This window comes from Cibotium barometz, chromosome 23 (assembly GCF_041138505.1).
Source record: "Cibotium barometz isolate CiBa-2024 chromosome 23, ASM4113850v1, whole genome shotgun sequence".
In the NCBI taxonomy this organism is placed as follows: domain Eukaryota; kingdom Viridiplantae; phylum Streptophyta; class Polypodiopsida; order Cyatheales; family Cibotiaceae; genus Cibotium; species Cibotium barometz.
In genome coordinates, this window is record NC_141068.1 from 34,121,338 (window position 1) to 34,193,426 (window position 72,089).

Here is a 72,089-nt window from a genome sequence, read left to right on the forward strand (position 1 = left end):
GTACATGCTCCGCAGAGCTGAAATTGCAACTTGACAAAGTCGCTCGAAGAGCATTTGTTGCTACTGCTCTGCACATCGAAAATCCTCCTCGACCTCCTCTTGCATCAATGGATGCTTTCTTACTCTCTTGGACCCTTTTGCTTCCCTGGGCGGTTCAAGAGGGACCTATTCTTGTGAGATCCTCGTGTGTGTTTGTGGTCCAACGTTGATATGAGCGCGAGCGTGTATACGTATGCAAGTCCTTCATGCATGGTATCACATCTTTGTGAGGCACAATTATGTGATATTGGAAGCTTCTCCCTTATCTGTGAATTTACTCTCATTGTATCAATTGGTGTACTTCTAAGAAGGTCACCTTATGCACTCTTGAAAATACTGCCATCCCTTACTCCAACCTCCTCTATACCTTTCTATCTGGTGTGTTCTCAATACCATCCTCTGATCCTGAGTAGTAGGAGTCTTCCTCAAACATAGAAGTGTCACCTAATGAATCTCCATCTGTAGCTACTCATGCTGTAGCTATCCCCTCTGAGCTAGATGTATCTATCTGAGTTTCTTTAGGCACCAAACCTCATTTTTGTCCATATGTACCTCTTTAGGAACCAGGCTACCCTCATCCTTCTTGTTCTTCTCATACTGCTTTCCCCTCCACAGAAACCTCTTCTCCTGGCTTGAATCCCTACATGTCTGCACCCCTTCCTTCGCCTCGTCTTCCTTGGTCTCCTTCTCTACATAGTTTGAACATCTCTTGGGAAGATTCCTATACTCTATCAAAACCTTCCCCATCTTCCAGCTTGATACAGATTGACTGTGGGATGATAGCCTTCAAATCTAGCATTATACAAGCCCCCGGCTAGGGTCTAGCTGTCAAGAACCTCTCCTCCTCTATGAAAAGCACTTCTCCTAGGGTTGCTAAGATCTTGCCGACAAAGTTCAATCCACACCGGAACTCTAAAGAGGAGCTGGAGGAGAATAACAAATTGGATGCAGAAGAGGTAGGGATTGCAAGAAATTCCTTTAAAGCGTCCCCTCCCTTCCGTTTCCCATAAGAGAGATGAGCAAAAGGTTAGTAAGAAGAGAAATAAAGCAAGAGGTTCGACTATCTCCTCATTTTAGAAAGGTGGGGACAAGAAGAAACATATCATTTAGTTAATGAAGTATAACATTATCACTTTTAATATAAGGGTCTTGTTGACAGGGATAGAGCTAGAAGATTTAGAGATTGGCTATTCCAAGCGAGATTAGATCCAACATTTTTATGCTTGTAGGAGATTAAAGAGAGTGGTGAGGAGTTGCATAATAGACTCAAGGACATTGACAGTTCAAGGGTTTGGATTATTTTTGAGCATCAGAGACCAAGAGGGGGATCAGCTATTGGTTTGAACAGAGGTGAAGTGGAATAGCTAAATTAGTGTGGGGGTGAATGCTTTGTCAAGGGAGTTTTTAAGGTAGGGGATGAAGAACTGGAGATATTCTTAGTTTATTCACCCAATACCTATAGGGAAAGGCTTGTGTTATGGTTTAGTCTAACATCTTTAGGTGGTAATACAATTCTGGTAGGTGATTTTAATATGGTTGAATATGCAAAGGATAGGAGCTTTGGAAGATCTAAAATTGTTAGTGGTAAGGAGTCCATGGAGTGGTCTAAACTAAGAGATAGAATGAACCTGGTTGAGGTTGATCATGAGGTTCAATTCACCTGGTCTGGTTGTGGGGGAGATGGAAGGGTAACCCAAGTAAGGCTTGAGTTTTATGTTAACAATGATGAAATACAATATAAGGTGATTTTGGTTGAATTATTTCCGAGCATGCTATTGTCAGACCACTGTCCTATAATGCTAACAGTAAATGATAGTTTGGATAGGCATATAGATGGAGGGGTGAAATGTAACAATTCTTTAATAAGATATTCTTGTCTTAGAAATAGAATTAAAAGCATTTGGAGCAGGTCTGTACTCGAGTTGATGGACCCAAGGGATTTATGGGATATGGCTTTGCAGGATTCAAAAGAGGTCTTCTTATCTTGTGGTAGAATGGTCACAAAGGCAAGGGATAGAAGGGTCAAGGAGTTGATTGAGGCTCTTAGGGCACTACAAGAGAGACTGGAGGGTGGGGGATTTACAGCAGGTCAAGAACTCATGGAGCTGAAAAGGAGGCTAAGACTCCTTTCAGTCAAGGATTTTGTAAAGAAACAGGTGCAGATCAAACAAATGGGTAAGGCTGATAGGACTTCTAAGGATATGTTCAGAGTTCTCAAAAAGAAGAATATCAAGGATAAAGTTCCCTTGCTTAGGAGAGATGGACCACTGGTAGAGTCTGAGGAGGAGAATAGGAAGTTTATAGCATAGCATTTTAGAACCTTGATTGGAAAGGACCTCCTAGGTAGTGAACTAAAAAATAGAGCTAGGCAAAGGTGCAAGGAGTTTAGAGTTGTAACAGTTCCTGGTTATCTTTCCCTTAAGATGGATAGTCCACTTGAGCTAGAGAAGCTGGAAAGTGCTGTGATGGCAATGAAAAGAGGGAAGACACCTAGCCCTGATGGTTATTTTTAACAAAAATGAAAATATTTCATGGATAATATTCTTTTATTTAAAAAATTTATTTTTCCTCTTGCTATCATTCAACATCTTCTATGCCTTAGCTTTTCCTCTTTTTTCTTGCTTTTCAATTTGCTTCCTTTTTCCTTGTCATTAGCTTCAGCATCTGTATTCTTATCCCCTTGAATATGTTTATCTATTTCACTATGGATACAAGTGGAGAAGCCCACAAAGAAATTAAAGAAAGAGACTAAATAATCTATTAAAATTAAGCTAACTAATTTTTGTCTTTGTTTTTGGGATTGTAAAGAAGATTTTATGTTTTCATCATTTACATTCATAATCAATTTTATTTTTAACTAATCTCTTTTTAAAGAAGTATTTTATCCATGCCTTGAATAGCATATCATATCATTCTATTTGAAATCATATAAAACAACCACTGATCTTGGTTATCTCCCTACATGAATATGATCTACAGAAGGAACAGAAAGGGTTCATAAAAGGGAGACATATTCTAGAAGCTATTATAAGCCTATGGGAGGGTCTAAATTGGGCTGGAGAGAGTAGCCAAGACATTTGCTTCATAAAGGTTGATTTTGAAAAAGCATATTACAAGATAGAGTAAGACTTCATCTTTGACAGTATGGAAAGTGATGGTTTTGGGGTTGCATTCATAAATATGATCAAGAACCTACTCAAAAATGCCTCCACCAGGGTGAATGTTAATGGGATTCCTTCTGAATTGATAGATCTAACCTGTTGTATTAGAATCTCCTCTACTCTTTGCCCTTGCTGCAAATGGTCTTGGTTGGTTGTTCAAAATGAGGTGGATGGTGATAGAATCAAAGGGATCCAGATTCCCACTAAAGAGTGTGATGAACAATTAATCAATGAGCTTTTTGCAGATGACACTAATTTTGTGGTTAACAGTTTGGATGGAAGTGTTTAGAGTCTTTGGGAGAAGATTGACATTTTTTCATTGGCTTCAGTATCCAAGCTCAGTCTAGGAAAGACTTCTTTTTATGAACTTAAAGGGAAGGAGATGGGCTATTTAAAAGAAAAGGGCTGTCAGGAGATAAAAGAGGGTGAGATTTTTAGACTTCTTGGGATGTTCTTTTCCAACTGGCTACCACTAGTGGAAGGCATGGCAGCAGCATTATCCGCAACTGAGGATGTACCTGACCTCCCGTGAAACAATGATAAGGGATGAATTGATTCAGCCTCCAACATCTTTTTTTCCTTTGCTAAAGCTGCTTGCAAAGCAACAACACAGTTTTGGGGGTCTTTCCCTTGCACCTTCCGTCTTAACTGTGATCCAAGCCCGCTAGGAACTGGTTTAGTTTCAAGTGCTCCAATCTTATAGTGGGCATCAACACAGGTGGCCTACCAAGCTCCATGGCCCTTCCCCGCCTCTGTGATTGCGTCCCTTGCAACAACTGCCTCGTATTTGCCTCACATTGACTCAAAGTGCACCTCGAAACTTCTAACTGATTCTCCCTCCAAACGGCCCAATTGATCTATGTACCAACAAGGCATGTGGAGACTCTTCCATTCTATACTGTCTCTTCAAGGCTTTGGTGACAACCCCCCAGTCATCCTTTATTGCGTCCAGCAATGTCTTGTGCCAGGCTAGTGCCATCCCCTCCAAGAATTGGAAAGGTACTAAGCTCACATCGTATCTGGCCATCTTGATCTCTTGCTGACCCTCAAAAAATTTCTCAAATATGCTGACAACATCTTCCCCATCTCTGCCCAGGAAGATTGGGACCTCCACCATGATGACTTGGTTGAAAGGAATCTGCAACACAAACAAAAACCAAGGGGAAAGTGCAGTCCCCTACCAACCCACACAGCTCCTTCACCACTGCTTTTCAAGCACCTGATAACTGATCAAATAGTCCGTAGATGCACTCTTCCAATCCCAATCAATAAATGAATCTCTTTCTAGACCTCTGAATCCTCCAGTCAAACTGATCAGTGAATGCAGTCAACAGCCAAATGTACATGCATATTTAAAACTCCCCAAGGCTTGATACATGATAATCAAGAGTCACTAGTGATAGTCCAACACAGTGTCTACATCTTCACACTTTGACCCACAACAAAAGCTTTCTCTGAGGCACTTAATTCAGCGGTCAAAGTTACCCTTTCAATTTGCTTATTAGGGTTAAACAGCCAACTGTGCACCCTCTTTCACCTACAATTCTGCTCTTAAACTTCACGTTGAGCAGTTGCTATTTGAGATCCAGCATATTCAAACACGATTGCTACTAGAATTTCAAATTCAAGCTCCTCAAATATGCACACAAGGAAAGCTAGGTAAGCCGGATATAGTTAGGGTGGGGCTGACTTATATATGACATACGCAAGCTCGAGGGCAAAGAAGAGCTTGTAAACACATGAACTGCTTTCATCAATGCACATGCATCAATCGCCCAGCTTGGGATCTCCCTCAGTAAGTGCTGCTTTACGTGAAAAATCCCTTACTTTCCACAGCGGTCAAGAACTGACTGGCATAACCAAAGTCAAACCCTGACTTTGCAATGATTTACTGATCAAGGAACACACCCTTGAATTCACCCACACCCTATGTCCATGCTCATTTAGAAATATTTATATGTGCCCATGAAGAACCCTGAGAAAGCCTTCAAAAAACTTTCTAAAAATGTTACTTTCAAGGCAACGAGGTTGGACACTTGCAAGAATGTAGATGCAGGTAAGAAGGATGCAAAAATAACATTGAGGCACCTACAGCCACACCGGAACTAACAAAGGATGTGGAACGCTTGAAAAAGGACATGCATACGTGGGCTACTGTGGTGGAATGATCCAAGAAACAAATGGAAAATGTGGAAAATTTCACGAAAGAAAATGGACAATGGATTGATGTAACCAAGAAAAACAAAGGGCCAGCCAATAATAAAGTTGACATAATGAATGCCACTTTGGAAGAGGAAGTGACAAGAAAAGGCGAGTGTATGCCGGCCACAAGCAAGGAAGCCAGGAGGCACCAGAGGATCTAGAGGGGTGGCCATGCTCTATCGTGAGGGTCTTAGAGATGCTGTACAAGTGATGCATAAAGATGAGGATGCAAGATACACGTGGATCCATTTGCATACAGGGAGACCACAAGGCCTCTATATCGCAATATGCTACTTTCCACCCTCAAATTCAGGCTACGCCTCACGTGATGGAGGACCCTTTGACCTGCTATATGAGGACATCATGAAATATGCCAGCATAGGTGAGATAGTACTTATGGGAGACTTTAATGCACGGGCAGGAAAAAGACAAAGTAGGTTTTACATGCATGATGATGCCATGTTCAGAGAGATTGACCATGATGAGGTGGGATTGTGTAGGGCAGCCCAAGATAAAGAAATGAATGCATATGGGACACACTTATTGGCATGGGGCAGTGCACACGAGTTAGCCATTTTTAATGGACTTTCAAGATGGCCAGGATCAAACGCTTTGACATGTTGGAACCATAACAAGGGAGCAAGCATAGTAGATTATCTCATTGGATCATCGACATTGATACTAGATGTACACAATTTTATGATCTCTGGGAGACTCCTTGGGTTAGCTGCAAATCATGCTATTTTAACCCTCACAATATCTTGTGGGCAAATGAGGGATGCAACACCATGCCTTCCCAGGCATCCTCGTTACCACTTCACAGAGGACATGTCATATATATACAGCGGGAAAGTTCAAGATACCTTGAGCACTTTGGATTTGAACGCCACTCTGGAGGAGTGCACAAGAGGACTATGCACATATTTTACATGCATCAGTGATTTTTGCATTCCCATGTACATTGCCATCATCTAGACCTCCATGCTCCATAGTGCCACAAAATGGATGGTATGATCAGGAATGTAGGACAGTCCACGCTCAACTGGAGAGGGAGGTGGCCACAGGAGCCGGGACTCGTAGCCAAGCAATGACACTAAAAAAGCGTTATGGTACGGAAAAAGAAACGTGCCTACTTGGCAAAACTAGAAGAAGTATATTATTAGATGTTTTTGGGCTGAGATAGCAAAAGGGCATAGCAGATGATGCATGAAAGACAACCCTCTTTATAGATCACATCCCCAGACGCCTGGTTAGAGTATGGGAGACACCTATATGATGTACCAGGACAGGCACCTATGGGAGCCCCCAATCTGCATAGACCAGCACAGTGCTCTTTCTTTACATGGAGGATGGTTAGGGGTGCCATATACAAGCTACAGAAGGGAAAGGCACAAGACCGGGACGATTTGGTGGGAGAGCTTTTCTCACATGTATGTGATGTGTTGACACCCACATTGGCATCTATGTTCAATAGGGCAGTATGTGAGGGTTTTCCCAAAAGCTGGTCAGATCACACTATAATCCCACTCTTCAAGAAGGGGGACCCACTGATCCCAAGTAATCAGACTATCATGATTGGCTACACATTGGCCAAAATATACGGGTCCATATTGGAGCATAGGATCACCACATGGCCCGAGATGAATGGCAGGAGATCACAGGGACAAGCGGGTTTTAGGCGAGGCTACGCCACATTGGATCATATCCTCACACTCAGAACTATTATAGAGGAGGGACGAACAGGACATAAGAGGACTATTGTTGCTTCGTGGATTTCTGCAAGGCCTTTGATACAATTTCCCAAGCCCGTTTCATGCAGAGATTACAGGACATTGGGATGCCAGAGGATATGAGATGGTGAGTGTATGCTTTATATGAGACCGTGACATGCCGTGTGCAAGCACTGGGGGGGATGTCAGATAGGATCGACAGCATGATCGGGGTGAAGCAGGGATGTCCGCTATCACCCACACTTTTTGGCCTGTACATAGATGAGGTGTGCAACTACACTAATCGAGGAGGGGTTGGAGACAGTTTAGCCGAAGTGTTGATACCTATATTGCTATATGCAGATGATATTGTGCTTATCTCTGATTCACCGGAAGGATTACGAAGACACTTGGATGCTTTGGCCACCTTTTGTAGAGATTGGGACCTTGCAGTGAACCTTGGGAAGACCAAGGCCATGGTTTTTAACACTTCGGTAGCATGGGTGACTAGATCCATATATTAGTTTAGCTTTGGAGGGGCTGTGGTGGAACGTGTGAGAGAGTATGTATACTTGGGGGTTACCTTCTCTTGCCCATGCTTTTCTTTGAGAAGGGCAGTGGATGCTCGGTTGGCATAGGGATATGCAGCATTAGGCTCACTTGAGAATCAATGTGCACACATATAGTTTCAAGAACCCACCAAATTGTGGCTATTTGATACAGTGGTCACGCCTACACTACTATATGGAGTAGAAATCTAGGGTTCCAGCTTATACCACAGGTGACTGACTCTGCTCACTGATCAATTGTGCCCAGAGAGGGAATATTTTGACGGATGGGATGCCATGGAGAGGCCACTTGTTAGGATGATATCTCGAATGATTCACAGCAAAGGCTCCACTCCACACTCTATTGTTAGAGCAAAGTTGGGGGTGGCACCGATGGTTGTGGAGGCCTTGTTCAAAGTAGTGTCTTTCCTACATAGGATACGAGGTTCCTTGGACAGAGATACTCTAGGCTTGCATTAGTTTCCTCCCCACAAATGGCAGCACAGGGAGACAAGGATCGGTGATACTCACGAATGACCACATGGTTAACGCAGCCCCTTTTCACCAAGGCTTTCCAAGCACCTGTTAGCAGCTTTTAACAAGCACTTCTCACAAGGCGAACCCCAAATGCACAGTCAGCAACTACAGACAATTACGGGCATCAGAATTCTATTTCAAACCCCTCAATACCTTGGTCAAACTGCTTGCCCAAGCAATGCTGTACACTGTCAACAGCTCTCTTTGCATCGACCTTTCGAGTTGGATCACTTTTATCAGTTCTCAAGTTTATGCATATAACAATGAGCCACCTTACTATCCTCGCCTCTATATGCTGTCTTGACCCAATTTTGTACCAACGAAATTACCGGTCAAACTAGCACACAGGCATGTTGCACCTGAGTGGACCTTTGACTAAGTAACGACTTTCAAGTCAAACTGCATACCATTAACTATCGCTAATCAGCACAACCGACAGCCGCATACCAAGAGATGTGATTGGGCATCACCTCCCAAGAACCATCAACAAGCCACTCAACAAACAACCTCAAAAGTGACGGAAAAACAATCTTCTTTTCCAAAGGTCAACCTGCAATTTCCAGTTTTTTCCCCACTACTAACTATCCACACAAAACCCATCAAACTTCTACCGATTGTCCACAAGCTTCCGACAAGGCATATCCTTTGATTCTCCCATCATCTATCCTTCCCACAAACATCTCTTCACAATTTTCTGTTTCCCCACCTATCTCCTACGTGGGATACTATTCAGGAAAAATGTTACCACAAGTCGAATTCGCCATCGCGCAACAAAAGAAATGTCGTACATACATCGCGAGGCAAGATTCATTTGTCACCACCATCAAGACCCCTTGCATTCCACCCGAAGGTATAAAGAAATGCCAAACACCGAGGTCAGATGCAACGATCCATTCATATTTGACATAAGCGATGAAGACATAGCCCAGCTATCATGCGGCACAATTCCCTTCACCGGCAACAAAAGCGGTAGCGATATGCTGTATATCATCAGTCCATGAAGACACACAACCGATTAACCACAGAAATGCCGTTTCGTGTCCAACAAGAGTATATATCCGTTATCTCTTGCCCCCCTGTTGGTCAAAATGTGAACATGAACTACTTCTGCTTCCTTTGGTCAATGGACATATTCATCTTTTTAATTCGCTACCTCACAATTATCTCTCTCTCTTCTCATATCGCACCATACATATGTGGAGTTCTAAGAAGTACCAACGTGCAATTCTCTACCAGCGCTCCCTTGCCACTGTTCTCTGTGACGAATGCTACCCATCCAATCCACTTCTCTCCCCCTACACCAAAATGATGACTGCTGATTTCATTTAAGTGTTGATCATGCTTTGTGGCTCGAGATGCAAGGAAGGGTGAAGGAGGAAGAGAAACCATTGAAACCATCGGTTGCTTGGATTCAGCAAAGCGCCTATGTACAACGTGATCCTTCTATTTCATCCTTTCCCCCTCACGTAATTCTAGCCCACTGTAGAAGTTACAAGCCTTGACCCAGTCAAGGGTCCACATCACAGCCCCTCATTAAAACCCTTCTATCACTCACATAGAAACACCTGCTCACCCTCGCAAGGAAAGATCACATAGATTCCCTAAACACGGCTTTGATTTCTATGATCTTGAAACCGCACGGAGCCCACAGGATTCCGCTTTCCCCCATAGCAGGGTGGGGCAACAAGGCTCAGGCAAAAAATGTACAATCTATCATATATGTCTATCTATATTTCTATCTTTTTATAAATCCAAGAAAAACTCTATATAGATCTATATATATATATATATATATATATATATATATATAGGGGGAATGGGGGGGGAGAGAGAGAGAGAGAGAGAGAGAGAGAGAATCTATGATAGATAGATAGATATATATGGATACTTTTTCTTTTACTTAGAGAGAGAGAGGGAGAATCTATATTTCTATCTATTTATAAGTCCAAGAAAATTTCTATATAGATCTATATATATATAGGGGAGAATGGGGGGGGAGAGAGAGAGAGAGAGAGAGAGAGGAATCGGCATATAACATGTATGTATATATATATATATGTGTGTATATATATATATATGAATAGGATTTTTTTTTGAAAATTTGGGGAAAAATTTTGCAACATAGAGGAAATAGGAGGGCACCAATGCCTCCTATTTGCACCATGTTGAAAAATGTTCTTCCAATTTATGCTTTTTTTTGGGCCCAATACATTACCCCGCCCCCCCCCCCCAAAACTCTCTCTCTCTCACACCAACACACACACACATACTATCTCTCTCTCTAAAAAAAAAGAAAAAGTATCCATATATATCTATCTATCTATCTGTATATTGATATATCTATCCAACATGGGGGAATGGGGAGAGAGAGAGAGAGAGAGAGAGAGAGAGAGAGAGAGAGAGAAAGAGAGAGAGAGAGATGGGCATATGACATGTATATATATATATATGAATAGGGAAAAAAAGTGAAATTTCGGGAAAAGCTTTTGCAACATAGTGGAAATAGGAGGGTCCCAGATAAATTGTCTCTCTTACACACCAACTCTCTCTCTCTCTCTCTCTCTTACACACTCTCTCTCTAAGAAAAAGAAAAAGTATCCATATCTATCTATCTATATGTCTATCAATATATATATATATATATATATCTAGATCTATATATATACGGGGGAATGGGGGGGGGGGAAATGGGCATATAACATGTACAGATATATATATATATATACATGTTATTAAGCCAAAAATTATAGTATATATATAAACATAAGAATAGGCCTTTTTTTTTAAAAAAAAAGGGAAAAAATTTTGCAACATAGTGGAAATAGGAGGGCGCTAGTGCCTTCCTATTTCCACCATGTCACTTTTTTTCCACCAAATTCATAACCGCCCACCACCCTCAACTCTCTCTCTCTCTCACATTCTCACTCTCTCTTACACACACACTCTCTAAGAAAAAGAAAAAGGCTATATATATATCTATATGTATGTATGTATGTATGTATGCATGTATGCATGTATGTATGTATGTATTTATTTAATATATATATATATATATATCTATATAGATAGATATATAGATCCAAAAGAAAAGTCTTTATAGATCAATGTATCTATCTATATATAAATCCAATAAAATGTCTATATATATATACATATATATATATATAGGGGGAATGAGAGAGAGAGAGAGAGAGAGAGAGAGAGAGAGAGATTTCACACACACACTCTCTCTTTCTCTCTCTGTCATGAGAGAGAGAGAGAGAGAGATTTCACACACACTCTCTCTCTCTCCCTGTGTCCATTTCACTTAGAGAGAGAGAGAGTGTGTGTGTGAAATCTCTCTATCTCTCTCTCTCTCTCTCTCTCTCTCGCTCTGTCCATGGAAACATTTCACTCAAACTCTCTTTATTAGTTTCACCAGCTATATCCTATTTTTAATTTACTCACCCCTCCTTAACTGACCTCCCCAACCTCCCCCCCCCCCTCTCTCTCTCTCTCTCTCTCTCTCTCTCTCTCTCTCTCTATGGAAACATATCACTCAAGTCTCTCTTTATTAGTGAGAGGAAATGTAGCATTGGCTAAAGACACACACATGATAGGTCTCACATGTACTCCGGTCAACCATGCTCCAAGTTCAAGCAATGCCAAAACACGTAAGGACTCTACAGACATTGTAATATTGGAGGATGATGATGAGGTAGTGGCAGGAAAGAAGGAGAATTATGTAGTGGTTAGCATAGTGACATATATCAGGTCTGTTGGGGGGCGACATCATATGTTGTAAACATGTACATACATCAACCAATACTAACATATGCCAATTTGTTTCAAATGTTTGGTAGTAGAAGAACATTTCCAAATACCCCAACTATGTAATCATTGATATAGAACATTTTGATTCAATAAGATCCTCCTTACCATGTTTGTTGTATTTCAATGCCCTCATGTGGTCAACCTTTCTTTAATGCATCTTGAAATCCATTCTTCTTCACTTTTGAGAGAGAGAGAGAGAGAGAGAGAGAGAGAGAGAGAGAGAATCAAAACCAATCATTGGGACCTGTAATTAATGCAACAAATTCATTCTTATAGGCCATCCAAGAGAGAGAGAGAGAGAGAGTCAAAACCAATCATTGGGACGTGTAACTCATGCAACCAATTCATTCTTATAGGCCATCTGAGAGTGAGAGAGAGAGAGAGAGAGAGAGAGAGAAAGAGAGTCAAAACTAATCATTGGGATGTGTAATTCATGCAACCAATTCATTCTTATAGGCCATGAGAGAGAGAGAGAGAGAGAGAGAGAATAAATTTATTTGTATAGTTTAACATACTTTATGTAAATACTTTATGTAATGTACGTGTACATTAGTTCATACATAAAACAAGAGCTTGATCTAGGAAGTGGTGTCTGGCTCTTGTGCTGCTGAAGCCTATCTTCACTTTAGCACACAATAACAATACAATGAGAGATGGGTATGTACTATATGTGTAAACCTAGAATACACGATCCAAATGTGAATCCAATCCAAACATACATGGCTATCTAACTATGCCACAATTATACCTAACATAAGCTGGTGACATAAATGATAGTCACCCAAGATTTACATCAGGAGTGGAGCTTGATATCTCAACAAGAAGTTGTCACCTTCAATAGTATCCTAGACAGCACCTGAATGGCCTCCACCCATTTATTGACATTACCCTTATTATTTTTTGAATCTTTCCAACCTGATGTTTAGGAGTCTCAAATGAGTTTTTTCCCAAGTCATATGCTTTGCATACATTCATAACTAGTTGAAAGTTTGGATCTTCACAAAATACCATGTATGTCAAGTCCTTGTACTTGAAAATGGCCTTCTTTAAGTCTTGCAAAGCTAATGAAACATCATTGAGAACGCTCGACAAGCATCTATAGAATTAGATTGTCTCTCCAAGAACTCTCCAGCAAACCTCTTACCCAGTGTAGATCATGGGCTTTCGTAGCCCTTCCATACCTCCCTTGCTTTCACGAGCGTTTTTGAAAGTGTAGACTTTTTCTTCTTTTGGTATGGCTCATTGTTGAGCCCCTAGAACCGGTCACTTCAAACGTCAAATCACAACTAAAAAAGAGATTTCATACTAGTTTTTCTTGATTTTGACAACAATCAATCAAAAGCTAACCTTTCTACACAACTTTCAACAACAAACAACACTCCTATCACCTTCAAATCTCTCCAAACTCACAAAAATGGTCTATACTCCAGCTTAAGCTTCTAAGCTCGAATCGGGTGGATAACGAAGGAACGATTGGTATTGGTGGAGCGTACCTGACTAGTATCCCTAGCAATGGCACCAAAAATGTTAAATCTTCTATTTATGCGGCTCACATGTCATTGGGGATCGTCCAAGCATGCCGCAAGTGAGTGCTCAACTCCTTGCTACTTTCGGGTAGGAGCCAACCTCGCAATCGGTTCTACGAATGTCATGTTCGCAGCTCCCAACTTGTTGCAAATGCGATTCCACTTGGAGAGGAGAGGGAGAGGGAAAGAGAGAAGATGGCATACTCGTGAGTGTGGGTGAAGGGGAAACTGTGGACGTAGCAATCGCATGAGACCATAGAAGGAAAGAAAGCATGCAAGAAATCCAACACCCTTAAGGGAGTGGAGGGAAGCTTGAGCTCTTTGCATTCAACGTGGTATCCAACAAGTGAAGACTAAAGTCAAAGACTTTGCCTTTTATACAAGTACCTTTTTTCAAGGGAGGACTAACCCTTTCCATCTCTTGCACTCTCTCAAGCTCTAATTCTCCTAGCTAGTGGCACAATGTGCGACCACCCTACTCTAGCTTCCCTCATTTTCTTTTAAGCTCTCTATGTACATGGCCGAATCGGCAAAAATTGTATAAGTACATATATTACAACACGGGTGGGCTGCCAAAAGGTTAACACACCCTAAGACCCATTTCAAGTTTGGTACCAATTAGACAAGTGACATATCAATGTCATTGGCCGACGCATAATCTTCCTTCACATATGTAACATGCATGTGGGAATTGGGGCATTTGGCCTTCCCGACCAAACGTACGGGGTCCAATTCTCTTTATACTTGGCAAGATCAAGGAAACCACTCAACTTAAGAACCGTTCGAAGTTTGGTACCAATCGGATAAGTGCATATATCAATGTCGTTGGCCAGCCCGTATTTTTCCTTCACATACGTACCATGCATATAGAAATTGGGGCATTTGCACTTCCCGATTGGACATATGGCATCCGATCCACTTGATACATGTCAAGATCATGGAAAACACTCACCTTAAGACCCCTGCCAAGTTTGGTACCAATCAGAGACTTGCACATATCAATGTTGTTGGCCAACGCGTAATTTTCCTTCACATGCATACCATGTGTATGGAAATTGGGCCATTTGTCCTTCCCAATTGGACATACGATGTAAGATGCTCTTGATACTTGTCAAGATCATGCAAAAAACTCACCTTAAAATCCATGCTAAATTTGGTACCAACCGAATAAGTGCACATATCAATGTCATTGGCCCACCCACATTTTTCCTTCACGTACATACCATGTATATAGAAATCGGGGCATTTGGCCTTCTCGATAGCAAATAAGAGGTTCGTTGCACCGGTGGTGCGGTCCCACTAGTTCCTGCGTTTGCTTCTGACACGACCCACGGACCTTCAAAACTCTCTTGTATGCACCATATTTACCCATGGCCGTCTCTATAGTCACATTGAACAAGCCGCCTCAGAGACAACAGTGGGACAATTTTAGAACCAGCGATTCTCGAGGTTTTCTGCAGGTAACGGTCTTCAGGGAGAGCGGATGAGACAAGCGCTTGAGGAAAAACGGCAGCAACACACCAGAGCATTATTGACCTTAATCAAGGAAAGTGTATTGAGGCGGCTAAAGGAAAAGGACGTGGAGGTTGAGAGAATAGGCCGCAGGAATTGGGAATTGGAGGAGCGTGTGAAACATCTCAGTCTAGAATCCCAACTCTGGCAAAACTTGGCCAAGAACAACGAGGCTATGGTCTCCAATCTCAGAAGCAATCTGGAGCAGGTAGTAGCATAGAGTAGGGAACAAAGCAAGGAAGGATGCAGGGAGAGTGATGTGGATGATGCAGAATCTTGCAATTACGGAGAGTCAGGTGATGCTCATGGGTGATGCTTATGCCCGCACTGTGAAAGAGAACAGGGACCTCAAGGAGCAATGATCTCAAGCTGACAATGTGGAAGAAGGATGATTTACTCCATGTAAACCTAGGTCTTGCATTCTTTGGGGCTCCACATAGAGGACACTCAGTTCGACGAGTGTCACATTCTTTATACAGGCAAAGATGTCTGCAAGGAAGGAGGAGAATGCACACGCTATTCGTTCTACACATATGCATACATAAATACACATGCACATGCATACACAACACGCACATAGGTAGGGGGTTGCACACACATAAACATACACACACTTGAAAGGGTGTACACAAATGCACATACATCTGCATATGCAAGCACACACTCACGCATACAAGCATTGGGCACACACACACACACACACACGTAGGTGAATATGCACAAATGTACATGCAGATAATTGTTATATATACACATAGAAAAACACACATGCGCACATTCACGCATACAACACACACACATACATATATGCATGTGCGTACATAGGCACGGGGCATACACATGTACATGCACATGCATACACAACCTACACATAGACAGGGGGTGCATACACATACTCATACACAAACACGCAAGTGTGTGTGGAAACATGCACGTATGCACGTGTGCATATACACATACACACGCACACACCACACACGCGTACACACACAACAAGGAAAAGCGATCACATGTGCGTGCGTAGACACGTTTTCTGGTCTAGGTAGTAAAGCTACGGGAGCGTCTATTCGCGCCGCTATTTATGGACAAGCATCTATTTATGCTGCTAAAGTGTAGTTGGATGCACATATAGACGAGTGTATAGACACACTCACAGACGAGAAAATGCACAATGCACACAAGGCACTTTTTTACGTGTCTATACACGCGTGTATATTGGCGTCTATATGACAACTAGATGCATGGATAGACACGCTTATATACTTTTTTTGACACAGACCGTAACCGCGCTTATGATGCGACTCAAAATTTGTAAATTAAAAAAAAAGCAACATGCTCATATTTTATACCCTTTGGTCATACATGCATGCATTGTATTTAATGCAACCAACATCAATGCATTGTGTATAATTTGCATGATTCCGTGCATGAGTTAAGAGACGAAGCAGATTTAGTTGTCTTATACAAGCCATGATTACAATTTCGAATAAAAGATTTTGAGTCCACAACATTAGACGCATGTAAACCATCCATGCACGAGAATTGAATACAAACATTACAAAAGTGTTTATATATATTGCCCAAAAAAAGGCTTATACATACATACACATGTGGCCTCAAGTACGAAAAGTGATAAAGCCTTAAATAAGATCTAGCCACATGTGGCTTCAAGTACAAAAAATAGTGGCTTTGTAGATTTGTACATACATGCACGTGTGGCTTGAAGTACAAAAAAATAGTAAAGCCTAAAGCCACATCCAGCCATATATGGCTTCAAGTACAAAAAATAGTTGCTCCTATCTAGCACTACATCTACTACTAGTCGGAGTCTCTCTCTCCTCACTCTCGGAGCTTTCTTCGGCACCTTCATCTAGATTGCCTCCTTCTGCCTCCGTATATCAAGTTGCAATATGACACAAAATGCATATGTATGTATTAGATTAAATCAACAACTAACTAAGAAATCACATAAATGCAAGTCACATTGAGATCCATACTTACAAATTCAGCCCCCCATGACATTCCATATTGCTCCATCTGGATCCGTCGTGCGTCCCAGTGCTACTAGCCTTGTTTCTTCCATGGCAGCTTTCTTGGCTTGCTTCCACTCGCGTCTATGAGCAGTGGCAAGCTAGCTCTTTGGAGCATGTCCTTGCTCTATCCTGGCCAACTTGGCCTTGGCTTGTCTCTTGAGAAAGGACCTCTTATTGGCAAGTCTGGTCGGCAAAGACATGATCCAAAGGGCCAGCCAAACACTGCTCATCATAGGCACGAATGGGAGCAAGAAAAGAAGGCTATCATAGAATAGAGGACATGGGTATAGGGTACATGATTTATTATATATTTCTTTGATATATAATGTACATAGCTACAAGAGAGGGCTTAGGGTATAGCATCCGACTTTATTATATATTTCTTTGATGTACAATGTGCAAAAAAGAGCTTGAGGTATAGGGTACAAAAAAAAGAGCTTAGGGTATAGGGTACAAAAAAGAGACGAGAGGGGTTTAGGCTCAGGGTCACTACATAACTAATGCACAAGAAAGCTAACTAGTAATTAAGACCTGAGTGCTACTCATGGAGTGCTCTCGTCGCGCAAAGAGTTTCTATGATCTTTCGGGTCTCCCCAAGAAGATGTGCATGTAGTCCTTGGTGTCAGGCTACTGTCATCATGATGCTCATCGAGATGATAAGCTCTGCGTACTAGCTTCCCAATCAAAAAAGAAAGGTACCCAACAAGTATTGCACCCCCAATCACTACACCACGCAATAAATATGAGGGAGACATATGCACACACAGCACTGGGGGGTTAGGATTAAAACATATGCAAGATAGAAAAAGAACACATAAATAATGGATGGGAAAAAAAATTTAAGTGAATGGAAGAGGGAAGGGGGATGGGGAAGAACACAATTCCAACCCCAAACTATCTCGGGTTCAAGGGGTAACGCATCTAGAAACGCGTCAATAAGCACGACTGTACTGTCAAACAGTAGCACCATTTGACGTGCTAATTGGCGCCCTATAGTTCAAATTTTATGTGCCGACTGAGCGTGATGGGGACTGTCGCCCACAATCCAAACACCAAAAAGAAAATAACATGTGCACAAAGGACCACCACAAAAGACAACATTGCAACAGCTAAATCCCAAAAACACGTAAAAAAAAAGGAAGCAAGTGGCATACCTTGGAAAGGTATGAGTCAACGAGTTCCAAGTCCTCTTTGATTCTTGATCTTCCTTTCCCGGTCCTCGTATGAGTGCTCACACTTGAGGTGGGAGGTAGGAAGGTGTGGGGGTATGAACTAGTGTGGAGGTATGGAGGTGTAGAGATGGGAGGGTCGGCGACGGCAAAATGTGTAGTGAAGAATGAGCCCCTGGCGTAGGGTTATAACATAGTAGTGCATCTATACACGCATATAACACCTCGTCAATATGACAGTGTATACGCGGCTATAGAGATGCGTGTTTATATGCGGTATTTGGCATAGTAGACGCGCTTATAAATGCACTAATAGATTGGGGAGACGCGCTGATAGACGCATATCATACTTGGTAAAGATCATGGAAACCACTTGCCTTAAGGACCCTGTCAAGTTTGGTGCCCATCGGACAAGTTCACATACCAATATCATGGGCCGATGCATATTTTCCCACACCTACGTAGCATCACTACTACAGAAACACCGGTTATCGTCGTTCTTTTCATCAAAAAATACAAAGAAAATGATTTTCTTTTGACCAGAAAAATGATGGTATGTTAGACGGCATAACCGATGGTATCTTCGACGGTATAATTGATCGTATAATTGATGCACAATACCATCGAACATACCATCGACAATACCAAATATGATACCATCAAATATACCATCTCTGCTACCATCTAATATACCGTTGATTGTACCATCCAAAATACCGCCGCTGTCTATATATTCACAATGACTCTTATGTAGATGCCAAGAAGAGAAAAAGTATAATAAGGTCTTTTTTTGGGGGGGGGCTTTAAGCTTGGAGAGAATAGTTACCCCCCACAATATGTGGACCGATATAGATCTCTTGTTATACAACAACTTCTACTTTATGCTCATAAAGCACCTATGGAAGAATAAATCGCTTCAACTTATGGAGTGCAACATGAGGAGCATGTTATAGATTCAGATGTTGGGGTGAAGGAGACCATGTAGGAGGAGGCTATTGCCACAGATAATGCTGCTAGTTTGCACGAGCCCATCCTCGATGAGATTGTGACCGCTTTAGTTTTTTAGAATCAATAGGCCATGCATGAGAAAGTTGTTGCCACATCATCTATTTTTTGGCATGTAGGACACTATCCTTGAGGAACCTACTACAATTGCAGCTGTAAATCTTGAACTTAAAGTGCTAGATGAGGAGGCGTCCACCATTTTTGTGTAGGAGATGATTTTTGAGAAGGAGACAACTTTTGTTTTTGGAGAGGGTGGTGTCATGGATGATTTGGAGCACAAGGACTTCATTCATGTGGAGGATCAGCCTGCGGACGAGAATCTTGATGATGATCACATGCACTAAACTTCTAAGGAAGCTTCACATATGGAGCCTCCCACATCATCTACATAGTAGGACATTATTGCATGAGTGTTTTAGTCACTCATGTGTTGAAGGACCTTAAACTTCTCAAGTGTCGTCGCTTCTGCAATTGGCCTGATGTTAGGAGAACTTTCTGGATGCCTCCCCTGGCCTTCTTCAGCTTCACGCAGACCTCCAAAGCCTTTCTGATGACGAAACAGAGGAGAAGCAAAATGGCCAGACTTTGGTGAGGACTGAAGAACACCATGAGGCCTGGTTGGGGCTTGATGCAGAACCAGGGATGAAGGGCCAGCACCATCTCTGATAGCGTGTGGAGCAGGGCTTGAACCAAATATGACGATGTCTTGGAGAGACATCTTTGGGCAGGGCTCCCCCCTCTCGGGGGGAGGGGCTTACCTGACGGTGAGGCACAGCAGGCGGAGCAGGAAGGGGGAGACGAGACGATGTAGGAGGGGGGCGGTGTATGCAGAGAGGCAAGCACGCATGGGAGACACCTGGGCATGCAGAGACCCAGACGTGGCGAGCGTTTTTCGACCTGCTGCAATTCTAAGCCAGCAAAATTATGGTGAAAAAGTGCATCCACATCCCTTTTTGAGTGAGAGAGAACATTAAGCCTAATAATAATAATAATTTTTTTTTTCATTTCTAGAGTTGGTGACGAGTCAGCATTCCTGACTTCTGACAGAAACGGCTTGGCCGGCAATTTGATCACGAGGCCAAAATAAAACCCAGAAACTTGTACACTTGTGCTTTGTAGTTTGGCTCGCAGAATTCGTACCTACTAGTACACATGCATGCCAGTAGCGAGACTCTCGTTAACTTTGTTTGTTCAGGCGTGCGAATACTTTGCCAGTAGCGAGACTCTCGTGCGTTGTGAATTTTGTGCAACTCTGACTCCTGCGCTTAATGCTCTTATAAAGGCCAACTTACGTAATAAATACAATGACAAGTTGGTTTACAAACCAAGCTGCTTGCGTGAACAAGCTCCAAGGGTCTGAGGCAACTATTTCAAAGAGTTATGCATGCTGACTTTTCTTAATGCTGCTTAATGTTAGTTTAAATTCAGGTTAGTAGTAGTTTAGTTGATAGTCGTGAAGTATTTTATCTTATGTGAGATTATTTAAATGGGGTCTCCACTCATGTCCGAGCATTTTTAATGGTCCATGCACCGGAGTGATCGACTCTAAGGTGCCATAAGCTAGGGCACGGGTTCCCTGGCTAGTCCAAAAAAAAAAAAAAAGGTCCATCCCCTCTCCACTTCTCTCCTCTCCTCTCTTTTTACTCATCTACCTGTTTCCATATTTATTCACCTTCACTTGCCATTTTCACTACCCCTTTCCTTCCACTTTTCCTTCCCTTTTACAAGTTATTGGAAAAAATTACTGCCTAAGCTTGTTAAAAACAAGACTATAGTGGTTTAGTCACCTTATGTTGGAGAGATGTAATTGCTTTTATTTTGTCAATGTTTACTATTCTAGTAATGATGTGGTTAGTATAAATTTTTAGTTAAATGTTAAATTAGATTATATGTGATGGCTTGTTTTGTCTTTTAGCTTGTATGACACCACCCTTTATTAAAAGCACATGCTATTATTTAAATGTAGGAAGAGGGTCCCGCACTTATATTTGATGGTCCATCCCCTCTTTCACTCTCTCCTCTCCTCTCTTTTCACTCATCTACCCTTCCCCATATTTATTCACCTTCACCTACTTTTTTATATTTCCCTCTCCTTTCAACTTACACCCTTCATTTTGGTTTTACAACTTATTGGGAATTTTTATTGTAAATTTATTAGAGTTACTTTAAAGTTTCTCTAAATGGGAGCTTCGTGGTTGTGCCACCTTGAGACACAAAATGTAGACATAATGTCAATTGAAACAAGTGTTTCAATCCAATAATTAACTAGCATGATTGACCTTGAAACCTAAATCACTTCACTCATTATTAATGACTATTTCATAATGAGAAGCAAGTCAGTTTGTCAACATCCATCTTCCAATTGTTTACACAAGTTTCAAATGCTACAAAAACTAGGCAAAATCAAACACCTCCTAGCTCTTGTAGTGCATGGCTACAATGTGCTCCATGTCACCTATGCACTTTCTCCAATTGAATTGGGGGACATTTAGCCACCATAGCCCAGATAAGAGCATAGTGGGATGGGACTATTAGGGCATCTTCACATGACCAATGTAGTTTGCAAACCTGCTTGTCTTTGTCAACCTGGACTTAGAAACTATTTTTTGGGTTGGCCCCTACCGTCAAAGTAAGGGCTCAAGAAAAAACCAAGTATGCAACTACTTGCAACATGTGATTTTGACATGTCAAGGACTTTGTAGCTAACACCTCACCTTGCATGCACACTTGTCTTGAGGAACTACATTGCGTGTGAACAATACCTCTAGTTTTTTGTCAATTATGGGTTTACAAACTAGACCCTATGTATGAACAAGCTCTTACATGCGTTAAATAAGGTGGATTATCCACTGCAGCCCTTGCTTTTAGAGAGTTTGACTTGGAAACCCCATGCAATAATGGCACACATGTAGGCTCCAGATGAAGATGATGAAGGCACAACCATGTTGTTTGCTAAATTTATTCCTGGATCTGCTAGTTGTCCTGGGTCCCCTTATGTCCAATGGGACAAGTGTTTCTCTGCAATTCATAAATGCATGTGCTGTAGCTCCTCCACCCCCATGGTGGGATGAGCTCTAAGTGACTTTCTCCTTGACTTGGTAATTCCTATTTTCAATAAAGTCAAGATTAATCAACACATTTCTAAATGCTTTAGTTTAGTAAGTTTTTTATTATTAAGAAAATTACGAAATGTTTATCGATATTCATATGTTAAAATTTAGTTTGTTGTGTATGACATTAAACACGGTTAATAGTATGAATGCTCACCCAATCTTGAAAGGCATATGCTCAAGACACAAAAAAGCTTTATGAGGTGTAGACCATAGTCATTTTGGATAAGTAAGAATAAAAGTTTTTGAAAATATTAATGAAAATGTTCTTTACATAGAATTTTCCTTAATCTTTTGCCTCACATTCCCATAGTGAATGTTGCTTCTGACATCACTTCTATGTTTGTAAGTACTATAAAAAAGGCAACAACTACTTGTTAGGGTGAATTTATTTGAAGTTATTCAAACAAGTGTAAAGATATACTTGATTACAACATAAAAATGTATATATAAAATACATAATCAAGTATTGTAATTTTTAAATAAACACCTAATATATGCATTATTAAACCTTGAATGTTTACACTAGGCATGTTAAAACTTAAAATAATACTAATAATATTTTTGTACACTAAAAGGTAGCATTTTAGTATAGAAAACATGTACTTTAACATTCAGAAGTAATGACCAACTTTTAAACCTAAAGAATTTCTTTGTACACAATGTTTTTTGTTGTACACATGTTATTGATGTCGTTGTCAAGAATTGTCGTTATGGTTGCTTCTATATGGTCCTTTAACAACACCTATATAGAATTTGAAGAACAAGAACATGCCATTACCACGTAAAATTACCCACGAGTAAATATTGGTAAGATCAACTACCAACTCAAGAGTCTCAGAGATTATCCTTGGACTTTATTTTTAGTCATTCTAAAACCAAGGCATTTGGAAACTCGTATTGTCCTAATAGTAGAGGGACAATGCAAGCTTGAGTCTAGCCATTTTTGGTAAGGTTCAGGGCATTTTTTGTACATAGGTAACTTGCCCGACCTATAAATTATGCATCGCTCAACGAAATTTGACAAACTTGATATCCAAGCAGTAGTACACATTCCAATCTTCAATATCCAAACTCGCGAACGAGCGACTGTTTAAGTTTGAACGACAGAGAAGTTCATCACCAAGGTGAAAAATCTACGCGACCAAATGACTGCGATTGGCATCACCATCACCAGTGAGGATTTTACATGCATGAGTGATTTTTGCATTCCCATGTACATTGCCATCATCTAGACCTCCATGCTCCATAGTGCCACAGAATCACTACAAGGGATCCGCTCATACCCGCGCTCCTAGCCACTAAAAATGACTTGTGGAAAAAAAGTAACGGACCCGTGTATCAGCACGTGTATCATCGCAGCCAGAGACATGCGTGTAAAAGCGCGTGTATAGAAGTAGTCAGACGCGCTGATACGAGGGCGTATACACACGTTTTGTCAGTTTAGCTGCGCTTAGACACACTGACACGAGGGTGTATACACGCGTTTTGTCAATTTAGCTGCGCTTATACACGCACATTTCACAGAGTATCTGCGTATATATACGTGACTTTTGAAGAGTTGATGCGTCTATACACGCGAACAGAGAGCAAAAAAAAAATCCAGAGAGTACTATTTGGTACCTGAATGCTGTTCCAGCATTCTAGCACCCAATAGCACTCTCTGGAATTTTTTTTTGGGTGCATTACACCATCCACGAGGAAGATTTAAGACAAGAACGACATGAATGCATACATTGTCAATACATACGATTCAAGACAGACATGAATGCAATACTATCAATTCATGATTCAATATTACTATCAAAATTTTATGTGTACACATATATACAAGGGAGTCCATATGTCGAAGTAGCCCATGGCTTCAGTTACAAAAATATATATACAACCACATCGTCAATATGGAATGTGATACTATAAGTCTGAGTACTACTCAGACCCAGATGATGACTCGCTGCTCCCTCCATGATCAAATGAGCTCACATCGGTCGGAATGTCCGATGAGTAGTGCTCACGTCCACCCTCTACAGTGGCGGCGGGTGGATCATCAGCAGGTGGAGCAGCAGCTTGTGCCTCTTCAAGTAATATATAGTATATAAGTATATATATATGTAATTCAATAAACCAAAATCATTCGTTTAGAGTTTTCAAGTACCTGTCGACCGTATGGTCTCATGGCCATCTCAAACTGCGCGTCCGTAATACGTTCCTCGGCTCTGAAGAGGGCCCATGTCACGTCTGCTATGCCGGTGAGCATACCCAGTATCGTGGCCTGTGGGCTTCCTCCCCATAACCCATCGCTGTATCATAATCAACACAATTTGTAAGATTAAAACAATCATAGAATCAATGAATTAAGTAAACAATCAAATAAAGTGGCAAGATACTTACGAACTCTGCCTCCCATGACTCGACGCCGCCAGATCCGAAATGCGAAGTGTCGACGAGATGATGCTGGAGCTTCGGGATCTATTGTCAGAGATGAGTGGGAAAGGGATGACAATAGCCCTGCACCCCACGAAGTTGTGGAAGAGGAAGTGTTTGATAATATGGTGCGGTATCTTTTTAGGGATGATCCCAAAGGTATGGACGACGATGATATGGAACAAGAGCATCTTTACAAGGCTTCATCGACACCGGTTTTTGAAGGTGCACATTCTCTATTTTACATGCTTCACTTGAACTACTCAATATACAAACAGTTTATGGATGGAGCAATGCAAGTCTTGACGCATTATTGAAGTAAGCATTCTAACTTGCAAATTTGAATTAGTGGTTTAGGGTTTAGGGTTTAGGGTTTAGGACTAATTGATGATATTGGATGCAGGCTATTATCAAACATGCTTCCAAAGGGGAATAGACTACCCACCTAAAGAGAGGCGCTATGTGACATAGCGAGGCGCTATGTGACATAGCGAGGCGCTATGTGACATAGCGAGGCGCTATGTGACATCTCTTGGAGGATTAGATTATGATCGCATACATGCATGCGTCAACGATTGCATTCTCTTTCGTGGGACGCATAAGGAGGCTCGACATTGTCCCACTTGTGGTGAAGCAAGGTATAGAACAGATGTGAAGAGTTTTGATGTACCTCGTAAAGTCTTGCGACACTTTCCTATAATTCCTCGTATCAAACACATGTTCAAGTGCAAATCCATAGCAGAGCTCATGTCATGGCATTCCTCACATCGATCGGATGATGGCATGTGGAGAATTCCCGCAAACACTCCTGCTTGGAAGCATATTGAAGATGAGTGGCCCAGCTTTAAAACAGAGCCTAGAAACTTGAGACTTGGCCTAGGTATGGATGGAGTGAATCCATTTGGTTTCAAAAGCACCGCATACAGCGTGTGGCAAGTTGTGTTGGTGAATTACAACCTTCCACCATCAATGGCGATCAAGAAGGGACATCTTATGTTATCCCTTCTAATTCCAGGGAAACATAAAGTCAAGCATATGGATGTTTATCTCGAACCGTTGATTGATGAGTTGGAGGAACTATGGAGAGGTGTTGCGGTGGTGGACATTAGTAGGCCTCCCTCCTCTCGACACTTTGACTTAAAAGCAGTGTTGATGTTTTGCATTAGTTGTGAGTGATTTGCTTTTAATATTTATTCACATTGCTTACACAAATATTGCTTCTATTTTGGTCCAGTGCACTATGTTCAATGCTATATGGTGTGAAGGCAAGCATTTTTCGAACACAAAGAATTGATGAAAAGAGGAATATACAAGATTGCGGTGTCATTAGTAGCTTTGAGGGAGCTAATGGAAAAATGGATGATTATTGTGGCACAATCCAAGACATATTTGGGCTTGACTTTCGTCGCTTCTTTGTGTATGTTTTGGATGTCAAATGGCAAATGAACGTGGTGGAAAAAGGGCCTAATGCAACGATAAAACACCATGCAAGTGGCTATGTAACTATTGACTCTACAAAGTTTTGGCAAACAAAGAAAGATAGGCTCGTATTGCCACAACAATGTGAGCAGGTATGCATTTTTTTACTAATGTGTTTCATGTACATATATATCTAAGCTCGCGTACCCCTTGACTTTTGATATGCTAATTAATTACTGCAGTATGTGTATTTGAGTAGGTTATCTATCTGCCAATGGTGCATGACATTAAATGGTGGTACGTCATCCCTATTGCACCACGTTCCAAAGTGATGTATAATACATTCACTGATATGGAGCATATGGAGGATGTAACAAGCCGCAATGAAGATGATGTCGAACATGCCAATGAAGATGTTGTGATCGATGATCAAGAAATAAGAGATGATCATGATAATGAGGATGAAATAGTTTTTAATTTTGTAAAGGAATGGAGTTTTTCTTAATAAATTTCTCGCGTGTAGAATTGCGTGTATATACACGCGCTGATACACGCGTTTCTGAAACCAGTTTACACACGAATTTAGATGCCAATATACACGCGCTGGTAAACGCGTTTCTGAAACTTCAATACACGTGAATTTAGATGCCAATATACACGCGCCCGATACTACTCATATACATGCGCGACCATATACGCGCCCGTAACTTATCGCATGTATTGAACGTGTGTATGGTAGTAGTGTCTTGTAGTGAATGGATGGTATGATCAAGAATGTAGGACAGTCCACGCTCAATTGGAGAGGGAGGTGGCCATAGGAGCCGGGACTTGTAGCCAAGCAATGACACTAAAAAAGCGTTATGGTATGGAAAAAGAAACATGCCTACTTGGCAAAACTAGAAGAAGTATATTATTAGATGTTTTTGGGTTGAGATAGCAAAAGGGCATGGCAGATGATGCATGAAAGACAACCCTCTTTATAGATCACATCCCCAGACGCCTGGTTAGAGTATGGGAGACACCTATATGATGTACCAGGACAGGCACCTATGGGAGCCCCCAATCTGCATAGACCAGCATAGTGCTCTTTCTTTACATGGAGGATGGTTAGGGGTGCCATATACAGGCTACAGAAGGGAAAGGCGCAAGACCGGGACAGTTTGGTGGGAGAGCTTTTCTCACATGTATGTGATGTGTTGACACCCACATTGGCATCTATGTTCAATTGGGCAGCATGTGAGGGTTTTCCCAAAAGCTGGTCAGATCACACTATAATCCCACTCTTCAAGAAGGGGGACCCACTGATCCCCAGTAATCAGACTATCATGATTGGCTACACATTGGCCAAAATATACGGGTCCATATTGGAGCATAGGATCACCACATGGGCCGAGATGAATGGCAGGAGATCACAGGGACAAGCGAGTTTTAGGCGAGGCTACTCCACATTGGATCATATCCTCACACTCAGAACTATTATAGAGGAGGGACGAACAGGACATAAGAGGATTATTGTTGCTTCGTGGATTTCTGCAAGGCCTTTGATACAATTTCCCAAGCCCATTTCATGCAGAGATTACAGGACATTGGGATGCCAGAGGATATGAGATGGTGAGTGTATGCTTTATATGAGACCGTGACATGTCGTGTGCAAGCACTGGGGGGGATGTCAGATAGGATCGACAGCATGATCGGGGTGAAGCAGGGATGTCCGCTATCACCCACACTTTTTGGCCTGTACATAGGTGAGGTGTGTGACTACACTAATCGAGGAGGGGTTGGAGATAGTTTAGCCGAAGTGTTGATACCTATATTGCTATATGCAGATGATATTGTGCTTATCTCTAATTCACCAGAAGGATTACGAAGACACTTGGATGCTTTGGCCACCTTTTGCAGAGATTGGGACCTTGCAGTGAACCTTGGGAAGACCAGGGCCATGGTTTTTAACACTTCGGTAGCATGGGTGACTAGATCCATACATTAGTTTAGCTTTGGAGGGGATGTGGTGGAACGTGTGAGAGAGTATGTATACTTGGGGGTTACCTTCTCTTGCCCATGCTTTTCTTTGAGAAGGGCAGCGGATGCTCGGTTGGCATAGGGATATGTAGCATTAGGCTCACTTGAGAATCAATGTGCACACATATAGTTTCAAGAACCCACCAAATTGTGGCTATTTGATACACTGGTCACGCCTACACTACTATATGGAGTAGAAATCTAGGGTTCCAGCTTATACCACAGGCGACTGACTCTACTCACTGATCAATTGTGCCCAGAGAGGGAATATTTTGATGGATGGGATGCCATCGAGAGGCCACTTGTTAGGATGATATCTCGAATGATTCATAGCAAAGGCTCCACTCCACACTCTATTGTTAGAGCAAAGTTGGGGGTGGCACCGATGGTTGTGGAGGCCTTGTTCAAAGTAGTGTCTTTCCTATATATATATACATATACATACACATATATACATAAACATAAACATATATACATACATATACATACATACATAAACACATACATACATACATACATACATACATGTATATGTATATGTATTCGCACCCACGCATGCACACACGCACACACACACACACATTTATATCTTTATAGATATAAATGTGTGTGTGTGTGTGTGTGTGTGTGTGTGTACATATATATACATATGTATGTATATATGTATGTATGTATGTATGTATGTATGTATGTATGCATGCATGCATGTATGTATGTATGTATGTATGTATGTGTGTATGAATGTATGCATGTATGTATGTATGTATGTATGTATGCATGCATGCATGTATGTATGTATGTATGTATGTATGTGTGTATGAATGTATGCATGCATGCATGTATGTATGTATGTATGTATGTATATGTATGTGTATATGAATATGAATATATATGTATATGTATATGTATATGTATATGTATATGTGTATATATATATATATATATATATATATAGAGAGAGAGAGAGAGAGAGAGAGAGAGAGAGATTTATCATGTAATGTTTCCAAAAATAAAAAGTTAATAAATAATGTTTATATTTCATGCATTTTTTATCGTAGCAAGTACAATTGTATAGCTTGCCGGATTCACTAAATTTGTGTTTCTACCTCATTTGAACATTCTACAATTGAACTTCATTCATCCCTGCAAATAAATTGACCGTTCATTGAAAGCATCCCTTAGCCATAGCAATATTTAACTTTGGTGCTTTAGTGAATTTAGTTGAATTTTGGATGAGCAAAATGTTGGGCCTTGCAATTTTTAATATTTTTTTATGCTCATATATATATATATATACATATACATATACATATATACATAAACATATACATATATACATAAACACATATACATATATACATACATATACATACATACATAAACACATACATACATACATGTATATGTATATGTATATGCACGCACACACGCATGCACACACGCACACACACACACACATTTATATCTTTATAGATATAAATGTGTGTGTGTGTGTGTGTGTGTGTACATATATATACATATGTATGTATGTATGTATGTATGCATGCATGCATGCATGCATGTATGTATGTATGTATGTATGCATGCATGCATGTATGTATGTATGTATGTATGTATATGTATGTGTATATGAATATGTATATGTATATGTATATATATATATATATATATATATAGAGAGAGAGAGAGAGAGAGATTTCTCATGTAATGTTTCCAAAAACAAAAAGTTAATAAATTATAAAATTCAATGAAAATCAAACCCACAATGTTTATATTTCATGCATTTTTTATCGTAGCAAGTACAATTGTATAGCTTGTCGTTGTCACTAAATTTGTGTTTCTACCTCATTTGAACATTCTACAATTGAACTTCATTCATCCGTGCAAATAAATTGACCATTCATTGAAAGCATCCCTTAGCCATAGCAATATTTAACTTTGGTGCTTTAGTGAATTTAGTTGAATTTTGGATGAGCAAAATGTTGGGCCTTGAAATTTTCAATATTTTCTTATGCTCATATGTCAAAGATTAAGAATTTGGGATGTGGCATCATTATTTGAAAAGCTATTAAAAATGTCTTAAGAAGAAACTCATATCAATACTTAAGAAACCTTAAGTGTTAGCACAGTGTTTTTATCATATTTGTAAGATCAAACTTAGAATTTGTGAGGCTCGCTCCCACATGAAGACAAGTACATATACATGTTGTGAGTGCACAAGTTGTTATTTGATGATAAATATCACAAATATATATTTCCAAATCGCTTTCTAAGGATGTCATGAGAATATATTTTAAGTCCTCTAGAAAAATATTATTTATCCCCTCTTGAGTAATTTGGGGACGCTTAGGTTACTCTTGCATCATGCCGGCTAGGTTAATATCGTGGGTGACACCACTATAAATATTAATACGTACGGTATATGACGTATGTTTGAGGCCACCTATGATTATTTCAGTTAGGTTTGTATGGCAGGGTGATTCCTGGGGTACTTACGCCTGGTAGTCATGAGTTGGTTATGATTTGTGCCTGTTTAATATTTGTGGGATTAATTTAATAATTAATTGGGCTTATATTTTCAAGTGAAGAGTTTAATATTTGTGGGATTAATTTAATAATTAATTGGGCTTATATTTTCAGGTGATGAAGACTATGGGAATTGAAGAGTTTACTTTAGAAGAAATGTCTTGGTTCATCACATTTTATTTTTGGCAAGCATAGTAGCTTGCAATCTTAGCAAATGATTTTTCCATTTTGAACTTTAGGAAAGATACATTTATTTATGTGGAATTTATTAAAGCCTATGGCTTTACCCTAGTCCCAATATTTGACACTCTATTTTTGTTAAAGAAGAGTGCCGTGCTCTCTAAAAAGCACATCTTGTATATTTTGGGAGCTATGGCCTAATTTTGGTAAAAAAGAAAGCTAATAAAGAAATACTCTTGTGTGGGGAGAGGCCACGCACAAGAGGGGGGAAGATTGCACCCAATATGGTCTATTGAGCTAAGTATTTTAATTTTGTTAAGTGTTTAAATTTCAATTGATTTGATTTAGTTGAAGCTTGCAAAGCAATGGTTTTTATGGTTGAATCAATTCTTGTGAATTCTCTACTCTTCCACAATCTATCCTAGAATAAGATTCCGGTTGCAGTGGTATCAGAGCTTGGGCTAGGAGATTTGTGGAGAAGGTAGGAAAGGGCTTCAACTTCTCAAAAATCAAGAAAGTGCAGGAAATTATCTAGTGGACAGACGGGTGTTTTGTAGGTCTTTACCCAAAGGTCAAAGATTCAAAACTAGATCTACTCTCAAACCCACTCACCACCCTGCAAAACCATCCCTCTCTATCAAAAAGTGGTTTTTTCAAATACTCAATGAAATCAAAATCTGACAAAATCTGACCGCATAGATGAAATCCTCATAGCCAAAAACCTCACAGTATTCTCTCAGAAATCAGAAAGCTTCAAGCAGTAGTAAATCGATAATGGACGGAGCAGATTAATCAGTGTAAAGCCATCAAAAAATTTCTCAAAAGAAAACCCAAGGAGAAGGTGCACGGCGGCAGCCTGCCCCGTGGCACAAAACGGCGAGTGGAGAAGGTTAAAAAAAAACCCATAAGCTTAATTATCATAAGCTTAATCACTGTTAATCAAGTCTTACTTTTCCCAATCCCCATACAAGTCACATCATTTTTTTTGAGCCTTTACTTCTCCTATTTTCAAATTTGAAGAGAAATACAAAAGGTTTCCAAATCTGAAATTTCTGGGTGCAGAAAAGTGATTTACAGGTTTTTAAAGGCTTAAAAATTGCCTAGAAAAGGCCAGAAAATTCCAAAATCATTTCTGAAAAATTCTGAAAAATTTCAAAAAATATTACAGAGATTGGGCAAGGTTTACAGGACCGTTTCAGCAGGTTTCAAAGTGCAGAAAAATTATTTTATCAACAATTTGACTAGCCCAAGTCTCGTGAATCACGTGGAATCGCTCGGGAATTGTTTGAAGAAGACGACAATGAAGAAGAATCATTCAAGCAAGAGGGTAATTCCGATCCAGACTACTTAGAACAAGAAGGTAAACCTCATGTTCATTCTTTGCTTAAAATAAAAGGAATGATAAATGGACATGAAGTTCTTATTTTGCATGATGATGATAGTACACATGATTTCATTTCTGAAAAGGTACTTAGAGCATTAAATCTTCATTCTTCACCTACGCACTATAAAGTCAAAGCAGCATTTACTGGAACAAAGTATAATTGCATGCAAGAGGTGAAAGGTTTGGATTTATGCATCAAGCCTTTAACAGAAAAGAGGGATTTCTTAGTTGCACCTTTACAAGGGGTAGATATAATTTTGGGTATGCCTTGGAGACACAAATACAATCCTATTATAGACTATGACACTCATAGCATTTCTCTAAGGAAGGACAATGAAAATATTATCCTCCAGTGTCAAGTCAAAGGAGAAATGAGTCCTTTGTTGAGTCACACTCAAGCAAAGAGAGCTCTAAGAAAAAGAGACAAGACTTATATGGTATGGGTTAACCAGCTTGATGCTGAGTCTGACACATCCAAAAGTCCAAAGTTTGATCTTTTTATCACCAAATTTAGTGACTGTTTCATGGAAGATCTACCTCCAGGATTACCTAAGTCTAGGCCTGAGGATCATAGTATTGACTTATTGCCTAGAAATTCTCCGCCTTGTAAAGCTCCCTATAGAGTCAACAATTTAGAGCAAAAAGAAATCCAAAGCCAAATAGAAGACTTGCTAGAGAGAGGCCTTATTCGACCTAGTAGTTCACCTTTTGGAGCTCCAGTACTTCTTGTTAAGAAGAAGAACAAAACTTACCGAATGTGTGTAGACTACCGTGCATTGAATAAGATTACTGTCAAGAATAGATATCCTATTCCTAGGGTAGATGATCTTCTTGACAAGCTTAGAGGATCAAAGGTCTTTAGCAAGATTGACCTAAAGTCTATGTATCATCAAGTTCATATGACTGAATCTGACATTTTCAAGACAGCTTTTAGAACCCAAACTGGTCATTATGAGTTTTTGGTTATGCCATTTGGTTTGACCAATGCTCCAGCTACTTTCAGCCGTATGATGAATCGCATATTCCTTAAGTTTCAAAGTTTTGTTATAGTGTTCTTTGATGACATTCTTGTTTTCAGCAAGGATCGACAAGAGCATGAACAACACTTGGAACAAGTGTTCAATCTTTTGAGAGAAAATGAATTGTATGTCAATCCTGAAAAGAGTTCTTTCTTTCAAGAAGAGATTGAATACTTAGGTCATATAGTGTCGGCGGAAGGGATTCGTGTAGATCCTAAGAAAATTGAGTGTATTGCTTCTTGGCCTACGCCTAGAAACATACATGATCTTAGATCTTTTCTTGGCCTATGTAGTTATTATAGGAAGTTCATCAAGAATTTTGCTTGTATTGCTCATCCTTTGACTGAACTCCTTAAGAAAGCTACAAATTTCAATTGGACTGAGAAGCAAGATAAATCTTTTGCAACACTCAAGAATGCTTTAACACAAGCACCAGTTCTAACACTACCTTATTTTCAAAGACCATTCTTTATAGTAGTGACTGATGCTAGTAGTGGCAAAGGATTTGGAGCTGTTCTTATGCAAGATAACCATCCTATTGCTTATCAAAGTAGAAAGCTTAAGCCTGCAGAGCAAAATTATAGCACATATGACAAGGAATTAGCAGCAGTAGTGCATGCTTTGAAAATCTGGAAGCATTACCTAATGGGTTCTGAATTTCTTATCAAGACGGACCAACAAAGCATTAGGCATTTGCTTACACAACCTCTTATTTCAGATAGGCACATCGAATGGGCATCTTTCATTCAAAGTTTCCAACCTATGATTCAATACCAACCTGGAAAAGAAAATGTTGTTGCTGATGCTTTGAGTCGAAGACCAAATATCAACAACATTTCCATTATTGAAAGTGAACCATTTGTACTTATGAAAGAAACTTACGAAGTTGATCCAGATTTTTTTGAAATATGGATCAAATTGCGTGAAAACAATTGGACACCTCAAGGAAGTTATTCTCATATAATGATGGCTATCTTTTCTTTGAGAAAAGATTGTGTGTTACTCAACCTTATAGACAACTTGTCTTGGAAGAGATGCACCAACCACCATTTGTGGGACATAGAGGAGTTTCCGTAACACTTCAAGTAGTTTCTCAAGAATTCTTTTGGCCTCATTTGAAGAATGATGTAGCTAAATTTGTAGCTGAATGTCACATTTGCCAAATAATTAAAAGCTACAAAGGCAAAGCTTTGGGATTGCTTATGCCTCTACCTATTCCTGATAGACCATGGGAACAAGTGTCTATGGACTTCATTACTGGCTTTCCTACTACTTCCAGTCACCATGACATGATTTGGACAATAGTGGATAGATTTAGTAAGCAAGCCTATTTCATTCCATGTAAAAAGACACTAACTTCTCAGCAAGCCGCGAACATATTTGTTAAGCAAATTTTTGTTCATCATGGACTACCCAAAGTGATAGTTTCTGATAGAGATTCTAAATTTTGTAGTCACTTTTGGGTTGCTCTTTTCTCAAACTTAGGCACTAAGTTAGATTTTTCCACGGCTTTCCATCCAGAATCGAATGGACAGACCGAAGTCACAAATAGCACTATCTTAGATATGCTTAGAGCCTATGTTTCCCAGCAACCTAGTGTATGGGATAAGTACATACACCTACTCCAATTTGCTTATAATAATACTCCTCATACTGCTTTTGGTCGAGTACCATTTGAGATCATCTATGGTAGAGCTTTACCTATTCCGGCTATTAGACTCTCCCATAAAATTGAAGCTGCCGACCAATATGTTAGAGACTTTGATTGCATTTTATCTGAAGTGCGTGATTGTATTGCAAGAGCTCAAGAGAAGTATACATCTCAAGCAAATAGGAAGCGTAAAGATTTTTCATTTCAAGAAGGTGATTACGTACTTTTGAGAATTGAAAAACGTCGATTAAAGAGTGTGAAAAAATTCCCTGCAGTGAAGCTAGCGCCTAGATATTATGGGCCATTTAAAATCCTTCAAAAGATTAATGATGTGGCCTATAGACTAGAGCTTCCATCTAATTGGAATATCCACAATTCTTTTCATATCCATCTCTTGAAACCTTTTCGAGGAACACTTCCTACTCATCCAACATATGAGGAACCACCTCTTATTGAAGGAGAGGAAGAAGTACTAGTTCCTGATGCTATCATTGATCAAGAGATAACAACAACAAGAACAGGTAATCAATACTTCAAGTATCTTTTGACTTTCAAGAATCATCCTAAAGAAGATGCTAAATGGATGCCTGAGAAATTTTTCCGAGTTTACCCTGAAATTCTTCATTCTTTTCAAACCCAGCAAATCCGCAATTGAGGACAATTGCAAACTCAAGCAAGAGGGATGTCATGAGAATATATTTTAAGTCCTCTAAAAAAATATTATTTATCCCCTCTCTTGAGTAATTTGGGGACGCCTAGGTTACCCTTGCGTCATGCCGGCTAGGTTAATATCGTGGGTGACACCACTATAAATATTAATACGTGCGGTATATGACGTATGTTTGAGGCCACCTATGATTATTTCAGTTAGGTTTGTATGGCAGGGTGATTCCTGGGGTACTTACGCCTGGTAGTCATGAGTTGGTTATGATTTGTGCCCATTTAATATTTGTGGGATTAATTTAATAATTAATTGGGCTTATATTTTCAGGTGATGAAGACTATGGGAATTGAAGCGTTTACTTTGGAAGAAATGTCTTGGTTCATCACATTTCATTTTTGGCAAGCATAGTAGCTTGCAATCTTAGCAAATGATTTTTCCATTTTGAACTTTAGGAAAGATACATTTATTTATGTGGAATTTATTAAAGCCTATTGCTTTACCCTAGTCCCAATATTTGACACTCTATTTTTGTTAAAGAAGAGTGCCGTGCTCTCTAAAAAGCACATCTTGTATATTTTGGAGGCTATGGCCTAATTTTGGTGAAAAAGAAAGCTAATAAAGAAATACTCTTGTGTGGGGAGAGGCCACGCACAAGAGGGGGGAAGATTGCACCCAATATGGTCTATTGAGCTAAGTATTTTAATTTTGTTAAGTGCTTAAATTTCAATTGATTTGATTTAGTTGAAGCTTGCAAAGCAATGGTTTTTATGGTTGAATCAATTCTTGTGAATTCTCTACTCTTCCACAATCTATCCTAGAATAAGATTCCGGTTGCAAAGGATATGCTCGTTGTACTAGCATTAGGAGATTTTGATTCAAGCAATGTGTAGCTTGGTTAGGAGCATCTTTATTTTTTTTCATCTTTATCCTCGTTAGGGCACTTACTTTACTTAGCACCTTCTCCCTTTTGGTGATGTTGGCATAGGCAAGGCCTTTTTTTGGATTTCTGCTACAAGCTTTGTTAAGTGAACCTTGTGATTATAATGCTAATATATATGTGTATGTGTGAGTGTGTGAGTGTGTGCACGCACGTCGGGGTGTGTGTGTGTGTGTGCGCGCGCGCACGTGCGTGCGCATTTGTATGTATGTATACACATCTCATATACATTTACATATACACATCGTAGACACATATAGATACACATGCATACATACATACATACATATGTACATGCATGCATGTGTGTGTGTGTGTGGTACACACACACACACACACACACACACATATAGATACACATATAGATACACATGCATGTACATACATATGTACATGCATGCATGCATGTGTGTGTGTGTGTGGTACACACACACACACACACACACACACACAGATATATATCCCATGAAAATTTCACAGACCCATTTTCAATGTAGATATCCTCCTTGCACCCATGGGCATTGAGCTTGTTTGGCTAACACAAGCAATCAAGGCCAAGACATGTCAACTTTAATCCCCCTCATTGCACCCAATAGGGGTGCCAATAGCATTGGTAGAATTATTATCTGTAAGTAAAGAAACCAACTTGAAAACAAAAGAACTTTATTTTTTGTATTGAGGAAAAAGTTTCACTAATTTAAAAAAAAATGAATTGTTGGATTTATATACATATACCAATCTAATTTATAAAAACTTAGTTAAGGTAGTGTCATTCTAAGTGTTACATGTACATCCTTTCCCTACATGCATATTATTATGAACAAAAATTTTCCAATAAATCCTTGGTAATTATATATACATACATGCATGAATTCACACACACACACACATGCACACATGCACGCGTGCTCTCTCTCTCTCTCTCTCTCTCTCTCTCTCTCTCTCCTCCCCCTTGTTTCTTCTGACAAATGGTATCTAAAAATTGTGTGTTGTTTAAATTTAGGTGTTATTTAGAAAATCCTCCTACTACTTGTAGTGTATTTGTGTAGAAATCTTTTAAATTTTATTTATGATTTTTATCTATTAAAATAGAGAAATTGTAATAACAAAAGCCACCAAAACATTCGAAAGACAAATCCTTTTAACTTTGTGCGTGTGTCTATTTGTAGTGTTACATGTTGGCCCTTTATCACATTATGAGTATTAAAAATAAAACCTCTTTAGAATCCAGATGAAAATAAGATGCAACCACCAATATGCATGTTAATCGATTTGTCTTGATTGTGAAAATGTGAATGTGTAATGAAATTTTCGGTGATCAAATGAAATTATTTTCTTCAAAATCACTTATTTTTCCATAGATGGCACAAAGTAGGCCCTCTTTCTTTTGAACAAAGATATGTAGGAAGACAATCATTACTAGAGCATTACCATGAATGAAAATGGCCACATGAATCACATGATTAACTTGACTAACATGAATGATTCTTAAAACATGCTTTTTCCACATAAGATTCAATGAGATAGTACTATCCCATTGATACATAGATTAGAATCCCTTGTAGGTAATTGGATGCATTCAATCTTTCAATGCTCATGTTTGCATAGTGTGAACATAATTTATTACTAAGATTGTTTGGCTATGATTATCTTGAGGGGTAATTTTCACATTTTTGACATCTTTGCAGTTAGTTCTCGTACAAATTTTGATGCCACCATGGCGGTCATATGATATGATGTGTCACGTTGAGGATTGTACTCCACAACATCGCCTGCAACAATGTTTCCCTTCAAGTGTTGTAAGATATTCATCACATCACGGAAGGAGAGTCCACCAGACTCTATGTGAGACACTCCTGGTGCAAAACGTGGGTCGAGGCAATCTACGTCAATGGATACGTACACACCTTTTGCACCCACGCCAAGCTCCTACAATACATAGTCCAACATGAACATAAATAATTTTGTCACATGGCAAATATGGTGATGAAACATAGTTGAATGTCTTTTCATGGTTTAAAATGGTTTTTTGCTACCTGAGTAGTAAAAGGTGGGCAAAATGTCCAAGTAAAGGTTGGACAAAAGGCCATATATGGATGCATCGTCATTATCAAAATTAAGCTTGGAGCATTATTCTACAACTTAAGGTTGGGTAAGATGTGGCATACCAAATTCTCCAAAAATTCTCGATGTTTTTCAAAATGCCTCATCTCATAAAGCTCTACGTTATGACAAAGGGATCACTATTAAAAATTGAGCTACAAATAAATATGAGAATTTACATCATAGAATTAAGACATCAACTATTCAAATTTAAAACCTCTGGTGGCTCCCATGGGTCCAAAATGTATGTTAGAAATATTTTGTCATGTACATTAGTGCTAAGTAAGTTACTTGGCAACATTCTTTCGCAAACCCTAGGCATTATGATGGTTTATCTTTAACTATTGTCTAACCTTTTGTAAGAAAGGGTGACAATAATTCCAAATGTCTTTTTTTTTTGACATTTTTTGCATATTTCATTTGTCCTTAGTACTTATTGCTGATTACACACCATTTAATTCATGTCGAGAGATAGGTGGTTAACTATCACACTATCTTGCCCAATGGAAAGTGTGAGACACTATACTAAAAGGTAATTTGTTGCAGCTTCATTTTAGTAACTACAATGAACTCAAATGCTTGAAAAGGTTGTGTTTGGAGGAATTCCCATAGGAGGCTTCCTATATTAGAGTGCTCATTTAGGGAAGACTACCAATCTCACCTCCACCAAAATTTGCAAAGCTCATAATTGGCAAAAGACAAGCCATTTGGTGTTTCCTTTTACAAGGAAAATTGCGTTGGCTTTGTTATTCTTACATTAAATGCAAGTCTTGCATCATCATCTAGTTCTCAACCTAAATTCCCATGCAACCACATTTTAACAATTAGTTGTGAACACAACCCCTCCACAAAGCAAGAGTTAAATCACAACCACATTTTAACAATTAATTGTGAACACAACCCCTCCACAAAGCAATAGTTAAATCACAAGCACAAGATGAGAAGAGTCCATGTGGTAATAAATAAAGTAAAAGACAAGTAAAGTTAAGTAAACCATCACTTGAAACGTCTTTTAATTTCATGTCTACCTGATCCATGACCAGCTTCACAGAGTCAGAGACTGTCTTCATTAAGAGTTCATCTCCGATCCCAAGATTTTGCAACTCTTGGATTGGAAAATCCCCAACATCAGCTAAGACCCGTGGATCTGCCAAATCCTTCCCTGCATGGTTATGTGACAAGTCGGGAGGGAAGTTAGCATGAGCCTCTTCATGGAAGCATTGGTCCTTTGCAAGCATATTATGAAAGCATGAGGTATTTCTTGTACAAGAATATGAAAGCCTAAGGTATGTCATGACCATCTCTTGAATCATAGTCGTGATAGAAGTTAGCATGAGCCTCTTTATGAAAGCATTGGTGCTTTGCAAGCATATTGTAAAAGCATAAGGTATTTCTTGTACAAGAATATGAAAGGGTAAGGTATTTCATAACCATCTCTTGAATCATAGTCACGACGAGTCAAAAATCCAAATTTGCAAGTTAAAAATGCAAACCTATTCATTAAAATGCTACGTACTATACATAGTCACGAAGAGTCAACATTCCAAATTTGCATAGCTCATGATGTGTCATATGAAGGTGCAACCACTTCCCCCAAGTGACGCTATGTGTCCTCTCCCCCCTAACCACTCATAAATGGAGGAAAGTAGCAAAATGAAAAGAGGTGAAGCACCCAACCTTCCTCGGTTGTGGAATTGGCACTTGCAGACCAAATGGCCTCTCGTACAAATGGAGGAGCAAAAGCCGTTCCTCGATGGTAAGAGGAGTTGTGGCCCAAAGGAAGTCCAAGAAGACAGGAGACTGCTTGTGCCCCACCAGTAGCATGCACAACCTCAGCCTGTAAAGATAACAACTAACACACTAAGTCAGCAACAGGGATGATGGAATGCCTGTTACTAAGAATTGGAAGCATTAGACGATATGATAAAATTGCCTTAGCCCTTGCGCGCTCGTGAAGGAGAGCTAGCGAAGCGTTTATGACAGGATCCTGGGCATGGCGAGACGATGCTGTTACTGGGATGGTGTATCCGGAAAAGTTTCTCGCACGCAGCTGGGTCTCGAGCTTTCTCAGGTGCTGGGCAATCCTCATCATGGCTTGAAATCAATCAGAAACCTCTGCTACAAAGAAAATGGACAAGTCGTAAGCATGAAATCTCTGTTCCTACACAAACTGGTAAACTAGAAAGTAAAGGCATGGAAGCAAGGCGACCACCTTATAATAATGGTCTGCTAGTTGGTAATGTGAGCGATGGAGCAATTTCTGGAAATCTAAAGTGGAGATTATCTACTATCTAGACTCGCAACGATAGGATTTGACGCCCATCTTCCCTTCCGAGGGCGAGCTAGACAAAAAATTTCCCTGTCAAAGGACGAGCTAGACAAAAAATTTCCCTTCCATAAGGATGTGCAAAAAATTTATACACCTGTCAAAAGAAGGGCAACTTTTTGAAATGCCCTTCAAAAATCAAATTTAAAATTATATGTTGGTATTGCGCAAGGGTGGTTCACTGCTTCCCGTGAGAATAAGCCCTTGGCCCTTGGGCCTTAAGCAACTTGAAGAATATTAAAAGAAAAAGCCAACTGCAGTGGCCAGCCTGCCCTCTTAGCTGCCAACTTGCCCTGCATGCTAAATTAATGTCATTGACAAGTTGACAACTCATTGTCAATGGTCATTGCTAATTTTGGTAAATTGGTAGTTGGAACTTGGAAATTTGAAAAGCGAACGCCTTCCCCAATCCCGAACAGGTGTCTCTCTCTCTCTCCCTCTCGAAGAGTCTCGATGCTCGTATTTGCCTTGCGTGCAGCGTGATTCCTACCCTCGGGCCTCGATTGGACTGCCATCACGGAAGGCCTTCACCCCGTCGTAGCTCCAGCCTCCAACCAAAGGTCTGCCATGACTCTCTTTGCCTCGATTACGTTTGTGGGTTTTTAAAAAATGGCTCCTTTGTATGGGGTTTGTATTAGGGCTAGGGTTTCTGTATTCCATCAGCTTTCGCTTCTGTGTTTTTTCGAGACTGCCGACGATTAGGGTTCTAAGGCTGATTATGTGTATGGAGATTACGTAAGGTTCTCGGGACTGCCGGGATTAATTAGGGGTTTCGGTCTTGTTTCTGTTTTGAGGGCCTCTTTCCTACCGACTGCATGAGTCGTAGCCTGGAGCCACGCTACGCAGCAACACTGGTTGTCTTCTTCCTTTCTCTGTTTCTACCTTGCTACATATTCACAGTGCTTTCTTTGTTGCGCTGACTGTCTTGTCCTATTGTGGTGTGCGATGTCTCTTTACTGCACGCTTTAGTTGCCAGCTAGCTGCTACTACTGTGCTAAGATTATGCGTGCACAGTCGGTGTGCTGCTGTGCTATCATGCCCATCCTCTTCTCTGGTTGTGTGCGGTGTCTCTTTGCTTAATGCTTTACTTACCTGCTAGACTGCTTGCTCACCTACCCTGGTGCTAACATGCTTCCCGTTGCCCACATCCTAAGGATTCCTCTCTGGTGATCGATATATAGAGGAGGCGGCTGTCCACTTTTATGCTGCTTGCGATGTGCTGTATCCCCCCACTTTTATGTTGCTTGCGATGTGCTGTAACTCGTAGGAAGTGGGTGCAGTCATGGGGGTATGGCTACATGGCAGATGGTAAAGAACGCTCAAGGCAGAAAGATGATGCCCAGTTGTTGTGGCGTGAGTAGCAGAGAGGGGGGAGAGAAGGTGATGGAAGGACAGCTCCTGTGGTAAAACTTGGTGATGCTTCAATGGCCTCTCCATTTACTGCAAAACATGCTTCGGTGCAGCCCATTGTTGATATCATTCGTCAAGGAAGGAGCACTTTGGTGACCAACTTGTAGACGTTCAAGATTCTGGAATCTGGGGCTAAACTGCCTTGCCACTGCTTATGTGCTGAGTGTGATGTACTTGGATGGTGTCAAGCTTGGAGATGTACAAGCTACTATCAGTGGGCTTTTCACAGCAGCCTTCTTTCTCTTCATTTCTCATGCATGCCCAATGAACACTTTATTTGCTGAACGACCACATGCAAACATTTTCTGTGCGTATGTTTTCCTATCATTACTGGGACAGTTTGCCGTCCATATCACATTTCTGGTTGCAATGACGAGAGCTGCAGGTGAATACATGCCTGAAGAGTGCATTGAGCCAGACAGAGTTTGAGCCTAATCTTGTAATAAATACATGTCCAATATAATGATTCAAGTGGCCACGTTTGCTGTCAATTACATGGGGCACCCTTTCAATCAAAGTATTCGGGAGTCCGTCAGACGAGTCGTATGAGCCTTGTGGGCAGCGTGAGTCGTAGGCTGTAGCCTGTACTATGTAGGTTAAGTTCTCTCTCTCTCGCCTGAGTCGCCTGCATGGTAGAAACTTGAAAGTCGCCCTCTCTCAAACTTGGGTTTCATGCTTTGCAGGACACAATCAAGCTTCATCCACGACATCATCTGGAGTAATCTAACTTCTAGTTCTAAGTCTTTCAAATAGTGAACACAATCTATATGGACCAAAGACATCATCCAAGGCATTCAAGAGTCATCGAGTCTTGAGACGACATTGATTACAACCACCACATTATCTCCAAGATCTAAAGGTTGGTCTTCTTTTCACGCATTATCTTTAGTTGTGAATTCTATGACTACTTGCACAAGACATGAAATCGTTGGCATACTAAGCATGAAGCTTAATAATGTATTTATTCAAAGAACACTGCCTACATTATAGACTAAGGATAGAAAAAGATATGAGATTTATAGCAGTATCTTGAAAACTTCACAACATTTCAAATCACATTATTATTTATTGTTATGTACAGAATATGGCGCCACTTGGTCGACCTGAAAAAAGCAAAAAACAGAAAACCCTTGAGCAATCTCTTGGGCTTCATGGTCTAGTTACTAATGTAACAAGTGATCAACGTAATGCTGCCACTTCTAGTCAAGTTGTGGCTGCACAAGAAGCCACAAAAGAGAAAAAAAAGTATGAGCGGATTTTCTTGGAAAGTTGGAAAATTCTGCATACATGGGTTTTCCCTATTGATGGGCCTGATGGAAAAGAGAGGCTCAAATGCAGGTGGTGTACCTATGCACACAAAAGGAATCCTTATGCTCAACCTCAAGGTGCTACAACTAAACAAAGGAGTGCCTTAGATGAGCATAGTCTCTCTAAAGAGCATATACAGGCAAAGGCTATGTGGGAAGAACATGAGAGACGCTCAACACTTCCCATTGAGAAGCATATTGCGATTATGACAGATGATGAGAAGGACAGGATTGTCACGGTCATGCAAAGCATGTGGTATGTACTCAAAAGAAATTTACCTCTTGAAGAGTTTCCACACCAATGCAACTTTCAAATATTTTTGCGCACACCTAATATGCCAATTACTAGTGAGTACTCTGCGTACACTAGTAAAGATGCAGGAAAGGAATTTGCCAAGGCAATCAAACATGTATATTGGAATAGATTAAAGAAGGACATTGTTGAGAGTCCTTTTTACTCTATTCAAATCGATGAGAGTACTGATATTAGTACAAAACAATACATGATTGTTTACATCACGTACATGCAAAATTGTGGAAATGGCCCAATATGTACATGCTTTGTGGAACTCTTGCCAATCGAAAATGGTGATGCAGAGGCCTTAAGTAAAACTTTGCTTGACTTTTTGGCCAAAATGGAGTTGCCTTTGCACAAGATGATTGGTATTGCTACCGATGGTGCAAGTGTCATGACAGGCTCAGCAAATGGTGTGGTTGCAAGGTTGAAGCAAAATATTCCACATCTTTTGAGCTTTCATTGTGTTGCTCATAGGGAGTCACTTGCAGCTGGAGATGCATTTAAAGTGTTCAAAGAGTTCAAGTTTGTGGATAAGATTGCAAAAAAGCTCTTTGAGTGGGTTTGTAGATCGGCAAAGAGACATGCAGCTCTTGCAGAAGTTGTAAAGGCATTCAATCTTGGTAGACATGGAAAATTGAAATTGTTAAAGATGCACGATGTAAGGTGGTTGTCTCGAGGTCAAGTCATGGTTAGAGTGGTGCGTCTGATGCCAGCTTTGTTGACAGCATTGAAGCATGAAGATAGTTAGTTATATGCATCATTGACAAACTATAAGGTGCAATTTCTTTTGAATTTCTTTGCCGATGTGCTTGGAGAATTAAATGTGCTCAATTGCAAGCTCCAAGAGGAGCATCCAGATATTTCTGCTATTGGAAGTCATCTAAAGTCTGTTGTAGAGACACTTCAAATGTCTTTCTTGGGTCGAGTATTTGGCTTTGATACAAAACACACACATGCTTTTTTGACCATGGCTCATGGACAAAATGGGGTGGTGAGTTTTACAGATAGTGCTGGCAAAATACACTCACATGTCTTACACTTGGGGCCTATGTGTGAAGGAGATATTGTGAATGCATATGAAACTCTACATATAGTGATTGAGAATTTAGTAATGATGGCTACTACTTATGTTAGAAGTTTAGTGGATGCTTTATGGAATCGTTTTAAGGTTGATTTTGAGTTGTTTGAAGCTGTGAAGTATTTTACTCCAAGAGACTATAATGAAGATTTAGAAAAGCTTGATGATGCCTCACGACTATGGTTGGAAACTCTTTGCAAGCACTTTGGAAAGGAATCTGGCTCTTTCATGAATGAGGTTGAATGCAAAGGAGAGCGTAGATCTTTTGTCTCACGGATACGAAATTGTTTTAAGCAAAAGAATATGCATACTGCTTGGCAAGATTGTTGTAATCATGAAGAATGGGAATTCTCTTTTCCATGGACTATGAAGCTTTGGAGAGCCTTGCTTTTGTTACCTCTTTCATCTGTAGCATGTGAGAGAGGTTTCTCAAAGAAGAATAAAATCAAGGACAAGTTTCGGAATAGGTTATCCCTTGATATGTTGGGATTGGTGATGCTTGTGGGATTGAATACTCCCAAGGTAAACAACCCTGAAGAGATGCTTTGGGATGAATGTTTTGAAGCTTGGAAAGCTATGAAGAGTAGAAGATCAAGATCCATGGAGACCACTTCTATGCGAGAAGCTTGAATTTGAAGTTTCCTTCTTATGCATTTTGGATTTTTAGGTTCCAGGGCACTTTTTACCCTCTTTAAAAGGGGTTTTTTCCCCTGGGTTTTTATTTGCTTTCCTACAATGTGACACCTAGAACCGGTCACTTCAAACGTCAAATCACAACTAAAAAAGAGATTTCGTACTAGTTTTTCATGATTTTGACAACAATCAATCAAAAGCTAACCTTTCTACACAACTTTCAACAACAAACAACACTCCTATCACCTTCAAATCTCTCCAAACTCACAAAAACGGTCTATACTCCAGCTCAAGCTTCTAAGCTCGAATCGGGTGGATAACGAGGGAACGATTGGTATTGGTGGAGCGTACCTGACTAGGATCCCTAGCAATGGCACCAAAAATGTTAAGTCTTCTATGTAGCGACTCACATGTCATTGGGGATCGTCCAAGCATGCCACAAGTGAGTGCTCAACTCCTTGCTACTTCCGGGTAGGAGCCAACCTCGCAATCGGTTCTACGAATGTCACGTTCGTAGCTCCCAACTTGTTGCAAATGCGATTTCGCTTGGAGAGGAGAGGGAGAGGGAAAGAGAGAAGATGGCATACTCGTGAGCGTGGGTGAAGGGGAAACCGTGGACGTAGCAATCGCATGAGACCATAGAAGGAAAGAAAGCATGCAAGAAATCCAACACCCTTAAGGGAGTGGAGGGAAGCTTGAGCTCTTTGCATTCAACGTGGTATCCAACAAGTGAAGACTAAAGTCAATGACTTTGCCTTTTATACAAGTACCTTTTTTCAAGGGAGGACTAACCCTTTCCATCTCTTGCACTCTCTCAAGCTCTAATTCTCCTAGCTAGTGGCGCAATGTGCGACCACCCTACTCTAGCTTCCCTCATTTTCTTTTTAGCTCTCTATGTACATGGCCGAATCGGCAAAAATTGTAAGTACATATATTACAACATGGGTGGGCTTCCAAAAGGTTAACACACCCTAAGACCCATTTCAAGTTTGGTACCAATTAGACAAGTGACATATCAATGTCATTGGTGGACGGATAATCTTCCTTCACATACGTAACATGCATGTGGAAATTGGGGCATTTGGCCTTCCCAACCAGACATACGAGGTCCAATTCTCTTTATACTTGGCAAGATCAAGGAAACCACTCAACTTAAGAATCGTTCCAAGTTTGGTACCAATCGGATAAGTGCATATATCAATGTCGTTGGCCAACCCGTATTTTTCCTTCACATACATACCATGCATATAGAAATTGGGGCATTTGCACTTCCCGATTGGACATATGGCATCCGATCCACTTGATACATGTCAAGATCATGGAAAACACTCACCTTAAGACCCCTGCCAAGTTTGGTACCAATCAGAGACTTGCACATATCAATGTTGTTGGCCAACGCGTAATTTTCCTTCACATACCATGTGTATGGAAATTGGCCAACGCGTACTTTTCCTTCACATACATACCATGTGTATGGAAATTGGGCCATTTGTCCTTCCCAATTGGACATACGATGTAAGATGCTCTTGATACTTGTCAAGATCATGTAAAAAACTCACCAAATTTGGTACCAACCAAATAAGTGCACATATCAATGTCGTTGGTGGCCGACCCACATTTTTCCTTCACGTACATACCATGTATATAGAAATCAGGGCATTTGGCCTTCCCGATAGTAGCAGATAAGAGGTTTGTTGCACCGGTGGTGCGGTCCCGCTAGTTCCTGCGTCTGCTTTTGACATGACCCATGGACTTTCAAAACTCTCTTGTATGCACCATATTTATCCATGGCCGTCTCTGTAGTCACATTGAACAAGCCGCCTCGGAGACAACAGTGGGACAATTTTAGAACGAGTGATTCTCGACGTTTTCTGCAGGTAGCGGAGCATCCACGACAAGGCGTGGGGATCCTTAGCCGGCCTGTTTCATCATTGAATTCCATGTTTTTGTAAGCACTACCGCAATGCTAGTGATGAATTTCGAAGTGTAATTTTTCAAAAATAAAAATAAATTCTGTGCCTTCTCTCTTCTCTTCTCTCTATCTATTAAGGACGGATCATCTCTACGCCACGTGGAACTATGTGGTGATCTAATAAACATTCCTTTGACACGTGTCGTACAATAGAACCGTCAACCCAACCGCTCCTTCGGAGTCGCGGCCAAAAGGTTCCTGGCCCAAGGAAGCCCCCGACAATGTCATCGTGGCTGTTGGTGCCTGCGCTAAAAATCTTCCTCTTGATATGGGCATCCCAGAATTCGGCCTTAGCCTAGAACTCGCTGAATTCAACCCCTCCAAAAAAGAAAAAAGACCCTCAGCCCCAAACACAAGTTAACATAGACTTGCCGCAAACGAACAACGACTCAGCCAACAAAGGACCTGCGCCCGAAGACAGCCTAAGGCCTTGACGCTGAAGAGCAGATTAATGCTCGGAATGTATTCACAAAAAGCATCGATGGAACGATGGACGTGTCTAGAATATAACCGCGACAACGATTTGACCACCCAGATCCTGCGCCAAATGAATTTTCAAACGTTGCAAAGCTCGATTGCCTTCCATGTGAGCAAGGAGTTTTCATTGGTATGTGTATTTGGCACTGCAATTTTACCGGCTGAGAGTGTGCGAGAACAAGCTTTTTGTAACTGGAGCCACTGTCCACAATTCTGTGTCCCGGCCGCTATTACAAGTCTAAATAACATCGGGATTCTTCAACGCTTTGCAAGGAAACACCCTCTCCTCACATATCCATCGATGCAATTCCTTTAACGACTCCTCAAGATATTAGGGAAAGGCCTCCGGGAGGCCAGAAGGCGACCGACGGCAACCGGGGGCCTTCTTGCCGACCGGTGGCCTTAACCGTGTCGTCAAGGGTCTGGGCGAGCTGGGAGGCCCATTTCCTCCCGTCGATGGCGACCTGTGAGACTATTCTGCCAGTCTTGCCGGTATTCCAGCGAGCCCAGGACCTTGACACATTGGGGCTACTCTCTTCCACAAAAAGACAATAGCAAGCGGCAAGTCAAAGCCATCTCGAACTACTGTGGCGTACATTCTTCTATGTAATGACCGTTTTTATATGAATGTGTGGAGGCAATGATGTGTACCCATAAGCAAGCAGTATCATTTAAGTACAATAGGACAGGTATGTAGAGCTTATGAGGACGTAATGCTGACGTCCGAAAGTTCTTTATCATAAAAGAAATCCGCGTCTTGAGACAATGGGTTATCAACGTCTGTAACAAGGTCACACAGGTAGCCCAAGAGGAGACGGAGGATTCGGCATAGAGCACGAATCAGGAGAGTAGGTAGAAACTAAGAGGGATTCGATGTCGTAGCTCGCGGCATAATAGAGAGAAAGCACAACTCGATGATCTTATCAAGATCCAATCTTTGCTGGCGTCAATCCTAGGCGATGAGTTGCAATCACAGTACCTGAAGCAACGAGAAGAGGTCGATCAGCTCATCAAAATTTGGGTAATCTTTTTGTCCATTCTTTGAAATCATGTTTTGCCAATCCTTGCGTCGGAATTTGATTTTTGGAATTTCGACCTTTGGATCTGATGGTGGAACGGTCTTCAGGGAGAGCGGATGAGACAAGCGCTCGAGGAAAAACGGCAGCAGCACACCAGAGCATTATTGACCTTAATCAAGGAAAGTGTATGGAGGCGGCTAAAGAAAAAGGACGTGGAGGTTGAGAGAATAGGCCGCAGGAATTGGGAATTGGAGGAGCGTGTGAAACATCTCAGTCTAGAATCCCAGCTCTGGCAGAACTTGGCCAAGAACAATGAGGCTATGGTCTCCAATCTCAGAAGCAATCTGGAGCAAGTAGTAGCACAGAGCAGGGAACAAAGCAAGGAAGGATGCGGGGAGAGTGATGTGGATGATGCAATTATGGAGAGTCAGGTGATGCTCATGGGTGATGCTTATGCCCGCACTGTGAAAGAGAACAGGGACCTCAAGGAGCAATGATCTCAAGCTGACAATGTGGAAGAAGGATGATTTACTCCATGTAAACCTAGGTCTTGCATTCTTTGGGGCTCCACATAGAGGACACTCAGTTCGACGAGTGTCACATTCTTTATACAGGCAAAGATGTGTGCAAGGAAGGAGGAGAATGCACACGCTATTCGTTCTACACATATGCATACATAAATACACATGCACATGCATACACAACACGCACATAGGTAGGGGGTTGCACACATAAACATACACACACTTGAAAGGGTGTACACAAATGCACATACATCTGCATATGCAAGCACACACTCACGCGTACAAGCGTTGCGCGCGCGCGCACACACACACACACACGTAGGTGAATATGCACAAATGTACATGCAGATAATTGTTATATATACACATAGCAAAACACACATGCGCACATTCACGCATACACCACACACACATACATATATGCATGTGCGTACATAGGCACGGGGCATACACATGTACATGCACATGCATACACAACATACACATAGACAGGGGGTGCATAAACATACTCATACACAAACATGCAAGTGTGTGGAAACATGCACGTATGCACGTGTGCATATACACATACACACGCACACACCACACACATGTACACACACAACAAGGAAAAGCGGTCACATGTACGTGTGCATATACACATACACACGTACACACACAACAAGGAAAAGCGGTCACATGTGCGTGCATAGACACGTTTTCTGGTCTGGGTAGTAAAGTTACGGGAGTGTCTATTCACGCCGCTATTTATGCACCTATCGACAAGCATTTATTTATGCTGCTAAAGTGTAGTTGGACGCACATATAGATGAGTGTATAGACACGCTCACAGACGAGAAAATGCACAATGCACACAGGGCACTTTTTTGCGTGTCTATACACGCGTGTATATTGGCATCTATATGACAACTAGATGCGTGGATAGACACAGACCGTAACTGCGCTTATAGACACGACTCAAAATTTGTAAATAAAAAAAAAGCAACATGCTCATATTTCATACCCTTTGCTCATACATGCATGCATTGTATTTAATGCAACCAACATCAATGCATTGAGTATAATTCGCATGATTCCGTGCACGAGTTAAGAGACGAAGCAGATTTAGTTGTCTTATACAAGCCCATGATTACAATTTCGAATAAAAGATTTTGAGTCCACAACATTAGACGCGTGTAAACCATCCATGCACGAGAAGTTGAATACAAACATTACAAAAGTGTTTATATATATTGCCCAAAAAAAGGCTTGTACATACATACACATGTGGCCTCAAGTACGAAAAGTGATAAAGCCTTAAATAAGATCCAGCCACATGTGGCTTCTTCAAGTACAAAAAATAGTGGCTTTGTAGGTTTGTACATACATGCACGTGTGGCTTGAAGTACAAAAAAATAGTAAAGCCTAAAGCCACATCCAGCCATATATGGCTTCAAGTACAAAAAATAGTTGCTTCTATCTAGCACTACATCTACTACTAGTCGGAGTCTCTCTCTCCTCACTCTCGGAGCTTTCTTCGGTGCCTTCATCTGGATTGCCTCCTTCTGTCTCTGTATATCAAGTTGCAATCTGACACAAAGAGCATATGCATGTATTAGATTAAATCAACAACTGACTAAGAAATCACATAAATGCAAGTCACATTGAGATCCATATTTACAAATTCAGCCCCCCATGACACTCCATATTGCTCCATCTGGATCCGTCGTGCGTCCCAGTGCTACTAGCCTTGTTTCTTCCATGGCAGCTTTCTTTGCTTGCTTCCACTCGCGTCTATGAGCAGTGGCAAGCTAGCTCTTTGGAGCATGTCCTTGCTCTATCCTGGCCAACTTGTCTCTTGAGCAAGGACCTCTTATTGTCAAGTCTTGTCGGCAAAGACATGATCCAAAGGGCTAGCCAAACAACGCTCATAGGCACGAATGGGAGCAAGAAAAGAAGGCTATCATAGAATAGAGGACATGATTTATTATATATTTCTTTGATATACAATGTGCATAGCTACAAGAGAGGGCTTAGGGTATAGCATCCGACTTTATTATATATTTCTTTGATGTACAATGTGCAAAAAAGAGCTTGAGGTATAGGGTACAAAAAAAAGAGCTTAGGGTATAGGGTACAAAAAAGAGCTTAGGGTACAAAAAAGAGACGAGAGGGGTTTAGGCTCAGGGTCACTACATAACTAATGCACAAGAAAGCTAACTAGTAATTAAGACCTGAGTGCTACTCGTGGAGTGCTCTCGCCGCGCAAAGAGTTTCTACGATCTTTTGGGTCTCCCCAAGAAGATGTGCATGTAGTCCTTGGTGTCAGGCTACTCTCATTGTGATGCTCATCGCGATGATAAGCTCCGCGTACTAGCTTCCCAATCAAAAAAGAAAGGTACCCAACGAGTATACGGTACCCCCAATCACTACACCACACAATAAATATGAGGGAGACATATGCACACACAGCACTGGGGGGTTAGGATTAAAACATATGCAAGATAGAAAAAGAACACATAAATAATGGATGGGAAAAAAAATTTAAGTGAATGGAAGAGGGAAGGGGGATGGGGAAGAACCCAATCCCAGCCCCAAACTATCTCGGGTTCAAGGGGTAACGCATCTAGAAACGCGTCAATAAGCACGACTGTACTGTCAAACAGTAGCACCATTTGACGCGCTAATTGGCGCCCTACAGTTCAAATTTTCTCTGCCGACTGAGCGTGATGGGGACTGTCGCCCACAATCCAAACACCAAAAAGGAAATAACATGTGCACAAAGGACCACCACAAAAGACAACATTGCAATAGCTAAACCCCAAAAACACGTATAAAAAAGGAATCAAGTGGCACACCTTGGAAAGGTATGAGTCAACGAGTTCCAAGTCCTCTTTGATTCTTGATCTTCCTTTCCCGGTCCTCGTATGAGTGCTCACACTTGAGGTGGGAGGTAAAAAGGTGTGGGGGTATGAATAGTGTGGAGGTATGGAGGTGTAGAGATGGGAGGGTTGACGACGGCAAAATGTGTAGTGAAGAATGAGCCACTGGCGTAGGGTTATAACATAGTAGTGCATCTATACACGCGTATAACACCTCGTCAATATGACAGTGTATACGCGGCTATAGATGCATGTTTATATGCGGTATTTGGCATAGTAGACGCGCTTATAAATGCACTAATAGACTGTGGAGACGCACTGATAGCCGCATATCATACTTGGTAAAGATCATGGAAACCACTTGCCTTAAGGACCCTGTCAAGTTTGGTGCCCATCGGACAAGTTCACATACCAATATCGTGGGCCGATGCATATTTTCCCACACCTACGTAGCATCACTACTACAGAAACACCGATTATCGTCGTTCTTTTCATCAAAAAATACAAAGAAGATGATTTTCTTTTGACCAGAAAAATGATGGTATGTTAGACGGCATAACCGACGGTATCTTCGACGGTATAATTGATGCACAATACCATCGAACATACCATCGACAATACCAAATATGATACCATCAAATATACCATCTCTGCTACCATCTAATATACCGTTGATTGTGTTGCCATATATATATAGGCAGTGATGTGTGTGAACACACTTAGGACCGCCGGGGCACTTTTTCCCTCTTTAGGAGGTTTTTTCCCCCGGCTTGTATATACGCCCATCCTTCTAGGGCTAACTGATCTTTTGTACATTGACACAATCTAATACACTTTGTGTTGTGTGCATTCTTGCTTCTTCTTCTCCAAGCTTTGTGTGCTTTCCTGCAACCCTAATTCCAACAATTGGTATCAGAGCAGGCACGACTCCCAGGGCTACGCCGCCAGCACCCTCCGACTCACGTTCTTCGATTGAGGTGAGTTTTCATGAGCGCTTTGCAGGTCCCTATACTCTGCGTCTGAGGTCGTTTCAGGCTCCGTTTTTGCATTTCAAGTTCTGCACAGGTGTTTTCGTCATTTTCTGCAGAAATTTCGACAGTGCAGTTTTCTGCAAAACAGGCATACGTGTTCTATTGTGGACCGTGCTACATAGCACAAGTTGTCTTCTGTTCAGTCTTTGCTTCATTACAGGTAGCTTTTGTATCAGTTTCAGTCAGTGGCCATGGCTGATAACAGCAATGATGTATTTCACATGTTGTCTGCTGAAGACAAACTGGATGGAGACAGCAACTACCCACTTTGGGCATACATGATGCAGCATGTTTTGGTTGCAAAAGGAGTGTGGAACATTGTGCAGGGTACGGATGTGCGTCCAGGTTCTGTGGATGTAGGATCTGTTGAGGATGTTGCAGGTTCTAGCAGCTCTACTGTTGCTGCTGTTTTACCCACTACTGAACAAGCTCGTTTGGGATAGTAAAGATGCGCAGGCTCATGCCTTGATTACACTTTCTGTCAAACGTAACATCACCCCACATATTCGTTCAGCTAAAACAGCAAAACAGGCTTGGGATATTCTAGCTGGTTTGTATGCAGGTCGTAACGAGGCAAAAATCGCTTACCTGCGTAAAGAGCTAGAATTGAAGATTATGCAAGAAGATGATGACATGAATGTTTTTCTTACTGAGATTAAAGATCTCAAAGAACAGTTGATTTCTGCAGGTGAGATTATTCCTGATCATTCTCTTGTGCAGACTGTTCTTGATGCTTTACCTGAGATATATCAGACTTTTGCTTCCACGTGGAGACTTCTTAATGAGGACAGACCTGATGCTGTCAAGTATGATACTTTAGTCAACAAACTCTTGCAAGAAGCGTAGTCCAGGCAAAACAGGGCCAGGCAGCGTGCAGTTGATCAAGCATTTATTGCTGCCCAGCAGCAGCAGCAGAGAAGGAGTGGTAAGGCAGCCCCTTCCACTGTTTCTTCTCCTATTAGTAGGTCTGCAACTTCTTCTCCTTCCACAGGTAGCAACAATAAGTCTGAGAAGGCTCTTGATAAAGGCAAGAAAAAGACTAGGTGCAACTATTGTAAGGCAAATGATCATGTCATTAAGAATTGCCCTAAGCTAAAGGCTAAAGAGGCAAAGAAGAAAGAGTCAAATGTAGCCACAATAGCGGATGCTTCTACAAATGCAGATTCTGCAAATGTTGTGCAGGATACAGAATGGGCGTTTAGCGTGTATTGCCAGTATGACCCATCTGTACATGATGCATGTTTGGCTGTTTCTGTTGACTCTCATGTTTGGTATTTTGACAGTGGTGCTACAAAGCACATTACCTCGCATCGTGATATGTTCACTTCTCTTGAGGCTGTCCCTAATGGGAATACTGTCACATGTGCCAATAATGCTTCTTACCCAATGAAGGGCATTGGTAAAATTATGCTTACTGCTGCAAATGGCAGCGCTTTCACACTTTCAGATGCTTTGTATGTGCCAGGGATAAAGAAGAATCTATTGTCTGTCTCTGCGCTTGCTAGACTTGGACTTGTAGTCAAATTTGTGGATGACAGATGTACTGTTCATGATTTGACTTTTGGTGATACGATTATTGTATCTGGCACCTTGTTTCGTGGGCCGTATAGGCTCAATTCTTATGACAAGTGTGTAAAAGATTCAGCAAATGCAGTTTCTGATGAAAAGGCAATTTCAGATGCAAAACTATGGCATGCTCGTTTTGGTCATCTGAACTTTGCTAGTTTGCTGTGTTTGCAGAAATTTGATATGGTTGCTTCATTGCCCCCTCTTGAGGCACCATTGAAACATGTTTATGAAGGCTGTATTTTGGGCAAAATGCAGCGTTCTGCGTTTCCAAAGGATGGTTCTGTGTGGGCCACTCGCAAATTGCAACTTGTACATAGTGATGTATGTGGGCCTATGCAAACTCCGTCATTTGGTAAACACTTGTACTTCGTGACTTTCATTGATGATTACTCAAGGCATGCATGGGTATATCCATTGAAGGGAAAGTCCGAAGTGTTTTTGTGCTTCAAACAGTTTTTGCTTATGGTTGAAAATGTATCCAATTGTAATGTGGGCACCCTCCGTTCTGATCGAGGGGGGGAGTACATGTCTAAAGAGTTTGATGCATTTCTAGCTAGTCGTGGGATAAAACACCAATGTACAGTGCCGTATACCCCTCAGCAAAATGGTGTTGCTGAGAGGGAAAACAGGTCACTTATGGAGATGGCACGATGTATGGTCAAGAGCCAAGCTTTGCCACATGCGTTTTGGCTTGAGGCTGTCATGTGTGCTGCATATGTACTCAACAGGTGTCCTACTAAGGCCTTGCAGTCTATTACTCCATACGAAGCTTGGCATGGCAGGAAGCCTTGGTCACTTACGTGTCTTTGGTTGCTTGACCTATGCTTTAGTGCCTCTGCAACAACGCACAAAATTGGATGATAAGGCTGTCAAATGCATTTTTGTTGGTTACAGTGCTGAGAGCAAGGGTTACAGATTGTATCATCCGTAGTCAAAGCGTATCTTGTTTAGTCGAGATGTTGTTTTTGTGGAAGATGCTGTGCAGCCTTTGTTATCATGTACCAAAGAGACAGGTGTGAGCTCACGGGATGTATTTGATACATTGTTGCCTCTGTTTACAGATGGGAATTCAAATGTAAGTCCTAATGAGGTAAATATTCAGCCTATGCAGATTTCAAACGACATCATAGATCAGCCTATTTCTGATGCAGATTTACAGGATGTAATTTCTGAGGATAGGGCTGAAAATGAGCAGGCTAGAGGTATGCCTAAATGGCTGGTGCAAATCTTGCGTGATAGTAAAATTGATGCACCTATATCTAGTCGTACTCGTTCAGGTTTTCAGCATGCCTCTTATGCATCAGATTGTTATGCTTTGGCTGTGTCTAGTATGTGTGAAGAGGAAGAACCTCTTTCATTTGATGAGGCACAAAAATCAGAAAATTGGTTGGCTGCAATGCAAACTGAATATGATGCTATAATCAAGAATGGTACATGGTCTTTGTGTGATTTGCCTATTGGTAAAAAGGCCATTGGATGTAAGTGGGTTTTTAAGTTGAAACGAAAGCCAGATAGCAGTGTTGATCGCTATAAGGCTAGACTTGTTGCAAAGGGTTATGCTCAAGAAAAGGGCATTGATTTTGATGAGACCTTTGCTCCCACTTGTCGTATGACTACCATTCGTAGCATTTGTGCATTGGCAGCTCATAATGGTTGGAATGTACATCAGCTGGACATAAAGATTGCGTTCTTGAATGGAGATTTGCATGAGGTGTTGTATGTATCGCAGCCTCGTGGTTTTATTCAAAGAGGGCAAGAAAACAAAGTGTGCAGGTTGAAAAAGGCTTTATATGGTTTAAAGCAAGCTCCACGAGCTTGGTATGAAAAGATACATGCATATTTGACTGCACATGGATTTCAGAATAGTCCAACAGAAAGCACTTTGTATGTTAAACGTGTGGATGGTGTACATCTAATCATTGCTCTCTATGTCGATGACATGCTGCTCACATGACCAAATGAGAGTCATATTGCTGATTTTAAGGCTGATTTGAATGCCTCTTTTGAGATGTCAGATTTGGGGCATTTGCATCATTATTTGGGGATACAATTTAAGCAGTGTGATGGAGGTATTGCTTTGTGTCAGACAAAGTATATTGAGACATTGTTGCGGAGATTTGGCCTTGAAGACTGCAAGCCTATTGCTACTCCAATGGAGAAAGGTTTGAAGTTGAGTCTTCATGATGCTGGAGATCACTTTGATGTCACACTCTATCAGACAGCTGTTGGTTGCCTCATTTATGTATGTATTACGAGGCCGGACATTCAGTTTGCAGTCTCACAGGTGAGCAGGTTTATGCATAGCCCAGGGTCTCAACATTGGAAGGCAGTTAAACGCATCTTTCGCTACTTGAGTGGCACCATACATCTTGGGTTGTTTTATCCCAAGGGGGGATCGTTGCCGCCAGATTTACATGCTTTTTCGGACTCAGATTGGACTGGTTGCTATGACACAAGAGTGTCCACAAGTGGTTTTTGTTTCATGCTCGGTAGCTCATGCATATCTTGGTTGAGCAAGAAGCAACCTACTGTGGCCACTTCTAGTTGTGAAGCTGAGTACAGGGCAGCTTTCACAGCTACGGTTGAGTGTGTGTGGCTCAGACGGCTTATCGCTGACTTGGGTGTTGGACAGGAGTCTGCCACCTCTATCTTCACTGAGCCTCACACATTCTAATATATATTTCGAGTCATCTTCAAATAGACATCTATAAATAAAGACTCTTGAAAACTTCTATATATACTCTTTTATTAGCAAGTTTTCCTTTGTTTCTTCATTCCTTGTGATTCTATATGCCTCACAAAAATGTTGTCTATTAATGGGCTCAAACTAGCACTATTGCCCTTCACTTTATCTAACTTGGCCTTAGAAATTTCCCCCTCCTCAAGCAGAGCTTGTAGGTGGTGCAATAACCCTACACTGCCCTAGCAAAGCCTATCCACCAAACCTACGCTTGGAGATCTTCTCCTCCTTTAAAAGTGTAGTTTTGAATGAGTTGCCCGCCGTCATCGTGGACCACATTGATTGCTACCATTATCATGGAGCTCACTCACTCCTTGCCATCAACATTCAGCCTGGTAAGATCCTTCACTAATCTGAACCTCGCCTCCTCAAATTGCGAATGCATGGGTGAAGAGTTAGGTGGGCGGACTAATCGATCATTGCCGAAAAAACCCAAACAAGGAAAAATAAAAACCATGAATTTTAGCTTTGCCAAACAAGCATCGTGCATAAGACTTACTTATATAGGCAGGCCAAAAAACTTTCTTCTCATGCTAGACTTAAGGCTTTATATTTTTGTAGATTAAAAAAATAGATATATCGTGACATGTTCAAGAAATTCACTCAATAGTATATGTGACTAGCATGTAAGTTCAAGAGAATGACATATTTATTTCATATTTTTCCCACATTTATACTAGCAAAACAGTGGCATAAAAAAGTTTTGGAAAAAAAAAAAGAGAGACTACATGGGAATTATACATAGTGAAAAAAAAAATCCCAAGGTGATGTGTGATCGTCTAACATGTATGAAAGTTCTTTTGGCCTTGCATGTTCATTTCACAATGGCAGTACATTGTCTAATTGCCTTGGGGTCGGCATTGGCAGAGAAGAAGGAACTTTTAATGCATGTGTGAAGCTGCAAGCTGCACGAGGTGGCTCACTGCAGACACTGATAGAGAGTAGCAAGAGGAGGATTAGGAGGAGGCAAAAAGAGGAGGAAGACTATAGAAACTTTAGGCAACTCCCTATACATGAATTTTAGGGGGAACCAAGAAATTTTAGCATATTTCCTAGATAAGACTAGGAAATTTTATTCCTAAATCTAGGAAATGAGTTTTCCTATTTAAATCACTAGAATAAATGTTTCCTTTGTAGTAAATGAGGTTCTTTTACATAGGAAAATAAACTTTCTATGTAGGCTATGCATTGCTATCTAGGAAATATGCACTTCTATATGAAATTCAACATTTTCTATATAAGAAATGAGGTCCTTTATATAAGAAAAATTAGTTCCTAATATATAGACCATACAATAATATCTTGGAATTTTTACTTCGTATATGGAGAATGAAGGTTCCCTATATAAGAAATAAGTTATTTTTCTAGAAAATACAATGTTTATTAAAACTAGAGAATCCATTTAATTTGTAGGTAATTATGTTTGTGATTTCAGTTAATGGTTTATCTATATAAGAATTCTTGTTTATCCTCATGGCCAATGTTTTTATATTTGAAAATGAGCACATACTTAACATACTTGTATAATTTTGATTTTTCTAAGATATATAATATAAGCTAATTTTGTTTTATAAATTCTAAACACTTATGTTTCTTCTATACGTACAAAAAGTTTCAAGAGAATTTGATATGAAGGGTAAGTGCACCATATAATAATGCCAATGTGAATTGTCAATTATTTCAATATTGAAATATAAAATGTAATGTCAAAAAGATGTTCAAATCAAAGTGCCCATAAAGATTGAATGTGCAATTTGAAGTTCATTATCAAATGAAAATAGCAATTTTCTTGTTTTAAAAGATAAATGTGCAAGTCTAGTCCATTTTCACGCAAAGTATAATGGTGTCACTTCATCTTTGGCCCATTGGCTTTGGATACCACAAACATCAATCTAGATTGTAAATATATCCACTATAAATGCTTGGGCCTACTGTGGTTTTGTTCTAAGCACTTAGGTGAAATCTTGGCTAGTGTGAATCTGTAGCTTCATCATTGGTCTCCTAGCAGCCTAGATTGTTGGAATTAATGTATTAGTTAAGGCAGTGGAAAATGTGTAAGCAATAAGGGTTAATGGCATGTTTTCTGTTATTTAAGGTTTTTCCCTCAAACCACAATAAGTTGTTGAGTTAGTGATAGTGTGTGTGTTTCAACCCTAGTTGGGTTCCACACTAGGGTTTTGGCATGTTGGGTAGCCATTGTGTTCTCATTCTTGCATCTTGTAAATGAGTTATGTCTGCTTTATTCCATGCTTTTCTCTTGCTACATTTGGTATTAGAGTAGGCTCTGCCTTGCTCCCCCAAACATTGATTTCTTCTCTCACATTTTTTCCTGTTAAATACGTATGAAAATTCTCAAATTTTGTGTCGGTGCGAAAGCAGCGCACTACTTTAGAGATTCCTCTATCTGACAGCTAGGATGGCACAATAAATGTTGTCAGAGGGGGTAGGTAATAGCTAGCAGCAGCTGGCAGGCTACTGCTAAAGCGGCATACTGCTATGTATAGCGGCGCACTACTTTACTAAAGCAGCACACTCTAGGCAGTTGTTGACAGTTTTTTTGTGTCGACACAACTTTGGACTCTATCAGGGGGTTTTTTTATTGTTTTTGATCTATTTTGACACAAATGGACACACACAAACACACTCTAATGACCTATCACAAAAGAAATAATAAACAAACATTTTTTTCTACCGATTTGACCTTTTTCCTACGATGTGACACCTAGAACCGGTCACTTTAAACATCAAATCACAACTAAAAAAGAGATTTCGTACTAGTTTTTCTTGATTTTGACAACAATCAATCAAAAGCTAACCTTTCTACACAACTTTCAACAACAAACAACACTCCTATCACCTTCAAATCTCTCCAAACTCACAAAAACGGTCTATACTCCAGCTCAAGCTTCTAAGCTCGAATCGGGTGGATAATGAGGGAACGATTGGTATTGGTGGAGCGTACCTGACTAGTATCCCTAGCAATGGCACCAAAAATGTTAATTCTTCTATGTATGCGACTCACATGTCATTGGGGATCGTCCAAGCATGCCGCAAGTGAGTGCTCAACTCCTTGCTACTTCCGGGTAGGAGCCAACCTCGCAATCGGTTCTACGAATGTCACGTTCGCAGCTCCCAACTTGTTGCAAATGCGATTCCACTTGGAGAGGAGAGGGAGAGGGAAAGAGAGAAGATGGCATACTCGTGAGCGTGGGTGAAGGGGAAACCGTGGACGTAGCAATCGCATGAGACCATAGAAGGAATGAAAGCATGCAAGAAATCCAACACCCTTAAGGGAGTGGAGGGAAGCTTGAGCTCTTTGCATTCAACGTGGTATCCAACAAGTGAAGACTAAAGTCAAAGACTTTGCCTTTTATACAAGTACCTTTTTTGAAGGGAGGACTAACCCTTTCCATCTCTTGCACTCTCTCAAGCTCTAATTCTCCTAGCTAGTGGCGCAATGTGCGACCACCCTACTCTAGCTTCCCTCATTTTCTTTTTAGCTCTCTATGTACATGGCCGAATCAACAAAAATTCTAAGTACATATATTACAACATGGGTGGGCTGCCAAAAGGTTAACACACCCTAAGACCCATTTCAAGTTTGGTACCAATTAGACAAGTGACATATCCATGTCATTGGCCGACGCATAATCTTCCTTCACAAACGTAACATGCATGTGGAAATTGGGGCATTTGGCCTTCCCGACCAGACATACGGGGTCCAATTCTCTTTATACTTGGCAAGATCAAGGAAACCACTCAACTTAAGAACCGTTCCAAGTTTGGTACCAATCGGATAAGTGCATATATCAATGTCGTCGTACCATGCATATAGAAATTGGGACATTTGCACTTCCCGATTGGACATATAGCATCCGATCCACTTGATACATGTCAAGATCATGGAAAACATTCACCTTAAGACCCCTGCCAAGTTTGGTACCAATCAGAGACTTGCACATATCAATGTTGTTGGCCAATGCGTAATTTTCCTTCACATACATACCATGTGTATGGAAATTGGGCCATTTGTCCTTCCCAATTGGACATACGATGTAAGATGCTCTTGATACTTGTGAAGATCATGTAAAAAACTCACCTTAAAATCCATGCCAAATTTGGTACCAACCAAATAAGTGCACATATCAATGTCGTTGGTCGACCCACATTTTTCCTTCACGTACATACCATGTATATAGAAATCGGGGCATTTGGCCTTCCCGATAGTGTAGCAGATAAGAGGTTCGTTGCACCGGTGGTGCGGTGCCGCTAGTTCCTGCGTCTGCTTCTGACATGACCCACGGACCTTCAAAACTCTCTTGTATGCACCATATTTATCCATGGCCGTCTCTGTAGTCACATTGAACAAGCCGCCTCGTAGACAACAGTGGGACAATTTTAGAACTAGTGATTCTCGACGTTTTCTGTAGGTAGCGGAGCATCCATGACAAGGCGTGGGGATCCTTAGCCGGCCTGTTTCATCATTGAATTCCATGTTTTTGTTAGCACTGCCGTAATGCTAGTGATGAATTTCGAAGTGTAATTTTTCAAAAATAAAAATAAATTTTGTGCCTTCTCTCTTCTCTTCTCTCTATCTATTAAGGACGGATCATCTCTACGCCACGTGGAACTATGTGGTGATCTAAGGAACATTCCTTTGACACGTGTGCCTTCATCTAGATTGCCTCCTTCTGCCTCTGTATATCAAGTTGCAATATGACACAAAGAGCATATGCATGTATCAGATTAAATCAACAACTGACTAAGAAATCACATAAATGCAAGTCACATTGAGATCCATACTTACAAATTCAGCCCCCCATGACACTCCATATTGCTCCATCTGGATCCCTCATGCGTCCTAGTGCTACTAGCCTTGTTTCTTCCATGGCAGCTTTCTTTGCTTGCTTCCACTCGAGTCTATGAGCAGTGGCAACTTGCAAGCTATCTCTTTGGAGCATGTCCTTGCTCTATCCTGGCCAGCTCGGCCTTGGCTTGTCTCTTGAGCAAGGACCTCTTATTGGCAAGTCTTGTCGGCAAAGACATGATCCAAAGGGCCAGCCAACACTGCTCATAGGCACGAATGGGAGCAAGAAAAAAAAGCTATCATAGAATAGAGGACATGGGTATCGGCTACATGATTTATTATATATTTCTTTGATATACAATGTGCATAGCTACAAGAGAGGGCTTAGGGTATAGCATCCGACTTTATTATATATTTCTTTGATGTACAATGTGCAAAAAAGAGCCTGAGGTATAGGGTACAAAAAAAAGAGCTTAGGGTATAGGGTACAAAAAAGAGACGAGAGGGGTTTAGGCTCAGGGTCACTACATAACTAATGCACAAGAAAGCTAACTAGTAATTAAGACCTGAGTGCTACTCGTGGAGTGCTCTCGTCGCGCAAAGAGTTTCTACGATCTTTCGGGTCTTCCCAAGAAGATGTGCATGTAGTCCTTGGTGTCAGGCTACTCTCATCGTGATGCTCATCGCGATGATAAGCCCCACGTACTAGCTTCCCAATCAAAAAAGAAAGGTACCCAACGAGTATTGTACCCCCAATCACTACACCACACAATAAATATGAGGGAGACATATGCACACACAGCACTGGTGGGTTAGGATTAAAACATATGCAAGATAGAAAAAGAACACATAGATAATGGATGGGAAAAAGTGAATGGAAGAGGGAAGGGGGATGGGGAAGAACCCAACTCCAGCCCCAAACTATCTCGGGTTCAAGGGTTAACGCATCTAGAAATGTGTCAATAAGCACGACTGTACTGTCAAACAGTAGCACCATTTGACGCGCTAATTGGCGCCCTACAGTTCAAATTTTCTGTGCCAACTGAGCGTGATGGGGACTGTCGCCCACAATCCAAACACCAAAAAGAAAATAACACGTGCACAAAGGACCACCACAAAAGACAACATTGCAACAGCTAAACCCCAAAAACATGTACAAAAAAGGAAGCAAGTGGCATACCTTGGAAAGGTATGAGTCAACGAGTTCTAAGTCCTCTTTGATTCTTGATCTTCCTTTCCCGTTCCTCGTATGAGTGCTCACACTTGAGGTGGGAGGTAGGAAGGTGTGGGGGTATGAACTAGTGTGGAGGTATGGAGGTGTAGAGATGGGAGGGTCAGCGACGGCAAAATGTGTAGTGAAGAATGAGCCACTGGCGTAGGGTTATAACATAGTAGTGCATCTATACACGCGTATAACACCTCGTCAATATGATAGTGTATACGTGGCTATAGATGCGTGTTTATATGCGGTATTTGGCATAGTAGATGCGCTTATAAATGCACTAATAGACTGTGGAGACACATTGATAGACACATATCATACTTGGTAAAGATCATGGAAACCACTTGCCTTAAGGACCCTGTCAAGTTTGGTGCCCATCGGACAAGTTCACATACCAATATCGTGGGCCGATGCATATTTTCCCACACCTACGTAGCATCACTACTACAGAAACACCGGTTATTGTCGTTCTTTTCATCAAAAAATACAAAGAAAATGATTTTTTTTGACCAAAAAAATGATGGTATGTTAGACGGCATAACCGACGGTATCTTCGACGATATAATTGATGGTATAATTGATGCACAATACCATCGAACATACCATCGACAATACCATCAAATATCCCTTCTCTGCTACCATCTAATATACCGTTGATTGTACCATCCAAAATACCATCGCTGTCTATATATTCACAAAATGACTCTTATGTAGATGCCAAGAAGAGAAAAAGTATAATAAGGTCTTCTTTTTTTTGGGGCTTTAAGCTTGGAGAGAATAGTTACCCCCCCACAATATGTGGACCGATATAGATCTCTTGTTATACAACAACTTCTACTTTATGCTCATAAAGCACCTATGGAAAAATAAATCGCTTCAACTTATGGAGTGCAGCATGAGGAGCATGTTACAGATTCAGATGTTGGGGTGAAGGAGACCATGTAGGAGGAGGCTATTGCCACAGATAATGCTGCTAGTTTGCATGAGCCCATCCTCGATGAGATTGTGACCGCTTTAGTTTTTTAGAATCAATAGACCATGCATGAGAAAGTTGTTGCCACATCATCTATTTTTGGCATGTAGGACACTATCCTTGAGGAACCTACTACAATTGCAGCTATAAATCTTGAACTTAAAGTGCTAGATGAGGAGGTGTCCACCATTTTTGTGTAGGAGATGATTTTTGAGAAGGAGACAACTTTTGTTTTTGGAGAGGGTGGTGTCATGGATGATTTGGAGCACAAGGACACCATTCATGTGGAGGATCAGCCTGCGGACGAGAATCTTGATGATGATCACATGCACTAAACTTCTAAGTGCCTTTAGTTCCACTTGCTTTGTATGTCAACATTGTTTTGCAATCTTTTATTGAAAAATATGAAATAGCTCTACGAACATAGTCAATGGCATGCAAATGTTTATTTTCACTATTCTAGTAGCAATCTTTGGTCTTAAAGATTAGTGTACCTTTGTGAAGAGCTTGGCTCTATATGCCTATGTTACATTGGCATCAAGAATAGGCTAGTCCACTGAATTCCATGCTGGGAGATCTTGTCTTTGTAAAGCACCATGTGTTTTACGATTGTTTAGCAGTTGGTAAAAATGGGCATAAAAAATATACCCGAATATTTAGCCAGTTGTATTGTAGATCTACCTTGACATTGCAATTCGCCTATGTCCCCATGTAAGACATCCCAGAATCCTAGAATACACTCTATTAGTTGACACTCCTCATAGGATGAAGGGTATATGTCTAAACAAGAAAGCAGGCATTGTCGATCAATGATAAACAAAAAAGGTTTTTGTTTGAAATTCCAATAGCCTGGAAAAGATACTTACAATTAGGTCTGTGTTGTGGAAGATAGCTTGGATAATCTCGCAATACAAGTTCTCTATACATGTATACATGCTGTATCAAAATTTCTTTTACGCATTTTTTCCCTTTCAAGATTCTAAAATATTTTACCCTACACTTCCAAGATGCCAAAAAAATATTAGCTCACCGTGGTTTCTTCCTTCTATCGGGTTGCATTAGCACGCATGATGCTTTTAACACAGCTAACTTCCATAGTGACAATACTGGAAACTTCTATACATGAGATAGAAGAGGTAGGTTGATAAGGCAGACCTACTTTGTACATCTTCATCTTCGGCATTATTACTCACACAATGTTTGCATATATAGTTTCTCTTCACCATCAAAAACTGAAAAAGATACTTCAACTTAAACTCTAATGACTGTGAAAGAAATGGGCAAGCAAGGCTATTAATTTATGTCTATTTGTTGCTTTGTATTATTTTGCACAAGCAAAGATGTGGTTTAGGAAAGGTAATCGAGTTGAAAGAACACAAAAAACTAGACAAAATAGATGAAAGATGAAGAGAGCTTACTATTTTATGTTTGAAAGCCAAAATTTCAATCCACACATCAATAGTAGAATGGTGTAGAATGATGAAAGAGAACTTTGAAAACTAGAAAAAAGGAAATGGTTGAATGCACAAAAACTTGAAGTTTGAAACTTTAGAGACAAGTTGCAGAGCGAGAAAGCTTGTATAGGAGAGAATGCATTTCAGAAATCGTGTTTTGTTTCAAACATGACAGAAATTTGCCTTTATAGTGACAAGCTCTTATGAGAATTAGAGAAAGATCACCTCATTAATGTGGCACGCTTTGTGTCAACATAAAATATGATTTCTTTTTTCCATTTTCACCCCTTTTCTTTTCTTGAAAATTTTCAACATTATGTTGGACTATATATATAGATACATACATACATACATACATATATATGTATGTATGTATGTATGTATATGTATGTATGTATATATATGTATACATACATATATATGTATGTATGTATATGTATATGTATATGTATATACACACACACATACACACACACGCACGCACGCACACACACAATCTCTCTCTCTGTCTCTCTCTCTCATACAAACATTACAAAAGTGTTTATATATATTGCCCAAAAAAAGGCTTGTACATACATACACATGTGGCCTCACGTACGAAAAGTGATAAAGCCTTAAATAAGATCCAGCCACATGTGGCTTCTTCAAGTACAAAAAATAGTGGCTTTGTAGGTTTGTACATACATGCACGTGTGGCATGAAGTACAAAAAAATAGTAAAGCCTAAAGCCACATCCAGCCATATATGGCTTCAAGTACAAAAAATAGTTGCTCCTATCTAGCACTACATCTACTACTAGTCGGAGTCTCTCTCTCCTCACTCTCGGAGCTTTCTTCGGCGCCTTCATCTGGATTGCCTCCTTCTGTCTCTATATATCAAGTTGCAATATGACACAAAGAGCATATGCATGTATTAGATTAAATCAACAGCTGACTAAGAAATCACATAAATGCAAGTCACATTGAGATCCATACTTACAAATTCAGCCCCCCATGACACTCCATATTGCTCCATCTGGATCCGTCATGCGTCCCAGTGCTACTAGCCTTGTTTCTTCCATGGCAGCTTTCTTTGCTTGCTTCCACTCGCGTCTATGAGCAATGGCAAGATAGCTCTTTGGAGCATGTCCTTGCTCTATCCTGACCAACTTGTCTCTTGAGCAAGGACCTCTTATTGGCAAGTCTTGTCAGCAAAGACATGATCCAAAGGGCCAGCCAAACACTGCTCATAGGCACGAATGGGAGCAAGAAAAGAAGGCTATCATAGAATAGAGGACATGGGTATAGGGTACATGATTTATTATATATTTCTTTGATATACAATGTGCATAACTACAAGAGAGGGCTTAGGGTATAGCATCCGACTTTATTATATATTTCTTTGATGTACAATGTGCAAAAAAGAGCTTGAGGTATAGGGTACAAAAAAAAGAGCTTAGGGTATAGGGTACAAAAAAGAGCTTAGGGTACAAAAAAGAGACGAGAGGGGTTTAGGCTCAGGGTCACTACATAACTAATGCACAAGAAAGCTAACTAGTAATTAAGACCTGAGTGCTACTCGTGGAGTGCTCTCGCCGCGCAAAGAGTTTCTACGATCTTTCGGGTCACCCCAAGAAGATGTGCATGTAGTCCTTGGTGTCAGGCTACTCTCATCGTGATGCTCATCGCGATGATAAGCTCCGCGTACTAGCTTCCCAATCAAAAAAGAAAGGTACCCAACGAGTATACGGTACCCCCAATCACTACACCACACAATAAATATGAGGGAGACATATGCACACGCAGCACTGGGGGGTTAGGATTAAAACATATGCAAGATAGAAAAAGGGAAAAAAATTTTAAGTGAATGGAAGAGGGAAGGGGGATGGGGAAGAACCCAATTCCAGCCCCAAACTATCTCGGGTTCAAGGGGTAACGCATCTAGAAACGCGTCAATAAGCACGATTGTACTGTCAAACAGTAGCACCATTTGATGCGCTAATTGGCGCCCTTCAGTTCAAATTTTCTCTGCCGACTGAGCGTGATGGGGACTGTCGCCCACAATCCAAACACCAAAAAGGAAATAACATGTGCACAAAGGACCACCACAAAAGACAACATTTTAACAGCTAAACCCCAAAAACACGTACAAAAAAGGAAGTAAGTGGCACGCCTTGGAAAGGTATGAGTCAACAAATTCCAAGTCCTCTTTGATTCTTGATCTTTCTTTCCCGTTCCTCGTATGAGTGCTCACACTTGAGGTGGGAGGTAGGAAGGTGTGGGGGTATGAACTAGTGTGGAGGTATGGAGGTGTAGAGATGGGAGGGTCGGCGACGGCAAAATGCGTAGTGAAGAATGAGCCACTAGCGTAGGGTTATAACATAGTAGAGCATCTATACACGCATATAACACCTCGTCAATATGACAGTGTATACGCGGCTATAGATGCGTGTTTATGGTATTTGGCATAGTAGACGCGCTTATAAATGCACTAATAGAGTGTGGAGACGCGCTGATAGACGCATATCATACTTGGTAAAGATCATGGAAACCACTTGCCTTAAGGACCCTGTCAAGTTTGGTGCCCATCGGACAAGTTCACATACCAATATCGTGGGCCGATGCATATTTTTCCACACCTACGTAGCATCACTACTAAAAAAACACCGGTTATCGTCGTTCTTTTCATCAAAAAATACAAAGAAGATGATTTTCTTTTGACCAGAAAAATGATGGTATGTTAGACGGCATAACCGACGGTATAATTGATGCACAATACCATCGAACATACCATCGACAATACCAAATATGATACCATCAAATATACCATCTCTGCTACCATCTAATATACCGTTGATTACGTGCCAAAAATAGATGATGTGGCAACAACTTTCTCATGCATGGTCTATTGATTCTAAAAAACTAAAGCGGTCACAATCTCATCGAGATGGGCTCGTGCAAACTAGCAGCATTATCTGTGGCAATAGCCTCCTCCTACATGGTCTCCTTCACCCCAACATGTGAATCTGTAACATGCTCCTCATGTTGCACTCCATAAGTTGAAGCGATTTATTTTTCCATAGGTGCTTTATGAGCATAAAGTAGAAGTTGTTGTGTAACAAGAGATCTATATCGGTCCACATATTGTGGGGGGTAACTATTCTCTCCAAGCTTAAAGCCCCCAAAAAAAAGAAGACCTTATTATACTTTTTCTCTTCTTGGAATCTAGTCATTGTGAATATATAGACAGCGACGGTATTTTGGATGGTACAGGACACTATCCTTGAGGAACCTACTACAATTGCAGCTGTAAATCTTGAACTTAAAGTGCTAGATGAGGAGGCGTCCACCATTTTTGTGTAGGAGATGATTTTTGAGAAGGAGACAACTTTTGGTTCTGGAGAGGGTGGTGTCATGGATGATTTGGAGCACAAGGACACCATTCATGTGGAGGATCAGCCTACGCGGACGAGAATCTTGATGATGATCACATGCACTAAACTTCTAAGGAAGCTTCACATATGGAGCCTCCCACATCATCTACATAGTAGGACATTTAGTCACTCATTCTTGTAAATCTTACTTGTATTTATACAATACCTGGAATTAAAATCTTTCAGCTATCTCAATCATTCCATTTGGGATGTCTTTACATTGTATGATGCTCGCTCTTCTTTGCATTACCTGTGAACATGTGATTGGAATCAATATTATGAATAAGAAACTACACATGTAAAATTATGTTGACGGTGGAGAACCTCACGATTAAACGACTCTGTACACCAAGTGCCCGTAGGAAGTCTATGCAGGTGAGATGTGAAATATCACGTGTCACTTCGAAAAAGCCCTTCGCGTGCACCACGCGTTCAGGGATCCTCTCCCGATCGAATTGAGCGAGCCTCTTGACCAAATGATAATCTTCTAAAAGGATAGGACCTGCAGATAGAATATGATTTACACAACCTCTGATTAGTAAACATTTGAGCAGGAAAGAGTTTAAATGTAAGGGAGCACAACTTATACAGAAATCAAGGAAATCAACTGTTCATTCAAAACAAGGCAAGCGAGCTTATCCAATCATAAGAACTCAAAAGTTTTGAGAATGTGCTTACCTCTGGCACTGACAGTTAAAGATGAATTGTTGTTCCATACTGGCGCACCCGAATTGGTGGTGAAGAAGGGAGAATTGTACGCGCTCGAAGGACGAAACTGCGCAAGTAGAGAAATCGTCAGGTTCTAAATTCAAATCTTCAACTAGAGGTTAACTTTTTGTCAAATGGTCTTGTTGGGTGGATTTGCTGGCTCATGCACCGCTTCCTATTATCCACTATGCTTCTTTAAAAACCATCCTCGACTACATGGAAGACTATTGAGAGTCGGAGACGTATGTACGCCTCATTCCAGCTTGTCTTTTCAAAATTCGACGAGTCTATGATAGAGAAGTGTAAATATATATCCATATATCTCTCGTTTTTTAAAAGTTTGGCAATCCATCACAGCACACCATTCTTTGTGAATTCACATGATCTACATGACCGATGTCTTTTAACATCTTTGAATGTGGTAAAAATGCTTTGATAGTATGCTGATCAGAACTCGGAGGATTGTTTAAAAGGTTTTAAGTCGGATAAGTGCGTGTGCATGAGCTTTATCTTTTCGTAGCTAAACATGATTACGGAGCGGGGTTGCATGTAAGCCATCTTTGTAATTGATCGAATCTATATCATTCTGTAATTGTTCATCCACTTGGGTGCATCCTAAGTTTTGATATATCATTGCTTCTTGCTCAAGATGTCATCTTCATTGAGAATGAATCTTTTATCAACAACAGTGGGCACCTTACAATTTTGCCTTGCATGCGGCTTTAGATAGTTTCTATATTCTTAGCCTTAAGCTCCCCACCATGGTCAGTGAATGTAGGCCCCCCCCCCCGGGTTGCCATCAATGCCATTAGCATCATGGTCTGCATCTACAAACTTACCAAGGACAAGAGTTGTTAAGATAAAATATGTTCTCGTTTTTCATTGATTAAATTATTTCTTGCAGCTATTCCAATGGATCATGCTACATCTCCTTTGCTAACAACTTGGAAGCTTAGAACCATCACCCGTTTGTTTCCTAAGGCATCATATAGGATACTCCAAGGGGGTGAAGACCTCAATGAGAGCATGGACAGAATCCAATCATCGACAATGGCATCAACATAATGCTGTGAGCACCAAAATGGGGGGCCAATGGGCTAAATGGATGTTGATGGACATGTAATGTTTTCTTTTTCTTAAGCAACAATCACAACAACAAAGCAATTTTCTATAGCAACGTGGTTTTTGAGGATAAATACAACGTCTTCACCATCGAGAGATCGCGTAATGTTGCTATGATTGCTTCATCAACCCTTTGTACATGAACAATTCATGTGTGAAGTCCTCCATCAAATATGAATTTTTGCATTATTCATGAATAATGAGTAGAGTGCATTTTTCCATCTTTATAGAGAGTAAAAGAGATGGCCATGACTGGTGTTGCACCTTATCAACTTCTCAAATTTGCAATATGAGTATGACTACTGACATTCAGGTAATATGTCGATATCTTATCTATTCACAATGCTACTTCGTGACTCTACTGGACTCTTTATTCTCGATGCTCGTGACGCCCAGAGAAGGGCTCATGACGCCCAGGGAAGGGCCCATTCCCTTGGATTATAATTCTTTGGGAAA

At 40.6% G+C, this 72,089-nt stretch overlaps 3 protein-coding genes across 3 annotated transcripts; all 3 read left to right on the plus strand.

Moving 5' to 3' along the window:
- The first annotated feature begins 15,018 nt into the window (after window positions 1–15,018).
- On the plus strand, window positions 15,019–15,409 carry LOC147625863 (BOI-related E3 ubiquitin-protein ligase 1-like). Its single transcript, XM_086817736.1, has 2 exons — window positions 15,019–15,255; window positions 15,320–15,409. Exons 1-2 carry the CDS (start codon window positions 15,019–15,021, stop codon window positions 15,407–15,409), a joined length of 327 nt encoding a protein of 108 aa, XP_086673862.1.
- A 29,374-nt stretch (window positions 15,410–44,783) lies between these two features.
- On the plus strand, window positions 44,784–45,739 carry LOC147625864 (uncharacterized). Its single transcript, XM_086817737.1, has one exon. It carries the CDS (start codon window positions 44,939–44,941, stop codon window positions 45,737–45,739), a length of 801 nt encoding a protein of 266 aa, XP_086673863.1. The 5' UTR covers window positions 44,784–44,938.
- A 2,456-nt stretch (window positions 45,740–48,195) lies between these two features.
- On the plus strand, window positions 48,196–49,707 carry LOC147625865 (BOI-related E3 ubiquitin-protein ligase 1-like). The gene is made up of 3 exons (XM_086817739.1): window positions 48,196–48,379; window positions 49,148–49,212; window positions 49,318–49,707. Exons 1-3 carry the CDS (start codon window positions 48,196–48,198, stop codon window positions 49,705–49,707), a joined length of 639 nt encoding a protein of 212 aa, XP_086673865.1.
- Window positions 49,708–72,089: the final 22,382 nt, after the last annotated feature.

Excerpts from the sequence above, each read along its gene's own strand:
- LOC147625865 (XM_086817739.1), top strand. The coding sequence starts at position 48,196 with ATGGAACGATGGACGTGTCTAGAATATAACCGCGACAACGATTTGACC. Across the intron at positions 48,380-49,147 it reads TGTGCGAGAACAAGCTTTTT|GCGATGAGTTGCAATCACAG; the intron begins GTAACTGGAGCC and ends CGTCAATCCTAG. Across the intron at positions 49,213-49,317 it reads ATCAGCTCATCAAAATTTGG|GGAGAGCGGATGAGACAAGC; the intron begins GTAATCTTTTTG and ends AACGGTCTTCAG.
- LOC147625864 (XM_086817737.1), top strand. The coding sequence starts at position 44,939 with ATGTCTTTCTTGGGTCGAGTATTTGGCTTTGATACAAAACACACACAT.
- LOC147625863 (XM_086817736.1), top strand. The coding sequence starts at position 15,019 with ATGAGACAAGCGCTTGAGGAAAAACGGCAGCAACACACCAGAGCATTA. Across the intron at positions 15,256-15,319 it reads TCAGAAGCAATCTGGAGCAG|AATCTTGCAATTACGGAGAG; the intron begins GTAGTAGCATAG and ends TGGATGATGCAG.